The sequence below is a fragment of the Balaenoptera musculus genome, chromosome 17, assembly GCF_009873245.2.
Source record: "Balaenoptera musculus isolate JJ_BM4_2016_0621 chromosome 17, mBalMus1.pri.v3, whole genome shotgun sequence".
NCBI classification, from domain to species: Eukaryota; Metazoa; Chordata; class Mammalia; order Artiodactyla; family Balaenopteridae; genus Balaenoptera; species Balaenoptera musculus.
Genome location: NC_045801.1, coordinates 64,068,541 through 64,140,629, shown reverse-complemented (window position 1 = coordinate 64,140,629; position 72,089 = coordinate 64,068,541). Strand labels below are relative to the sequence as shown.

At 40.2% G+C, this 72,089-nt stretch overlaps 1 protein-coding gene across 1 annotated transcript; it reads right to left on the bottom strand.

The window, feature by feature from the left end:
• Positions 1 to 13,484: 13,484 nt before the first annotated feature.
• Positions 13,485 to 70,552, bottom strand: TRPA1 (transient receptor potential cation channel subfamily A member 1). Its single transcript, XM_036830084.1, has 28 exons — positions 70,475 to 70,552; positions 68,784 to 69,341; positions 62,090 to 62,249; positions 59,407 to 59,582; positions 55,318 to 55,425; positions 52,303 to 52,411; positions 51,969 to 52,114; positions 51,371 to 51,507; positions 41,530 to 41,578; positions 39,475 to 39,574; positions 38,722 to 38,822; positions 37,543 to 37,712; positions 37,291 to 37,455; positions 36,153 to 36,267; positions 35,043 to 35,209; positions 32,321 to 32,414; positions 29,247 to 29,306; positions 28,622 to 28,720; positions 27,065 to 27,135; positions 26,344 to 26,506; positions 25,475 to 25,564; positions 25,040 to 25,209; positions 23,306 to 23,435; positions 22,693 to 22,875; positions 19,649 to 19,717; positions 15,941 to 16,054; positions 14,332 to 14,432; positions 13,485 to 13,689 (listed from the first exon to the last, which is right to left on the bottom strand). The coding sequence occupies exons 1-28, from the start codon at positions 70,550 to 70,552 to the stop codon at positions 13,485 to 13,487; spliced, it is 3,888 nt and encodes a 1,295-aa protein (XP_036685979.1).
• Positions 70,553 to 72,089: the final 1,537 nt, after the last annotated feature.

Below are 72,089 nucleotides of genomic sequence, written 5' to 3'. Positions count from 1 at the left end.
CTATCTGCGTGCCCACCTGAACTTCTATCATCTCTCAGCACAGTTACTGAAGAACAGTTTTGGCCAAATGTCAGTTTATCTGGAATGCCACACCAAGGGAATCCAGTGGCTGTCCCATGAGAGTGCAACTCTATCACCAGGCATGTTAGCCACACTCAAATGGTGGTTTATTTTAGCCCCCACATAGAATACTTTCATTCCAGTGGAGCAGCTATCAGCATCTCAGCCAAAGTATATTCCCCATCACTGACTACTCCTGGTACAATGAATACATGAATGAATGAGGTGGAGTTGACTGACACTAACGGAAGGAGTTACATCAGAACTTTCCACTAAGCACTGGCTATATTGTCTAAAGGTAAGGCATCATATGTCCCTGGATTCAAATCCCAGCTCTTCCGTTTACTAGTTGCATGATCTTGGAAAAGTTATGCAATCTTTCTATGCCTCAGTTTTCCCATCTGTAAAATGGGGGAATAGAATAGTTATTTTCCTACAGAGTGGTTATGATTTATTTTATGTGAACTACTTAGAACGGTCCATGCCATGATGTGCGGCAGCTGGTTTGTACTGGCTCACAAGGCTGATAGTGTACAACTTTTCTGGATCTGCAAATCTTCCCATCCCCATATTCAGTGATGTCATATTAGTAGCTTGCAATTAACTGGCCTTGGTGACAGTATTTACACCATGGAAACTGGCAAATACTATACATCAGGGGCTGGCTTGCCAGCATGCCACTGATTAAAAAGTACATATTAGAAAGTTCTTTATAAATGTTAATATCTTTATTATTACCCAGTAGGTACTCCTACTCCCTTGTGGGTTTGAGAAGGCATTCTGCTAATTAAATAAATAATTTTGAGTTAAACTAACACTTATGGGATTCCTTTAGCAGTTGATTACCTCAGGGGAATCATTGCATACATTTGTGGTCTACAGAGCTTAATCCTCAATTCACTTGAAACTGATTTTTGGCTCCATGAAAGTAGGAACTATGTCTGCTTTTCTCATTGCTGTAGCCTCCACACCTACTAACAGAGAAGGCACTCATAAATATTTGTTAAATGAATCAATTAATTAATTAAATTTCAAAGGGCTGTCACATCTATTTCATCTTTTTCTTGGCCATCAATAAGGCAAGATTTATCTCCATTGCATAGGTGAGAATACTGAAATCCAAAGAAGTGCCTAGTTGGTGATTTGCTTTCTTTCATCACATTATGTCCGTTAGCTCAGCATCTCCCAAAATATGTCCTATAGATTGTGAATTCTTAAGGATGTTTAATAGTTATCATGTGACAGGGGACCCATGGGTAGTAAGTTTCAAACTTATTATGGAGTAAAAACAAAATATATTGGTTTATTCACTACAGGTTTTATCAGAGCCTTTATTAAGTCAATATGCATTGTGAACCTGGGGCGGGGGGGTCGGTTAAAATATGATCATTTCCCATATTTGACTGTAGGTTTTTTAAATCATGTATCCAGTGATATTAGTGTGAAACAATCACTAGAGCAGTGCTTCTCAGTAATCTGAATCATCAGGACCTTGTTAAAACGCAGACTGTGATTCAGTGGGTCTAAGGTGGTACCTGAGATTCTGCATTTCTAACAGGCTCCCAGGGGATGCCCATGCTGCTGGTCCGCAGGCCACACTTTTAACACCAACGTACTAGAACATGCCAGAATCAAGAGTCATTTGGATTTGCAAATGAATCAACTGACAAAGGATTAATCTCCAAAATATACAAGCAGCTCATGTAGCTCAATATCAAAAAAACAACCTAATCCAAAAATGGGTGGAAGACCTAAATAGACATTTCTCCAAAGAAGACATACAGATTGCCAACAAACCCATGAGAAGATGTTCAACATCACTAATCATTAGAGAAATGCAAATCAAAACCACAATGAGTATCACCTCACACCGGTCAGAATGGCCATAATCAAAAAAATCTAGAAACAATAAATGCTGGAGAAGGTGTGGAGAAAAGGGAAACCTCCTGCACTATTGGTGGGAATGTAAATTGATACAGCCCCTATGGAGAACAGTATGGAGGTTCCTTAAAAAACTAAAAATAGAACTACCATGTGACCCAGCAATCCCACTGCTGGGCATATACCCTGAGAAAACCATAATTCAAAAAGAGTCATGTACCACAATGTTCATTGCAGCAGTATTTACAATAGCCAGGACATGGAAGCAACCTAAATGTCCATCGACAGATGAATGGATAAAGAAGATGTGGCACATATATCCAATGGAATATTACTCAGCCATAAAAGGAAACGAAATTGAGTTATTTGTAATGAGGCGGATGGACGTAGAGTCTGTCATACGAGTGAAGTAAGTCAGAAAGAGAAAAACACAGTATGCTAACGCATATACATGGAATCTAAAAAAACGGTACTGATGAACCTAGTGTCAGGGCAGGAATGAAGATGCAGACGTAGAGAACGGACTTGAGGACACAGGACACGGGGTGAAGGGGAAGCTGGGACGAAGTGAGAGAGGAGCATCGACATATATACACTTCCAAATGTAAAGTGGATGGCTAGTGGGAAGCAGCTGCAAAGCACAGGGAGATCAGCTTGATAAATTGTAACGACCTAGAGGGGTGGGATAGGGAGGGTGGGAGGGAGACGCAAGAGGGTGGGGATATGGGGATATATGTATACACATAGCAGATTCACTTTGTTGTACAGCAGAAACTAACACACCATTGTACAGCAATTATACTCCAATAAAGATATATATATATATAAATAAAGAGTCATTTGGCATCTCAGTGAAAGGGTAGATGACAGCCCTGAAGCGTATCCTAGTCACCATGAGAACCACCTGTTGAAACAAGGATCCTACTCAGAGGGGATGAGGGAATATGGGACAAACCCACATGAAGTGCAAGGTTTGGAGGGAGCAGAGGGCAAGACTGAATTTAAGTAGCGTAAGTAGGGCAGGTCTCATTCGGCTAAAGTTCAGGTGGTAAATTAATTGGGGAAGGGACACAGGGAGGGTTTAATACCCTCTCAATTGGCATATGGACTAAAACAGCTTCATTTTTGTCAATAAAAGTCACGTAAGAGGGGAAGAAAGCCAGACCCAATAATGGTTCAGATTTAGCTATTATTTTCTGTCTCTATAATTTTTCTCAACTTCCAAGTTCCATGGGTTATGAATTTGTTTAAACTCTTTATTATTAAAAATGGGATTTTAATGTCAGCAATTGGAGGGGGAAAAAGTAGGCTGGGATCAAAAGAGGTTAACCTTGGGTCAGGTAGGGAGGTGACACTAAAAATATAATCAGATACTTAAAGGCTTCCTAAAGCCTCCTGTCTCCAAAGACCCATCTTTCTGAGCAGGTCCTGTTCTAGTCTGGGAACCTAATTTTGGCACCTGTGGTACCGCAGCAGCTGCTACTCTCTGCTGTGGTCTAGCAGACTCTTTTCTACTTCTTCCTTGGCAACTATGTTGTAATAACCTTTGTGGGTCACACAATTCATAAACGTAGAGCTGGGATTAGCCTAATGGATTTGTGATAAGATTCTCCCACAAAATTTCTACCAATGATTCATTACTACCAGTTACAGCCTGACACATTTTGATAACTTCCTTGAAACAAAAAGGTTTATAACTCATGACTTCCTAATAGATCAAAACCGTTATCAGTGTAAAGCAATAATTTTTTTTCTAATTTTACAATTTTTCCCTTGAGTTCTTTGTGCTAAGTTCATTTTGTCACTCCTGTTGTTTACATTTTTACACCTACCTTTGCTCCTCTTTCTATAATGCTAGTTTAGATAATTCTCTAGTAATTAAATTTCTTAACCCAAATGGAGAGTATTTTTGCCTTTTACTGATGTTTATATTTGTTGTCAGAATTGATAGGTTTTATTTTTTTCTCTCTTGTTTATGATTTTGGATTTTTGTGGGTCTTGATGTTTTCCTTTTTTTATAAAGCTTTTCTTATATTGTTTTGTTTATTTTCCTCCCATAAACATCTGTGTCCTGTGTCATATACATCCGTGCTATGGTGTTCCTGATCTCTTGGAACATTTGTTGATTAGTGAGAGTTCCTAGGTGTCCCTTGTTCCAGAGTTTGGACTCAGGCATGGTCAGTTAAAAATGAGCTTTAAAACATCATAAAATAACTATGCAGTGCCCAGTAGGACCTTAGGAAACATTCTTTCTTGGTGTTTCAGCCCTGTGTTTTATTGTTCCTGTCTTATCTAGTGAAATTGTCGCACATGTCAAATGTGCTCCTCATTACCTTGAAAAATGAAACAAAAGGTGCTTGTTTTCCATTACCTTATATCCTGAAATAGCCAAAATATATACAGACGGCATCAGAAGAACAGAGAGTTTGCCTCTTTCTGACTTGTTTTTAAAGTGCAGTGCAGACAGGCTAAATCCAGCTGGGAATTCTGTGGGTCACAAGTGTCATTAGCTGTGTGGAGTTGAAGCCCCTGTCTGGTGCTGACTCTAGAATATTTACATGGTAAGGTTAAGCTGGAAGTGTATTTTCATTTGTGTTGCCTTAAACCTTCTTCTTTGAAGGTTATGCTAGCTGCTAAATGACTAAATAGCTATTTTGTTATCAGTGATACATTCTTTGTTTAATTCAAAAGCATCTGATACTTCTCCTCTTAATAAAAAGTTTTGTTACACACATAAAATTTTACATATTAACACAAGAGCCCCAATGTAGAGTGGTGATTTGCTGTTTACCCATTTGATCTGTATCATTTGAAATGTACTGTTTAAGTCTGATCTTACATTTCAAAAATTATCTTCAGTAGGAACTCAATATATTCACTTGTGAATGGTTCTTATTAGAATGTCATTTTTCAAAATATGAAGATGTGTGTATATATCCATGTGAGCTTGAATTCTGCAGCCAATTACTTTTTCTGATACTCTGTGTGTATATACATGTAATATTTTTCTATGATAATAGTTTCTTAAAATATTTATTGAAAAGAAAATGTTAACAATAAACAAAAACATTTAAAATTGTACTTATTTTTGCAACTGCCATTCTAAATAGATGGTTTAATCAAAACACCCATACTGACTTTTTCCCCGCTTTTTCCTACTCATCGTTTCCCAGCAGGTAAGGAACTGAATCTTAGGAAACATTTTACCCGAGCAGCAGAGCTGTACCCAACCAGAAAGGCCTTCCCCACGTCTTTTGCTCTAGTTACATACTTTTCAAATTACAAACAACCTTAAAAACTAAAAATAGAACAGAATGTCTCTTTACACAACTCAGTGCTTTTTTGGCCTTATTTTATTCTGTTTCAAAGTGGGTTTTGGTAGTTGTGTACCAATCTTGGGGAAAACCAGAAGCAGCAATTCAGTTTTTCACAGATATTTCTCTTGCTGAATCTCCATATGCAGAGAACATCAATGAAGCCCTGGGTATTATTATTTTTTTTTCTTTTTTTTTTTAATTTATTTATTTATTTTTATTGGGGTATAGTTGTTTTACAATGTTGTGTTAGTTTCTACTGCACAGCAAAGTGGAGTTCCCTGTGCTCTACAGCAGGTTCTCATTAGTTACCTATTTTATACATATTAGTGTATATATGCCAATCCCAATCTCCCGTTTCATCCCACCCCCCCTTTCCCCTCTGGGTGTCCATACGTTTGTTCTCTACATCTGTGTCTCTATTTCTGCCTTGCAAACCGGTTCATCTATAACATTTTTCTAGATTCCACATATATGCGTTAATATACAATATTTGTTTTTCTAAGCCCTGGGTATTATATTCATAACAAGGAAGTTGCCGCGTTTTGATGTTTCTTATTATAAATGCTAGGACTTAAAATGGCAGTATCAAACATACGTCAAAATACTTTCACAGAATTTAGCTTTTTCTCTCACTGGCTTTTCTTCAGATTAAAAAAAAAATACTGCCTTAAAAACTACTTAAATTGAAACTACTTAAAAAACGTAGCGTTTTGAAAAATTAGACCTGTCACGTAGGCAGTACACTTCTACACGTCATGTTATGAAATTAACATATTCCACATTTCCAAGTTCTGTGGATCGTCATTCACCAGTTTATGGAAACTTTCAAAATCCCTGTTCTTCTGCCATTTTTTTGGCAGTGTCATTTACCAGCTTAGGTCAAATCCATTTCAAAGCGTGCTGTGGCAGCACAGCAATTGCAGGAAGGTAAAATGTGCAAACGGAATGTGTACTGAGTGGTAAGACCACAGTGATTTGGATGAAAAGGGCCCCTTCATTCCTCGAGAACTGAGAAGGAAGGGCAGGGTTGACTACGAGATGCCAGGCAGCGCTCTAACTGCTGCAGAACTGGGTTTCTCCTCATGTGAGTAGAGGGACAATTTGGATTAGCACATTTCCCATCTTATTTAAATCTGGAAGAATACACATTTTTTTAGCAAATCTATATTTCGTAAAGTTTTCAAACTGACACTGCATGGTGGGAATTGCACACATTTTTACAGGCAGTTCAGTGCTGTAGTTCTCAGGACTTCCCTGGTTTCTGTGGCACAATCAGCCTTTGAAAGGCTGAGGACCAGCTGTCTCTGCTGGGGTGGAAGAGACTCTGAGTCCCTAGCTGAAGACTGCCGTTGGCTTACTGGTTTCCTTCCTTCACAGGACCTAACCTGTATCTCAGTGGCTGGGGACACCACTCAGCATCACAGTAAATTTAGGACTTGCAGGTCTATCTGGTTGTAAAAGCTTTTGTGTCTGCCTAAGTTGCTCTGAAAGTAAAGATGTCTGAACTCTTCAGCCCCAGCTCCGGGTTTGTTTCCACTACGGTTTCCTCAGACAACTTCAGCTTCTTCAGAATCAACCCTCTGTCTGCACAGAATGTGGTTCTTGACTTGAGCCTCAGGGTTTTTTGCCTTTACTGAGTCTATTTGTAGGCAGGAAAACAACTGCCTTTGAGCCACTTGATTCCCCCCCACCCCCAAATTTTCCAATTTTTGTTCTAAGTCCCTAAGTGGAGATTAAACTGAGGATCCTGCTTTGCCCCTGGACCACGTCTGCGGCAGGAAGATGAGGAATTTGAGTTCCGGGAACAACTGTGTCTGTGGGGCTATAGGAGAGTTGGTTGTTATTCTCACAGATTCCTGAGCTTCAGTATTGCTTCAAAATTAGATTTTTGCCAGCTTGCTTAGAAGGTGCTAGTGAGACCCTCCCTTCGGGTTTTGCTGGTACTGACATACTGTCCTTCCTGCCCAGGAGCCATAATCACCCCCCCTCCTCCTTCCCTTCTCCATCAATTTTTAAAAACAACTGAACAACAACTCAAGTTACCGCTGAACGTTCTCTTCTGAGAGTTTTCTTCTTCAATACTCATTTTTTCCAATTTTGGTTCTACAGAGGGGATTATATGTCCTCTAAGCTGCTAAGTACTTTTGATTCACTTGAAAGCACCATTTTATACACCTGGTTGTTCTGCGTATCTATTTATCAGAAGCCTAACTACTGTAATGTTGCAATTGCAGCTGAGACCTCTTTACATTAATACCACCTTTACCCTTGCAAGTGACCAATAAATTTCAACAAAGAATGAGCAGAACCACCGTAGATTCTCCTGAGCTAAAGCATCCTCCTGCACGAAATGAGGGTCTCCATCAAGGAAGTCTTCTGTTCCGGCTCAGCAGCCATCTCACCTGTAGAGAGCGCTAGTTTCATTGTTGACTTAGTGGAGTTGCAGCTCAGCTTAAGTCTCCTTTTGCACTCTGAGAACTTGTGGAAATGCTCGAATCCCCTTTTTTGGGGAGCGTACAGTTGGAAATTGCAAGGGGTAGACCGCAGCTTCCTGTCTTCCCTCGTCTCCCCTCTGAAACTGCTGTTGTTTGAAGGCATGTTAGTACCAAAGATGTTGGTGGCAGAGACTTCAGACTAAGTTTAGCCATCAGGAAGCCACACAGTAAAAGGAACTGTGACAATCCCTAGAATCAGAGGCAGATCCTCTGTCAGCTGGCTCTGATTGCTTTTTAGGCATTATTTCCATAAGGTCATCAGGAGGTTTCCCAGCTCCCGATTCCTGCAATTTCCCCTTAATGGTACTCCGCATCTTGCAGCCAAGTAGGTGGCTGGCTTGACACCTGGGATCCTGGGTTACCGGTCCCTCTCTTAGACCTGGCCCGCATGTCCTGCATATACTGGCTAAGGGATTTATTTTTAATTGAGATATAGCTAATTTACAATATTATATTAGTTTCAAGTGTACAACATAGTGATTCAACATTTTTATAGATTATACTCCATGTAAATATGACTATATTTTGCTGTGCTGTGAATATATCTTTGTTGCTTATTTATTTTATATATATTAATAGTTTGTATTTCTGAGTCCCCTACCCCTATCGTGCCCCTCCCCCCTTCCCTCTCCCCACTGGTAACCACTAGTTTGTTCTCTATCAGTCTCGGGTGGTGCAGTACTATAGTATTTACTCTTGAAAAAGATCCACATATAAATGGACCCTTGCAGTTCAAACCTGCGTTGTTCAAGGGTCAACTATATTTTGACAGGTTTTAAAAAAGTCTGTTCCTACTATAGTCAATGATATTTGTTTTGGAAGGATGCAACTTATTTCCAGGCTGCCTTTTAAATCTCAGCACCCTTCAAAAATCAGCCTTTAAAATAAATCTGCAGCCTAAACACATTTAGCAGATAGAAAAAGAGCCTGGAAAATTCTAATATGTACTGATATTTATATCTAGTCTTCAAGTGATACATTTCATTTTCACCATCTTCTTATAAGTCACCATCACTTGAAATAGATTCCAGACTAGTGAAAGGACTATTTAGGTATCCATTGTCTATTTTAGTCACATTAAAAGAAGGAATTTGCGCATTTGGGTTTTTACAACTTATAGAATATCACTTGTGATCTGGTAAGATAGTGAAGTCATAGCAAGCACATGAATTAAATTGTATTTGAGAAATTTTGGAAACAAACTGGGAAAAAAATCTGAAATACGATATAATAGCTGAATTTTTAAGACAGTGCATATATAGTTCTTACATTTCTCAGTTTGGATATAAAGGAAAAAATGCTTTAAATAAAAGGTTGTTCTGCCAGCTCTTTGTAAATGACTTACTCTTCCGTAATGGCTAGTATCTTGAGTGCTTATACTGAGAATATTGCCAATTCTCCATTCCAAGCATTTCACTTGCATTCACTCATTTAATCCTCAGCACAATCTCTGAGGTGTGTGCTCTTAATATCCCCCTTTAACAGCGAGTTTAAGTACGTGTCTTATTCAGGATCACACAGCCAGGAAGTATCAGTAGTTTGACTCGGAAATGCCTCGAGCAGCCTGAAGGCTCAGCCTTCGCACTTTTCTTTTCATGCTGTCTCTGGTGTCCTCTGTCTCCCAACCTTTAAATGCACTTGCCTGTGACTGCTAACATTGCAAATATCCACTCAGTAATCTTTCAGGTATAAAGCCCCTGAGGAAAAAATTATCTTTTCTCTGATTTTCATTTGAGACAGTATAGCGTCATGATAAGAATACAGGATCAGAAAGCAGACACTGAGTTCACATCTCAGCAGTGTGTCTTTAAACAAGTTACTCCATCTAGAAGTGTCATGATTTCTTTCATAAAACAAGGATGGTGATGATAACAGTACCTACCACATATGGTTGTTTTGAGAATCAAGTAAGATAATACTTGGAGCAGTGCCTGAAACAGAGAAATACTTTATAAGCCTTTTTTCTTTATTTTATCTATTCCTATCAAAATGTCCACAATGGTTTAAAAATACACAATGACAGTGATGTTTTTTAAAAATTGAAGTCTAGTTGATTTACGATGTTGTGTTAGTTTCAGGTGTACAGCAAAGTGATTCAGTTATATGTGTGTGTATATAAATATACACACACATATATATTCTTTTTCGGATTCTTTTCCATTATAGGTTATTACAAGATATTGAATACCGTTCCCTGTGCCATGCAGTAGGTCCTTGTTGTTTACCTATTTTATACATAGTAGTGTGCATATCTGTTAATTCCAAACTCCTAATTTCTCCCTCCCCCACTCCTTTCCCCTTTGGTAACCGTTTGTTTTCTATGTCTTGTGAGTCTACTTCTGTCTTGTAAATAAGTTCATTTGTATCATTTTTTAAGATTCCACATATAAGTGATATCATATGTAGCTGTCTTTGTCTTTCTGACTTACTTCACTTGGTATGATAATCTCTAGGTCCATCCAACAGTGATTTATTCTAGCAGAGAGTGGGGCTCTCTCGATGTTTAGTGATTTGAATCTGAGGCAAAAATAAAGATAAGAAAAAGTGCTATAATAGTTAATCAGTTTTCACTAAATGTGAGGTTTCTATTGTAGTTCATACATTTCAGGATTTGTTTGGCTAATGAGATTCAGAAGTTCCTGGGAGCTTCAGCTTGTATCAGGTTGCCAATTAGTAACTTCTGAGTAAATGCCATGATATGAAATTGGTACAGTATGAAGACTGCAGTGTTTTATGACCCCTTTACCTCAGGTAAATCAGTTCTCTTACACTCACTGCAATAGCATTTATTGAAGTAGGCACTCTGCATGCACGATATCGCCCACCCCTTGAACACCACAGGGATATATGTTCTTATCACCATTTTAAGAGATGTGGAAACATCCAGTCATTCAGCCAAGAAGAGTTAGGATCAGTATTAACATTCAAGTTGTCTTATTGCTAAGCACACGTTCTATTGCCCATGCTAACCATAGTTAAAAACCGTAAAACAAGCAAACATATTGAAGCAGTGAAAAAAGGCAGGAAAGTGGTGTTTCAGTGTCTCTTCCACCAGTTAGAGGAAAATCATTCAACTTCTCTGAGACAAGGGTCAACAGAATAGGGACACTCAACTGCTTTTCTGAGGCAGGCTGGACCAGTTTTCTGGCAATATCTTTCAGGCTTATAGTATGCATTATTTTCCCTGATTTTTTAATTATTTGATTTATGTATTTGCATTGAACATCTATTATTATCTATTATGCAAGGCCCTGTGCCAGGAGCTACACACGTTGAAAAAAAAAAAAAAAAAGAAACAGGGTGGAGTTCTTTGGATTGTTTGAGACTATTGATGATGGTGAATCATGGACCTCAAAAGTCTACCCCCTAGTGGGAGAGGAAGTCTTGGTCAGCATAGCAGGCAGAAGTGGCGAAGGAGAAATGCAGAGGCTGCAGTTCGGAGAGGGCAGGGAGTGTCACCTTTGTAAATTAGGAAAGACTCCAGGGTGGAGGTGCCATTTAAACTGAGCATGAAAAGAGTTGGAGAGAGGATGTTGTGGGTGGGAGAGAGAAAGTAAGAGGTATGGAGATGGGAAACCATGAAGTGTTTTGATGGAATAGTGATCTTTTGATTTGGATCAAGTGTGGAATACTGGAAGACAAAACTAAATTAGATTGAGGCGATAGGTTAATAGATTAGGTTGCTTATGAAGGAAAAGGAAAGTCTCTAAAGCTTTTTAGCATGGATATAAAGGCTTAGAGCTGTACTTTAGGAAGATTAACCAACATAGTATATTAGTTTCAAGTCTAGGAGCGTGAGAGAATGGTGGTACCATTGACAGAAAATTGGAAACCAGGAGGAACTGGTTTACTGTCCCCCATTCATATTTATATGTATTTAATTTAAAGAACTATGGAAATACAGAACTGGACTTTGGGAGAAGGGGCAGAAGATACATCAATTTGTCAGATACAGACCTAAGTGAAGTTGTGCTATGGTGATTGCAAGGGAGTGTGTGCGGGAAGAGAATCAAGGACAGACCTCAGGGGTGTAAACATCTAGTTAGCAGGCAGGAGAGAGAAGCCAGTAAGAGGAGAAGCAGAGGACAAGTGGTCAGAAAAATAATGGACGAGGCAGGAGAATGCAGTGTTTGGGGGTCAAAAGAGGAGAGAATTTTGGAAAGTAAAGGATACTCATTAAATTGTAAACCTTTTAAGAGCAAGTGCGATAACATATTTATTTCAATACCTCCCACAACGGGTGTGGTACAGTGTGTCACACATTGGTGTTCAATAAACGTTGAATGAAGATGTGTATTGCTCAAGCTACACAAAGTTTGAGAAGTGTGAAGACTGTGAAAGGACCATTTGTTTTCATGATCGGGACATCCCTGGTTATTGCTCCTGTATTGTGAACTTCCAGTCTCTCTTTTTTAGGAAAACAAAGGCCAAAAGCTCTTCGTTTTCCTATCAAAGATGAATGCACATACAACATAGCTTCTAGGCCATCGGTTCTGTTGGACCACGGATGTAAAAATGTCTGGTTTTTTCATATTACATATTGTCACTCAGCACTCTGCCTGAGTGAGTGTGTTTGAGGATGTGTGACAGCGGGAGGGAAGGCCACCGACGGGTCCATCTTTGGAGCAGACAAGAGTCCAATGCGCAGGTGCACACGGTGACAAGGAGAAGCCGTCAGAGGTTCTTACTAACTGGACAGGGGACACCTCAGTTGTACCCTGCAGACATGACGTTCGGTGGAAAGAAGTAAGAAAGAGAACAAGAGCCATAGCATAGCAGCACACACACCTATGTAAATAAAAACATACCCAAACAACACGGTTCAACAAAACACAAAAATACATCCATGGCCAAAGACATTCCTTAGACAGGGTGCTTCCTGGGGGTGATAACATGAGACTTGGGGTGAAGAGGAAAATAAAACAGGAGAGGGACCTTGGAAAGATCCGTGATGAGGCATTTAATTGATTCACACGTTGTACTGGACATCAAAAGAAAAAGGGCATATATGATGGAAGCATTGTTGCAAATCTCAAAAATAAATGTAATAAAACGCTCACATGATAATCACTGGGGTGACTGTATCGATTTTACATTTATTACCATCATCGGCAAACAAAAAATACAGAAAAAGCAGACGCTACATATAGTGAAATTCATGCATAAGGTCTATTCATTTGGGCCTCATCTCAAAGTGACATCAGGTGTGTCAGGAGCAGCAGGAAGGTGGGGGGATTTATTCTGGTGGGAACAGAGCACACAGGGTTCCACCCACAGAGTCGTCCAACACACAAAATATACCAAGTGGTAGGACCTAATACGATACTTCATTGTCTAATGCATTTCCCTACTGTATAATTATTAAGCAGGAATCCAGTATTGACGTTTGTATTCTAGCTTAATAGTTACATGTATTACTCCTTATCATTACAAATGTGTGTTCTAGCAAATTAGTTTTCTACCCATTCAAATAATGTGAGGTAAAGTCCAACCTGAACTTATTAGCAAGGATATTCCCTGTACGTAGTGACTGGTAAAAAATATGAAGAGAGATAGAAAAAGAGAGTCTACCTTTCCTATAGAATACAGGAACCATGATTTCACATATGGTGGAATCAGAATCATATTTCTGCTTTTTCCTCACTCTTGCCAAATTGGAATTTAGACTCAGTAAGTCACGTAACCCCCCGCCCCCCGTCGGAAACCCCGTTGCAGGCTGGGATAACTAATGCTAAGGGCTGTGTGGTTTTGCCTTTACTGCTCTCCGTACAGAATTCCATTTGCTATTCCTTTGTTCTAACTGCTGTTTCTTAAACCTGTCTTGAAAAGAACTGTGGTAATCTTCATCCTCTGTCTCAGAGATGATTTCCATCTTCTGAGTGATGAGTTTAATAAGCTCATGCTGTTTTTCCAGAAGAGAACTGAGATCCTTCAGCCTAAAAGGACATACATTTCATGAGTTTCTTTTCAATCATCCTTTCAGCCCTCGAGTGCGGGAAGGCCTGTGTACTCAGGTGTTCTAGAGCGGACTAACTGTGCCCAGGTTGGAGCCTCCTGGTAATCATAATCCTAAGAAATACATACTTTTAAAGTTTAAGTGATTTTCCCAAGCTTACACTGTTCATTCATGGCTAGTTAATCTTTGTTCCCATTTTAAAGAGTAAAACACTGTTGCACAGAAAAGTTCAGCAGCTTGCCCAGGGTCATACAGTTAGTAAACAGTTGAGTAGGTCTTTGAATGCAGGTAAATGAACCCTAAAGCCCTCAGGCTTGACCACTGTACACTACATAGCTTCTCCAGGGATCCTCAAAGCTTCCAGAGTTTTGATGTAAGAATTCAGACGGCTGATGAAGAATGCAGTTTAGGATACTGATCGGCAAACTGATTTGTCAATAGCAGCAAATCAGTTATTGGGTCTAAAAAAAAGTCTCAAGATTCTCAATATACTAGCCACATCAGTCAATTAAAGCCTGACAATATAGATAAATAAACACAAATATACAATATAAACTTATACTATGCATCATTGTTAAGAGTTTTAAATTTTTCAAATACAGATGAAAGGAAGCATACATACCGGTACTTTTGCTTCATTATTTCTGTTTCTAAAGATGTATCAACATTTGGTATTTCTTGTCTCACTTCTTGGGTGCAAAAGAAATAATGAAATACACCACGCTATGGGATAAAAGATTAATAGTTACGCAGGTAGAACTCAGTTCAGGAACTACTTCTTGAACGTGTGCCATGATTCAGCTACTGAGGCCGGCATGCTAGCACAAATATTCAGACACAGCCATGACCCTCAAGGAGCTCACAGTCTCTTAATAGACAAATGCAAAGAGCTATAAAATGAAGTCATATATGTTATACTAGAGGAAAGTACAAGACGTATAAATAATATAGGGGAGTAAACTGGAATGGGGGGTTGTTTAGGAAAAGGTGTAACAGAACCATTTTATATTTTCTCATGAAAAACGTCCATCATGAGTGGTGGTATTCCACACAGGATTAGTTGTTAGTTCTCTAAAACTGCTCTGCACCATTATCCAACACAACTGAATTTCACATGGGGACATTTCTGAAATGCAATTTCAATATATTTTTTTAAATTTAGTGTCTTTTAAACCATCAGCGGACTGGCGAGGGTCAAGGGCAGGTGTGAAATGACTGGGAATGAGGAAGTTCCAGCCATCCAGGCAAGAGAAGATAGCCACTTGCACAGGCCACCTGGTAAGTCAAATGGACCAAATGTGGGACTGCCTGGGTGTGAGGGGTGAGAAAAGGGAAAGGAGACGACAAGGACGACGTCTTGCCCAGGCAGATGAATGGAGGTGACTGTCAATGAAATAAGACAGTCTGGAGAAGGACGGCGCTGTTTCACTCTCCCCCTGTAGGGGATGTCGGGAGGAAGTGAAACAGGAGGGGCGGAGCTCATGAGTGTGTTTTGCATGAGTATGTTTTGAACACGTGGAATCTGAGGTACATTGAAGACGTACCAGGGAAGATGTCAAGTAGACAGTTGGATACAGGGGCCTGAAACTCAAGGAGCTCTAGGCAGGAGAATCAACTGCTGAGCTTTCTGTGTTTCAGTAGTGACTGCAATGGTGGGTACGAGTGAAATCAAATAGGGAAATCGTTTAGAGTAGAAGAAAGCCTAGGTTCATACTGAGATCGACTTTATCATTTTATGACTACACAATGGAAAATTAACCTATGAAGAACTCAGAAAGAATTAGCATCCAGTACTTTCAACTCTTAGTATACTCCCTTTTCCATTATAACGCAATGACCTTGCTTAGTCTTTGACAGTTTGTATGTTCTCTATAATGTACACTCTCCTTGTATGTGTATATACGTACCTGTGTATACGTACATGTGTGTTCTAGATACGTACACATACACATCTGCACACATATGTCAGGGACATGTGACTAGGAAACACAAGTGAAGTATACCTACACTGTAAGAAAAGATCCCTAAGAGCATGGCTGGCCCACCCCCCCATCTGCTCTCACAGTGGTGTGGTACATATTTAACACAGAGGCTGTGGACGAGCCACGTGGAAGACAGGACTACATGTCTCCTCCCCATTGATCATTACCAGGCACCCTTGGGGATAACACGATGAATGAATGTTAAGCTCCATCACATTATTTATGTCGATCTTTGTCACATGTACTTACTAACAGCCCTTCACCATATCTGGGTCTGTTGGGATACACGACGGTGGATTTCTGATCGACTTTGTGTAGGAACCAGAGCGGCAGCTTCTTTTCCAGGCTGGTATGAAGTTCCACCTAAAGTGCATTGGGGATTTATTGAAAGGAATCATTGATAAGCACCTGGAACCCGTACACGGCAGGGAAGCAGTCGTTGGCACAGTGCACTGGAGACTGGCTCCCGTGTCCTGGCCTGTGCACAGGCAGCCAGGCTGGCCCAGTTTCCTTCACCCTGAGTTCGAGCTCGCTGTCACCTGCCCCCACCTCTCACTTCATCCACCGACAAGACAGGGGCAGCCGTCTACCATCGGGGGTCAGCTGTTTAAAGAAGGGATTCCATTTAAGTCGCAGACGTTTACTGTTCAGGGACCGTGACCAACACTGGGCATGTCAAGAAGAAGAAGACTGAAGCCACACTCTCGGGGCGCCACACTCCACAACGTGCACAACCGCGAGGTGTGGGTGGTACAATGTGCACCTACGACAGGGCAGAGGGGGGAGTGCTGAAGTGGAGGGATACAGAGGTCAGCAGGGAAAGAAGGAGAATCTAAGCACATCCAAGAGGACCTGATAAACCTTTCACGCTGTGCTATCAGGTGCCAAACGGTTTATCCATGACGCACCTTGAGGATAATTTCTGGTTTCAGAGATACAAACTTTTGTTTAATGTTTTCACCTTGACTTATTATTGAATTTAATTCTCATATTTTCCACTTTTTTGTTTGCATTTGCCAAATTTATCTTTGATTCTCTTCTTAGAGCCCTTTGTGTCTGTTGTTTAGCTACGTTCAATATAATGACCGTATAAGTGAGATTTTTCTAAGACCATAGGCTTTTTTAATATATGGGCATCTAAGTGGTTGATATTCCTAAATGGTGTGATGGTAAGAACTGTCCTGACCACACTGTATAAAACTGCAGCCCCCCTCCCACATAGCACACTCCCTAACTTGCTTCCCTGGTATTTTTATAGCACTATCGCCACTTAACATACTTTATGTTAGTTCCAGTTTCAAGAAAAGCTATATTTTCTTATATCTTATTAACAATTCCAATTAGATGTTTTGAGTAATGTAATTTTCAGGGATTCCTCTTCCCCTGGGTCTTCAGGGCAATATTCCTTCCCCTTGCCATACACATTTTCAGAGGTCACATGCACTTACTCCAGCTCGACTGAGAAGGATTTATTCAACCCTCGTGTTTGCCGACAGATAAAGCACATGGTGTGTCTTAACCTTGTTCGTTCTCTACACAGGAGCTGCCAGACTACCTCTCTCAAATACGGTCCTAGCGAGGATGGCAGGCAGAGCCCAAAGTCTAACCTTGGTGGGTCCAGTGGGACGTGCCCAGCATAGCTCCTCTGGAAGGGAGCATCTTCACCTCTACTACCTGGTGGGTCTTCCATGTTGAGGGGTAAGAAGCACTCCGTGGGTTTCCTTTCGTAATATGCAGCATGTATGTAAATGTTTGTGGATGTCTACGGCTGCCAGCCTGCTCTGGGAAATGGGGAAACTAGTGTTAAAAACTAACCAAACAGCTCCAAGCCCCTCAAGATACTCACAACTCCTGTACTTGAGGAACTGACACTTCACTTCGTGAATGCATCTCCCAGCAGCACTGTCTCAGGGACCTTTCTGGCCTCACTTGTGTTTGAGATGATTTTGTGGGAAGACTAAATCTCCCTGTAGGAAATGCATTGCTGCCCATCCTCTTTTGCCACCGGTTCTGATGTGGGCTCAAACTTCGGTTGTTAAGTCTGATGTAGAGAGTTGTACATGGATAGAGAGTTGCTTAAAAAACAACTCAGGGAAGAAAGGAGAATGGCTTCCTGGTTTTCTAGTCAATACTATTATTGACCCAAAACAAGAAACAGATAACATGGGGGTACTTGCTTTGCCTGCTTCCCTTGGCGGTCTCTGCGCTGTTTGGTTTCGGGGAGCATTATCAAATCTCATACGGGACGGTGCTTTCCAAATCAACGGCACTGACGCTGCACCTCAGCATGCTTCCTCCAGGCAGTTTGTCTAGTGCCCTTGCTCATACTGTTCTTTTTATTTATTTCCCCTGGTATTTTCAGGAGTCATCAGTTATGAAATGCTGCTGACATGCCAGCCGAGAGCTTAAACATCCCTTCTCCTCTCCTGTCCGCCTACCTGGAGTCCTGCACTCCATCTTTGTTATGGCGATAACCAGTCCGTAGCTCTTCCTTCCTGCAGTCTTTCCCCACGAAACCAAGAGAGTAACAGGTCCTCTTAAATGCCACTTTCATTCTGTTCCCATTCTTTGGAAGGGCTGATAATAACTTTCTAGTCACTGACAAAAGAACTTGAAGCACTTCATCATTTACTGCCCTTTCTTTCCAAGCTAAGGTTCTTCTTTGTTTGCTGTTTTTGAGTAAAGCCCTCTATCATCTGGAGCAGCCTTATCCCCCTCTAAGGAGCCATCCCTCCAAGCCAGGAGGCCCCATCACACCTCCTTAGCCATTTCCCCTGTTTTGCCTTCGGCCCTTTGCTCCTGCTGGGTGCCCCCTTTCTGGACCGGCCTCACAGCCCTTCTAAATCCCACCATCTTTCAACGCCCAGCTCACATCCCAATTCTTCCACGCAGCATTTCCTTAGTTATTTTCACACTGATTTTCTGTACCTGACATTCTAACCATTTAATTCATGTTCTTTAATGTTCCAAGCTCTCTGCATGATAAACAGCTTAGTCACAGAGTTTAGAGTTTAAGGATGGTTCTAAGTTGACTTTGATATTTTATACTCTGAATGTTTAGTTGGTGTGCTGATTAGATTGTTTTGCTTATTAAAGTCAAAGATCACATCCCTTTAATTCCTCTGGGTTCTCATGCTAAGTTGCACTGTGCTTTGTACATCCCATGTACTGGAGCAATTTTTTAAGATAAATATTTGCTAACATATAGCTGAATAAGTAACAGAAGAGAGCAGTGTGACCAAGAAAAGTGAAGAGTGAGGAGAAAGTTATATCTTAGCATGAATTTTTTTTCCTTTTGAACTGGCCTAAGTTCCTAAATGTATATATTCAACTGGTTGTCAGATATTTCTGAAACATCAAATATTCCCATTCAGATTTGAAATTGAAAGGCAATGCAATAAGAGCACAGAAATAGCTTTCTGTCCTGTAACAGGAAACTACCTCAGAAGATTCAGTAGCCAAGGATCTATCCAGGAACCTTGACTCTAGAGAATTTTACATCAAATTGTCTAGAAAGACGATTTCTAGGGAACACAATCTCATGTATGCAGTTAACACTTCAATATAGCACACGCTGGGAGGACCCTGTAATTCTGTGCCCAGAATATCAAGCGCTCCTTTGAACAGTTTGGCTGTCAGGAGACAGAGTGCTTCACCTGTGATGTTCTTGGTCCGGCCTCTAACTACCTGGTTGGCCACATGCTGACATAAAAAGAGGCTCAGGCAATTTCCCAATTTCTCTGCCGAGATTGCTGTGGGAAATCTTCTTCATGATGGTTGATTCTCTGACCCCAGCAGGGACATCACAGAACATGCATGACCTGCACAGTGCGGTGCTTCTCAGGACTAAGACAGCACCCGTATTCAATAACTGTGTTCTCAGAAACCAGCAGTGATACATTTGAATAATTAGGGTGGTGCTAATTTCAGCAAGTGATAATTAAATATAACACCTACCTGCATGGCAATCCTCTTCAACAATGCATGCTTCTGGACCTCAGCAATGTCACCAACTGCCAAACCAATCTGAAGGACAACACGGCAGTGAATCACTCTTGGTTTAATGGCTCAACCTCAAAATACACTTGTGGTCTCTCTGGCTACAGTCGGGGAGTGGGCATGACGTTCACCGGCAGTGGCCTCAAAACACTGTGCTTACACACCTTACAGAAAACTGCGGTCCCATCAGCGGGTCCAGTAATCCTAAGTATTATCATGAAAAGGGAAGGCACACAAATTAATCTGCACTTCATCTTATCTTAAAATAAAATGAAGTTATTTGTGGAGAGGACAGGGGTGATGTGGTATCAACTAGGATTGGTGTAGCCATGAAACATGGTTGCAAACTCCAGGAGTTTAGCGCCCAAGGTAAACAAGAGTGACTTGACAACATGGAAAAGCTAAAACATTAACCTGAGGGAATGGAAGGAATGTATATCTTCCATGTGTTTGGGAGGAACAGGTACCCTTTCAGGGTGGGTGACGCTCGGTGAAGTCCCCCTCTAGAAATCCATGGCTAGGTAGAATTAGGTGGAGGCAAGCTGGAGGCAAGGCAGCTAAGTTCTACTGAATCCGAATTAAATCAGCTACGTTCACTCATTCTCTCATCACTTGTTAGCAACTTAGTACCTGTCTATGCTGAACCAGCCTCCTGCATGCTGCAGTCGGAGAGCAAAAGCCAGTCTCTGCTCAAGGAGCTCAAAGTCACGTCAACTCCACGAGAGAAGGGCTCTGTCTGCCCAGGTCACCACCGTCTGCCCTGTGTTTAGAACAGTGCAGGGCACATGGTAGGTACACAAAGTCACCGCTGAATCAATGACCAGTGAAAGACTATATTCTAGGGCATGCACACTAGCACTGAGAACCATTTAGATAGTCAGCAAGTAGGTTTTATTTGGCAGGATAACGGTTGTTTTAAATTTTTAATTCGCAAGCCTTTAGATGGGCATTCTCTCTAGTTTATATCGGCCCCCATCAGAACCAGCTGTCTCATAACTGCTGCTTCACACATTTAAGATACTTGCCTGGGCTCAGAGGATATCTGAGCTCATGAGTCAGTTATTAATGTTGAATCGTAGTTAACATTTACTAGATGCTTTTCATGTGCCAAGCGCTGTTCTAGGTGCTTTGTTTCAGCTCATTTCATCCTCACAACAACCTCGGAAGTAGGTTTTATTGCTATCTTTCTCTGACTTGTGTCCTCAAAACTATGAAAACACAAGGAAGGGGCACTCGATTCAGATAAGGGTGCTGGAGGGCGGAGGGAGTTGGTTAAGAAAGTCTGCCCAGGGGAGATGATGTTTGAGCTGAGTGGTGAGAGCTTAGAGTTAACCCAAGGTGGGCGGGCTCTCCAGGGAAATCACAGCCCATCCAGACCCCAGGAGGCAGGAAGGAAAGCCTTGCACCCTCAGTGAATGTGCAACGTCTGGGTAAATCCTGCTCAAAGCGGGGAGAGTTGGGTAAGATCTGGGTAAGATCCAGATTACGAGAACCTGTGCATGCTATGATAATGGGTTTAGACTGGATTGAAGTTTTTGGAGAATCATAGAAAAAATTCTTGTAAGAGACACTGATGAACCCAGCTTTTCATTATGAGAACATCACTCTGGCGACAATTTGCAGGAAGGAACAGACAGAGAAGTGAGAGGAGATAGAAAGAATCTTCCGTCCTGCAGCAACTCGGATGAGGAGCCAGGAGGGTGCAGGCCCATAAAAGTAGGTGTGAGAGGCAACTTTTATTGAAAGAACTGAGGAAAGGGGGCGGGGGTGGGATGATTTAGAACATCTTCCAATGATTTGAGTCAGAAGACTGGGAGTTGCTACTGAGAGGCAGTAGCAGAGTTTGAAGGAAGAACAGTCAGTCTCAGCTCTGCTGGGTTGGATTTTCCTCTGGGAGATACAGGTAGAGCTGCTCCACGGATGCTGGGTTTAGTGGCTTGAGTTTGGCACCAACCTGTACTTCCGCCGGGCCTAATTCTCTTCTAGATAATTATCTCCCCAAACATAAGAGAGGAAGTGGGCTTTATATCATTCTTTATTACTCTTAGGGCCATCCTTTATTTTTCTAGGTCACCAAAAGAAAACCCTGAAGTTGTATCAAGTATGTGAATCAAAACATTAAGTAGTCTGTATATTTTTTTCTTTCCGTCAGCACTGCCTAGCACAGTCTCTGCCGCAGTCAGATTCAGAAAAAACGTACTGAACGTGTGCCTGTCCAGTTAAATATTTATTTATTTATCTATCTAGAACTAGGTATTTATACGGACAGGCACACGTTCGGCACATTTTTGCCGGGAAAGTCTCCCCATGGACCTGGTGTTAGGATGTACTTCTGCCTGCATCAGCCAAGGTGCCCGTGGCCGGAGCAGGCTCTCTGTGGAGGGGAATGTTTGTGTCTCCTGAAGGCATCCAGCCTCTGACTGGTTCAGAGGTGGCAGCTAAATGCTGCAGATGCCCTCTGCGTGAGCGACTCTTCCCCACTTGAATCTCCGAATTTCAATGAGAAATTCGAGGGCAGAGATGAGGTCTTAATCCTTCACTCCATGAAGGTCTCGGCCTAAACTGTGACCCCCAGCCCAACCCCAAAGCGGCACACACCATTCATCATTATGTCCTTATTCTACTTCGTACTTCTTCATGGCACTTAACACCCCCATGACATCATGCTCCATATTTATTGGTTTACTACTCAACTTCATGACTAGTTTATAATCATGTCAGGGCTGGGTGTTGGTCTGTTTTGTTCATCACTGTTGCACCTGGATCAGTGTCTGGCACTTAGTAGGTTCTCGGTAAATACTTGCCAAGTGAATGCATCTTTGCAGCCGCTGACCTCACACTACCTGGCACGCCCCAGGCACTAAATGAATGTTGAATGAATGAATTTTATAGTAGTCCCCTCTTCCCCTTCATGAAGGGAGACTAAAGAGGCTATAAATCATTATCATTATTAAATGTCCCAAATGATCAGCCAACAGAAAATACAAGGATAAATTACTCACAAGTAAATTCATGAGGACAATTGGAACGAACATGGTGAACACAATAAGGTGTGCAAAGGACAGAAGTGGATACGCCAATTCATTTCTCAAATACGGTTCTAAGAAGGCATCGTGATAATTGATGTCTCCTAGCATCATGCTGAAGGTCTGCATTATAGAAAGCAACGGAGAGCTGAAAGCATCCTGAGAAAAGACAGCAAGGTGAAAATGAAATGCAAAATGCATATAATGAAAAAAATGTTTCCTGGAGAGTGAAATGATAAAAATCACATTTAAAATACTTTTTTTTAAAGTCATAAGAATATATCTACTGAAATACAGTGATAAGAACTACTAATAAACTGGACGTAAAGTCATCAAAAACATCTTTTCTGCACATATAACAAATCATCATGCACTAGACATAAACTTTTTTGACAATGGAAAAAGAGTCATTGAGTAAGACTATACTTTTTCCTGTAATGAAAATCATGTGAATGCTATTATATCAGATAAAAAAATATTCGAATATTGTTAGGGTATTATGAATTTTCTACACCATTAAGATTTAAGTATAAATATGTATCCCCAATATTCACAGCAACAAAATCAATGACTCATGCAAATACCTCACCTGTATACTCAGGAGGACGTAAAAGCTGAGTCCAAAAGCCACAAGAAGGAAGACAAACACAACTGTAGACTTCAACAGCGTTTTCATGATCACCTCCAACATCACGATAAAAATTCCACAATTTTCAAATCTAGGGACATTTTAACAATTACAGTATTTATTCACTTTTCTGCTCAAACTGTATTTCACTCAGTGTCATTAGTTATCAGGCACCAGGTACTAGGTTTCACAGATGAAATAATCAAGGCCAGTTACTTTCAAAAAGAGACATGAGAATTCATGAATAGTCAAGTCTTTATTTTCAAACTGTCAAACTGCTTTGTTTCTTTTTTTTTTTGTCTTTCTAATGTTTATCTTGAATTGTTTGTCCACTTGACCACTGGGCATTACTTAAGCCAAAGTAGGAGAGAAAAATCACAGCGTCCCAATATCAAGTAATGCTACTAAACGCTTGATGGAATAGAGAGAGGCGTTGTCTGATGCATCCAGGGGAGATGGATTCAATGAGCTCACACCCCCGAGGGCACCTATTCCTGGGCACAGGCCTACGTTCACCATCCCCACCGCTTCCTGAGGTTTCCCTTCTCTCTCCCAGCTACCAACACTGTGAGACTTTTGGGTAGATAACAGGTGTGTCACCTGCCACTAACATGTACTTTTCCTTCAGCAAAGACAACTTGTTAAAAGGGAGACTCACAAGATTTTAAAGCTGAAAAGGACTTTAGAGTTCTCAGAAACTCGGAGACGTCCCAGAGATGTCTAGCAACTCGCTAAAGTCACTGATGGTGACAAAGCCCAGGGGGTGACAGTACCTGAACCCATCTTGAAGCCTCTTGCCCTCCAGGCCACTGCTTCTCCCCCCATCCCGTGTCCTCTCCTACATCCCCAGAGCAGCGTGCTCATGACGCAGCAGTGCAGACCACACGGTGGGAAAAGCATGTTCCTGGAGATGGAAGGACTGAGGGGAAATGCCTGCATCCTGACTTAACTAGCTGAGCTCTCCAGCCAGTCACTTATCTCAGTGCTTCAGCTTCTCTGAAACACTGCGAGTAATAACATTTACCCCTTGTATCGTAAAGGTTATGTGAAATAACATATTGAACTCAATTTAGCAATTGCAGGAGGTAGTGGAGCTTAGCCCTTATTTCCCCTCTAGGATTCGATTTGTTGGGCTTACTTTTTCTCTTATGTCATTATTATTCCCCATACCTGTCACTTCATTTTGATTGTTTTATCTGAGATAAATGCTCACCAAACTACCAGGTAAAATAAGAATAACCAATACTTTTACTCCCATTTCCTTCCCACATTTCATCTACATTTGTCTAGACCAGTGGTTCTTGACCCAGGGTGATTCTGTGGCCCAGAGGATGTTTGGTAGTATCCATGGAGACATTTTTTGCTGTCACACTGGGGAGAGGGGGTTGCTACTGGTGTCTAGGGGGTAAAGGCCAGGGACACTGCTAAACATTCTGCAATGCATGGGACAGCCTCCCACAACAAAGAATTATCTGGCCCCAAATTTCAATAGTGCAAAGGTTGAGAAACCCTGATCTACCCTCTGAACTCCAAACCTTCCTCCCCTTTTCCTTAATAGTATACAAAAGATATCTTCACAGTCTAAAACAATTGGAAAAGAAATAAGCCAGTGATAAACTCATGATACTTATAATAGTTCTTGTTTTGATATTAAACCTGCCTAAAGGATGTACAAGTCGTTCAAGCTGGTTTTACCTCTGAAGATACAATAAGAAGTTCATCCAATAGAGGTATATAGCAATTGCTCCACATTGCCACTGCACATAAGCTGGTATACTGACGAACAAGGGTGACACAAAAATGATGCTTGTTGTGTAGATAATCCATTCAACTGCATTGTTATTATCCAAAAAGTAATTCCTTTTCTGGGGTTGAAAAGAATGAAGAATTACCACATGTAGAGACTAAGACCTGGCATCTTATGGATGGTTATATATATGTAACCAGTAACAAAATTTTTCTGGCATTGCAGCTGGAGAGAAGTTTATACTTGGTATTTCCAGTCTTTACATTCATCAAGCTATGTGGTTTTATTCTGACATATATTGTTTCAATAATATTTTAGCAATTAATTTATGTTCTGCATATTAAAATATTTGCAACTTTAGAGATATAAAACGTACTGTGTACCTGCTGGAAAATTTGGGCCACTTCCTTGCAATATCCAAATATACTTGATAACAAGACTAAAATCATACAGATATTTATAGTATAGGAATTCTGAAACAAAAAAGGGTCAAAGACAAACAGTTATGAAGGATCTAAAATAAAACACTTTTCTTCATAATTTTCACTATTAAATATTTATTTTGTTTTTCTTTGGTTTCATTGCTACAAACTGTCCATTTTTGCTTTAAACAGAAAATCATCGTGATGCCAACATAAAGACAACACACTCATTTCATAATGTCTTTATTAAGAGAGGTTGCCAATTGAATTCTAAAGGAATACAAATCTGTAGATCTATATAATATTAACTGTGATAAAATACACATAACAAAAAATTTGCCATTTAAAAAATTTTACACATTTACATTTTAAAATGTACAATTCTGTGGCATTAAGTACATTCACAATGTTATGCAACTCTCACTATTACGTAGTTCCATAACTGTTTCATCACCTCCAAATGGAAACCCTATCCCCAACTAAGCATCACTCCCCTCTTCCCACGATCCCTGGCAGCCAGAAATCTGCTTTCTTGTATACCTATTTTAAAGTTTTATACTTCAGCATCCAAGCTAGCCTCTCGTACATGTCAATTCCCTTTAAGTTAGTTTACGAGCTCATTTACTGACCTTTTTATTTATATTCCCTCTCATTCTACACAGGATTTTAGGAGGAATTGGTACATATATGAATTCTATAAGCTATTTGTATTAAGCGAAGTCTTGCTATTTCAGATTTATTATGAGGTTAGTATTTCTAAAGAAAAAAGGCCACACTTTGGAAAATCCTTTATTTTAAAAAGTTGAAATATAAAAACCAATTGAAAATACCTTGGTGTCTAATATTTCTGAATGGTCACTAGTTTCATTGATGATTCCAGTTGAGTTGAAAGCCATACCTGGTCTGATACTGACAACAAGAAAGGTCATAGGCAGGAGACCAAGACAGTAAGATCCTAGGTTCATAACATGGGCTCTAAACCCATAAGCCAACCTACAAAACATAAGCAAACCATAACTGAGTAATTTCAACGCCAAATATTTACTTAAGATCCCTGCAGAAAGAGTAGTTATAGTCTCTCCTGGAAATCTATCTGATAAATTCACTGAACTTTAAAACCAAGAAGATCTTGGAATTCACCTTTTTCATTTTCAGAAAAGGAATCACAGCTTCCTAGGAAATCATGACTTACTTAAAATCTGTCACCAACTAATGGAAGGAACTTCAGCTCATACCTTCTGACTCCAATTTGAATGCTCTTCCCAGGAACACACTTGTTACTTCATTGTCTGCTAAACTGCAGGGCCCAGGCATGCTTCTTCATGTTTTATATAATGATCCACCCCCCAAATATTTCATTTAATGCCAAAGATAAATAATATCAACATTTTTAATACCAAAATTTGCCTTTGACGTATTTCTTTTTCAAGATGTAAAACATTAAAGTAATAAAATATAAAATATTAAGATACCATTAAAGATAATTACTTAGAAGACCTTTAATAAATTTAATGAAGGCTTCATTAAAAAGAAACACTACTTAATACCCACCATTTCATAAGTAAATATTCTTTACACACAGGGTGATTGAGAAGCTCTATGCGGTTATGTTGTACCATTGCCTGAGAAATGAGGAAAGATCAATAAAAACACAAATCACGTTAAACTCTTGAGTATATACTCAGCTTTTTTGTTTGCTGGTTTTATAATTTTATTTTGGTACATCAAAACAACACTTGCTTATTTTAGAAAATGTGAAAGATCAAAAAGTATATCAAGAATATATTTCTTCAAAAAAAAAAAAAAACGAGCTAGAGAGGACCATTTTATATAGATGCTAAAATGCTTTGCATAGATCAAATGTGAGCGTCAGTTACCATCACCAGCCTTATGGGCATAAAATCCACGTGCCTCTGCTTCCTTCACACTCCAAGTCCCCAGTAAGCCTTCTCGATTTCACTTTAGGTGACGGCTGGTACCATGGTCTATACCAAAGGCTTCCACGTAGCGAGATGAACAAATTTAAACTTAACGAAAGTTCCTAATTGGTCTAGACCAATGCTGTCCGATAGAACTTCCTGCAGTGATGGAAATGTCTATATCTGTGCTGTTCAGCATGAGAGCTACAAACCACATAGGCTCCCGAGTGCTTGAAGTGTGGCTACTGCAAATGAAGAAATGAATTTTTAACTTCAATTTTAATTAATTTTACTTTAAGTAGTCGCATGTGGCTCCATTGCTATATTAGGGGGAACAGATCTATATCCTTGATCCCTTTATCACAATTTGCCAATCCAACCTTCAAATATGTCTTCTTTTGCGTGCACATGCGTTTACATGTTGCTGATATTTACACAAGCCTGGGCTGCCATTCCACATGGCAAAACTTTGTTGAAAGTAGTAGCTGCTGTGCTTTTAGGCCAGGAGCCCACTCATCTGGTACCCGTTTCCTCTGCAGTTATCTGAGTTTGAGGCCCCTGGTGTACACTGACGTAGGTCACCTGCACGGCTTTCATTGCTTCATCTGCCAGGAATGTAAAAGCACTCGTTAGAATAAGAGCTGGTTTGGAGCCAGTCTCTTGGGAAATTTGGGTCCAAACTGTGTGTTTAGGGCCCACTTTCAGGTTGGGTTCACTCTTCCAGAAGGATCTAAGAGCTTCTGAGAGGTCAGAGTTTACCCTGGAGCCCAGTGGTTGGCTGAATTTGGAATCTATGACTGTAAATGTCACCCCCTGCATTTTCCTGTGGTTTAGACTGTTGGAAACTCTTAAATATGTATGTCTATATTGAGATGGAAGGAGCTGGGAGCCAATGCTGATGGTCAGCCTGTGCTGTCCATGGTTTACTGGATTCTGGGTTGGGCAGGTTTAACATGACCATTAGGACTAAAGTGATCAAGAGTGTGGAACTTTAAGGGCACCAAATTATAGCAACTGTAGAAAATGACTGCTTTCTCTAGTAAAAAATAAAGAGTTAGGTCACATGGCAGACATAGGCATCAAACTATAAATCTGGAATTCTCTCCAGGCTCCTTCCTGGAACTATCATACCAAAGCATTACAGAACCCGTGTATAAACTACGTGGATAAGGAAAACACCGGACTTAACATTGAGGGTTGAAAGAGGCTCGTATGTAACATCCTGTACTGGTGCTACTTTTTCGGTGAATTCTAATGGACATTGAAGATATCTGAAATTATACTCGATCTGTAGAAGATACAATTTTTAAAAATTACAGTCTAGCATAGGCCCCCAAAGTAGTTCTTAACACATCAACTATGCAAGCCTATAATTCTGCTGAAAATTAAGTGATTCAAATAAAGTTGAGTCATTTCACCTGAAGAAACGTAAATTAAGTCATTCTGTATTAGTTTCAAAAAATAAATGTCCTGGCAGGCTATTTGATTGCTTTCTAACTCACAGTCATGGAAAAAGATGACTTCTCGAAAAACCACTTAGATCTTTTAGAATTTCATTCCTCAGGCAATATTACCCAAGAAAATATAAAGACTAGAAACAGTCCTAAATAATGCTATTAGAAACAATTAAAATACTGGGAGAAAACTGGAGATCTAAGGAAAAAATTCTCTCATAAGTAGATGATATAATAATATAAGAAATGAAGACAATTACCATCTTTTGAGATTCTGGAACTCTAGTAACATTATTTTTAATATTCCTTAAACAAGTATAATAGAATAGACTTTAAGTTATTGTAATAAAATAAACTTACGTGGTAGTCTTGGGAGGACTTGTCTTCTGTGGAGGGCATCATGCAGAAATCTAAAAGTACCTTTGAGAGAGAAAAACCGGCTACGATATTGGGCAGGAGGCTAGATACGAGATGGAATTTGATCCCATTTCTAAAAGAATACCCAAGATATTCCCTTCCCTGTCTTTTGCTTCTTGCACCTCAAAGATAAACTATAATCTAAGTCACTCAGGAACAAGGTCTAAAACATAAAGTGTTACATGTACCACTGCTGCCTCAGAAATACCGAGTGATTCAGAAAAATATCATGCACTTGAGAATGAAATTGCATTTACTAAAATTTATGTAAGGAATGTGCCATTGGTTTTGCCTAAGACGAGATGTTTTTCTGGGTTTCTAGAAAATATATAGATGACTGAGGACACCTTTGCTCAGCATCTTCTAGTGATAACTTACTGTCCCAGTCGAGACCTTTAGCCAAGCCCTGGGGTCTTCCCACGGTCTAGGTCCCCTCCTCTGTATCGCTCGAGCCTGGAGTACTGTGTCTGCTTCTGCACCTGGCTTACTGAGCAACCCTGACAAAGCACACATCCAGAGTGGCGTGGACAGGGCAGTGGGCCATCGGTATTATAACGAGAAACAGTTGAAGGCCCTCTAGATGCTCAATTAAGGGAGAAAACACTTAGGAGTTCAGCATTAGATCCGCCCCTAGGAAGTGTAGGGACAAATATTTTGCGGGGTCCCTGTCTACTACATAAACAAATTGAGTCACCCCAAATCGGTGTGCTGGGACCTTTCTGGTGGCGCCCAAATCACGCTCCTGAGAAAGAAATTCTGCCCAGTCAGACTACCCTCCTGGAACCGGATGTGGACTCAAGGCCCCAGGTGACCCCATCAGCGTGTCCCTTGCTCCTGGGGCATCTGGTTGACCCCACCTACAGGACACAAGGGTTAGGGTTAGCACCTTGAAGGGGAGACACAGGGACCCAGGCCCCACTGGAAGGGTACCTCTATCCTGGCTGGTCTCAAGCACCAGGTCAACTTAAAAATCTCCAGGAAGTCTCTCTCTGTTGGTGACCAGGCAGCAGTACTGGGGGGTCATAATAGAAGTCATGGCAAAGAAAGGCAAGACCAATCAGTAGTGCTGTGCAAGGCAGAACCGGAGGCAGGCCTGGCTGTTACAGCTGGTGAGCTTTGTGATAACCAGCACAGGCAAAGTGAAGGCTGGGCTGCTGGGGGAGGGGAGGGGAGTGGGGGAGGGATTGTGCACATTATTCAAATGTGTGATGTGATGCTGATCTAGAAGACTCTTCATTTCCCCTAGTTAAAAGAATATATTCCTCATCCTAAAATAATACCAAGTCATTATAAAACACTAACTAGAGAATATACAGCAACATGAAGAAGAAAAGAAAAACCAAATCATAATCACAGCTGTGATAACTCTTATTAACATTTTGGCATTTTGGTATAATTTCTATGTTTTCCATATGTGAATATTTCTAACATACTTTTTTACTATTCTTCATGATGTTGCAGGAAACATCGTTGCACATAAATCTGTTTATACGTCTGATTATTCATGAGGACAGACTCCAACAACTGGAATTACTGAGTGAGAAAGTCTGAGATCATTTTCAGTCCTGAATATTTATGTGCCCTTGATGAGATTTATGCACCTAAAATGCTAATCTATGAACTGAACTGGCTCCAATTTCCATTAGACATCCTAAAGAAGAAATGCACATGAAGCACTTAGCACATACTAAGTGCTTACTGAATAAATAAAAATAGTGTTAGTAGTAGTAGTAGTACTAATAACCACATAAGCAGTAGAAAAATAGTAAGATATATCATATGTGCCAGTTGCTATCCTGAACAGTTTTTACATTTTATCTCTAATTTTTGTAATCACTTTGCAAGATCATTATCAGCATCACTGTTTTAGAGATAAAGAAAATAAAAAGTGAAGCTCAGAAAGCTCAGAGAAGTGAAACGACCCACCTAAAGCAACAGAGCAACAGGCAGAGCCAGGACTAAATCCCAGGGCCACCAGGCTCCGAATCTGGCCCTCTGTCCCCTGTGTCCCTTTGTTTCACTGCCTCTTCCAGTATTTGAATATATTTTTCCCTCTAAGTGAAGGGAAAGTCATTGAAGTCATTCCTTTTTTCTTGATTATTCTATATCTGTCCCAATCCTCAAATCCCAACTTTCCCAGGAGGTGTCTTTTATCTGCATCCTTCACGTGCCCGAGAGCTCATGCGTATTTGACTTGTAGTTGGTTTCAAGTCATGTGCTGGGTATGTGTTTAATCTAGCATAGAGTCACACATTCAGAGGCCCACAGAGGCCAGGCCAATAGTGTAAATGAATGAACTGTACCAGCCTAAGAGCTCTCTCCCTTTGTTCTTGAAATGTTGGCTCTCCTTGTACCGGCTTTTATCTTCACAGTTTGGGTAGGGGCATTCATAGAGAAATCTCCCTCTACTATGAAGAAAGCAATTGCACAAGAATGGGAGTATACGGTAACCAACACTAGGCATGAGAGCCGAGTATCCAAAAGGAAGAGGTGCGGTCTGTCGAATGGGAGAGCTCGTGCCCAGCTAAAGGAAGCCGCTGATACTCAGCCCCGTGATTCCTGCCTCGTGAGGAGGTAGGCTCAATCATCAGATCTTCTGATTTTTATAGAAAGCTAGATACCTGGATCTTTAAGTGAAGCATCCTGGTTTTACATGTTCGCAACTAATGAATGCAAATTTGAAACAATAACACGCGTGCCAAAAGCCCGCACATCTAGAGGCATTATTCAGCCAGTAGCCAGCACTAGCGGTCTCTGCTCTAGACTTGGATTGTTTGAATAAAAAATCTGTTTAACATATTTTCCTATATTGCACATAACCACTAATAGGATTTTTTAATGCAAGTAGGTCCTTCTCAAATACTCGTTGGCTAGATTCCTTATAGCATGTATAAAACTAGAAACCTTACTTTACAGATGGAAATTACTATGTTTAGGTTGTGATTACAACAATAAATCCTCACATTTTATTATTTGCCAAGCATATACCCAGAAGGAGTTTTGTTTTGAGAGCTTACTTTCATGCATTCAGGGAGGTATTCTACCATTTCCAGGATTGGACATCTATTGCTTGGAGAATAATGACTAAAAACCTTAAGACATTCTTCCCATCTGTAAAAAAATAATAATAAAACACACACAATTCTGAATCCTCCTGTTGCGTGCAACAACAAAGCTACCAGTTGAAATTCAAGATTATTATCTTTAGGAGAAACTGAATTGGTTCCAATGGAATCAATATGTGAACCAAGATCAATCCAATAGAGTCCTTGTCAGTTAACGGAAATGAAATGTGGGCAAATTCTGGGATGGCTGTTATAATCACTGTTCTGTCTCTTTACCCAAATGCCTTCTCAAGAAGGCAAGTTTTTACCTTGTTTTCCTCCTGAAGTCATGAAATGGTATGTACTTTCAGAGCTGGTCATGCCAGATAGAGGTACCCACATGTACATACATACAACAGCAACATGGCACGTGATACTTTACATTTAATCCAGGTATACATCATGTATTGAATTAAACTAAACTACAAAATAACATGTATCAAGTACATTAATAAACAGGGGTTCTGTCAGAACATTGCAGATTTGCCCATTTCTTTATTGCCATCCAGTTGGACAGGATAAGATGTTTATGATACCAAAAATGAAATAAATCTACAACAGGAAGTAAAAAGAGCCCATTTATCTTTAAGATCCTATCTTTGTAATAGGAGCCTAGTTCTAAAAATGACCCAGAAAAATTTTCTGTTAACCCTATCGGTAAAATCCATCTAGGATATCTGTATAATCAACAGAAACTTCGGGTTGCCCACTTGCATTGACTAGTGTTTCAAAGGAAGGATCGACCAGGGGATCTGGAGACTGCCCGCGCTCCAAAACACAGGCTCGGTCTGCCTTGAATATGAGATTATTCACCTCTGCCTCCACTACTGGGTGACACTGGGCCCTGGTGCGTATCCATCTGTGATTATATAGAATGGTTTATGTTCAAGACATGGGACAAACTACTCTCCACCTTCATCGTTAAAACTCCTTAGAGTATGGTTTAAAAACCCACAACCACAAATGATCATGGGTTAAAGGAAATTCCCTTTGATGGCACTGGGAACAACACAGATTTACCGTGGAGAATATTTTCACCAATGTCCACTTTTGGGGTTTCCGTTGGCAGGAGAGCATCAGGCAAGTTCAGGTGGGGCAGGGCAGAGTTTGCCTGGCAACAACCATGGTGCCACACACTACACACACCTGAACCCTGTGAGCCTCACAAGAGTGCTGTGAAGGTGGTCTATGCTCCCATGATTTAGAAATGGAAACTGAAGATCAGAGAGGTTAAGCAACATATCTGTTGTTACCCAGAGTTCACTAAAATTTGTATGTAAACAACTGACATTTTAAGATGTTGATTGACTTTTTGGGTCTGTCTCCTAAAGCAAAGGAAATAAAAGCAAAAATAAACAAATGGGACCTAATTAAAGTTAAAAGCATTTGCACAGCAAAAGAAACCACTGACAAAACAAAAAGACAACCTACTGAATGGGAGAAAATATTTGCAAATGATATGACTGATATGGGGTTAATACCCAAAATACATTAACAGTTCATATAACTCAACATAAGAAAATAAACAACCTAGTTAAAAATGGGCAGAAGACCTGAATATACATTTTTCCAAAGAAGACATACAGATGGCCAACAGGCACATGAAAAGATGCTTAACATCGCTAATCATCAGAGAACTGCAAGTCAAAACCACACTGAGATATCACCTCACACCTATCAGAGTGACTACCATCAAAAAGAACACAAATAACAAATACTGGCGAGGATGTGGAGAAAAGGGAATCTTGTACACTGTTGGTGGGAATGTAAATTGGTGCAGCTACTATGGAAGACAGTGTGGAGGTTCCTTAAAAAACTAAAAATAGAACTACAATATGATCCAGCAATTCCACTCCTGGGTATATATCCCAAGAAAACAAAAACGTTAACTCAAAAAGATACATGCACCCCAATGTTCACAGCAGTATTATTTACAGTTGCTAAGATACGGAAGCAACCTAAGCGTCCATCACCAGATGAATGGATAAAAAGATGTGGTATGCGCACACACACACACACACACACACACACACGCGCGCGCGCGCGCAATGGAATACTACTCAGCCATAAAAAAGAATGAAATTTCGCCATATGCAACAACATGGATGGACTTGGAAGGTATTATGCTAAGTGAAATAAGTCAGACAGAGCAAGACAAATACTGTATGATACCACTTATATGTGAAATCTAAAAAATAAAGCAATGAATATAACAAAAAAGAAAGAGACTGACAGATATAGAGAATAAACTAGTGGTTGCCAGTGGGGAGAGGGAAGGGGGGAGGGGCAAGATAAGGGTAGGGGATTAGGAGATACAAACTACTGTGTATCAAATAAATAAGCTACAAGGATATATCGTACAACACTGAGAACAGAGCCAATATTTTATAATAACTATAAATGGAATATAACATTTAAAAATTGTGAATCACTATGTTGTACACCTGAAACTTACGTAATATTGTATATCAACTATACCTCGATTAAAAAAAAGAAAAAAGGAAAAATAAATAAATAAAAACGTTGATTGACAGCTGAAACTTTTATTCTTTTTCTCCTTCTGCTTCCTTGCGTATTGAGAATAATCCACGATGCCAGAGGACACTAAACAATGGTGGACAGAACAGCCGCATACCTTTTGTTCCTGATGGTCGTGAGAACCACCTCCTTTCTCTTATTGTGAATAGCAGTGTGCAGGAAGGAGGCCTGCTGCTTGTTCAGGACGATGTCAGCATCGTACCTCAAGAGCAGCGCGACGGCTTTGGCGTGGCCCTCCCTTGCCGCAAAGTGAAGCGCGGTATTCTTTCAGAGAAAACAGAACACGGAATATCTGGTGACAGTGGCTACTCAGCCTTTGGCTGTTTTATTGCTTTGTTTCATTGTTGAATTGCTCGAAAGAAATTATTAACAAAACTAACTATTTAATACCAAATACACAAAATTTAAAACTGGCCTTCAGAATCAAGCTTCAAAATAATGAGTTCATAGTACAAATTGTGTGTGTGTGTGTGTGTGTGTGTGTAGGGTGAGGGTGGGAGTGTGTGTGTGCATATGTGAATTCCAAGCGGTTTGTTTTGCTTCTTTTTTTGCAGTGGGATGATTCCACAAGGACAGAGGACAAGCTTTCAGAATACGGATATTGAACACAGAAGAAAATACTTCGGGGAGATTTATCATCTAGTAGAGCAGTGGTTTCCAGATTTTAGGTTTTCACGGCTTGTAAAAGGTTTTTTTTAATCAGAGATTGATACAAGGTTGCCAGTCTTTAGTTTTGCCACATCAAGACATTTTAAAAAGCAATGACATTCCTCCTGCTCTGTCATTTTGTGAAAGAATGTACATTTCAATACACACTCTCCAAAAAAGGAGGAAGAACATCATAGTGGAATAAAGGACAGTCTTTCAAATCAAATACACTTAGTTTGAGGGAAAACCTACCCCTGGCCTCTTCATTTCCCTCGGTTCACCAGGGAATGGTGAAATTTTATCAATGATCCACACGGGCCACGGGCGGGCCTCTGCATGACTTACCAGGTGTCCTCAACTAGCACCCATCCCTTGGTATTGTCTCCTTATTCTGTTCCCCTTTGACTCTTTCCTCACTAAGGGTCTGCATAGTAAGAACTCAATACAAGGCTACAAATAGGGTAAGGAAGGGAAGAGGGTAGCTAAGAAGGTCTCTTGCAGTGTTGGAAGTTTCTTCTATGCCAAGATTTGGGGTAGGTATGAGAAACACAGTACGTACCCCCTCTTCATCTAGCCGATCTGTGCACTTCATGTTAGTGTCAAGAATGACCTTCATGGTCTGCGTGTACCCTCCCAAGGAAGCGTGATGCAAAGCAGTCCAGCCATTGTGGTCACTGTTAAAGAGGTAAGAAAAAAACGTGTGCATTTACTTTACAGATGAAAGGTGGGAAGGGATACTGCCCATTTGAAGGTGGGTCTGATGATCAACAAAGCATATCTGAGGTACCTGAGTTCTAGCAACTAAATGTGTGTTACATATCTATTAAAAAATGAGCTAATTGCAAGCCTAATTGGATGAAGGTAGTTAAAAGGTACAAACTCTTAGTTATAAGACAAATAAATACTAGGGATGTAATGTACAACATGATAAATATAATTAACACTGCCATATGTTATAAACTAAAGTTGTTAACAGATTAAATCTTAACAGTTCTGATCACAAGGAAAAAAATGTTTTTCCTTTTTTTTGGTATCTGTCTGAGATTAAGGGTGTTCACTAAACTTACTGTGGTAGTCATTTCAGATGCATGTAAGTCCAGTAAATATGCTGTACACATTAAAATTATATGGTGTCAATTATATCTCAATAAAATTGGAAGGAAAATAAATAAATAAAAGTATATAAACACATTACCAAATATTTGGGGTGGCTGAAACTAGAGTCAGCATGTCTGTGTCATACATATTTCTTTTTCAAGGCTGTAATGTACTTATACAGATTATTTTAAATCTTGCTTTATTCTTTCATTGAATAGCGTATCAAAAAATTTCCATGATGGTGGTATTAGTCTTTGTGGCCACTAGTTATGACTAATAATAATAATAATATCATCTTACAGAACCTGGCTAGAAGATGCTTAACTTACGCCACTTAGTTTTCTAAGAGTTTGGATCTGAAGAGATCTTTCCTCTTGTGCTCTCAAAGATGCTTACTTGATCCCTTTGGGAAATGTCTGTCCTTTCTCGCAGAAATTCAAGATGCGAACACAATGAAGGCTTGCCTTTTTTTCCAAATTAGACACAGAAAAAAAGGGTGAGATCCTGACACAATTTAATTTCAGGGTCAGTGAGCGACTGTTTTATGTGCAAGAGCCAATTAAAAAGAACATTTAAATATTCCAATCATATAACCTCACCTGAGAAATAATGCACCTTTTTTCAGAAGGAGCTGAACTACTTTATCATGCCCATTTTTTGCAGCCAGGTGGAGAGGAGTCATTCCATGAAGGTCACCTTCATTCAAAAGCCTTGTGTCACTCATGTCTTGGAGGAGCCTCTGACAGGTATTGATACGCCCATAACTTGAAAAAAAAAAAAGTTTGACATTTTCAAAGCAAATATTAAACAGAAAGAAGACATGCTCATATGTCACTTAAAGTGACCCTTACCTGGCTGCAAAATGCAGGGGTGATTTTTTATCTTTGCTTTTGGAATGAATGGACACATTAAAGTCAAGTAGGTTATTTACAGAGACAGGGACCCCCTGTCTACATGCATAGTGTAGAGGAGTACACCCATCGTTGTCTTCGTCCGTCACCAGCTCTTTAATATGGTGCATCTATGGGAAAAAGAACTGATATTCTAAATATAACTCTGCTATGATGCTAACATAGTGTTTTTCTGTTATGTTAACCTATTCTGTAGGATAGTATTTTCCAGCAAGGGCCAATATGTACACCTTGAGGGCAAAAATATAAATACCCTTAAGGGTACTAGAGTAAAATAAATGTAGATGATGATGCATGCTGTGTCTTCCTATAACGTACATTACCATATTAAAGGCGCTGAAAAATCCTGAGGGTAGGAAATGTATTTAACATTTTCAACCCGCATCTTCCAAATGTATTTGACCATGAACCACCCCTCTCAACTCTCCCTTCACTCCCCCACAAAATGCCCCCCCAACAGCACTTAACAGCTTAATGCTAATGTGTTCTGTTAGGCAAAAGGGATGCGATGTTAAAATTAGCGTCACTATCTTTTATATGTATATTAAATAAAAAGCAAACGAGCAGCTTAAATAGATCCATAAACATTTTATTTTTTTAAATGTTCAAATATATATTTTTGATTATTTAAGACACTGACTATATATTAAAATCTCTTTATTACAAAAATATGATGTACTTCAAATGCACCTAATAGTCACTCAGTAAGTATCAGTTGGTGAATATAAATATGGAGATAAGGTTTTCAACCTGTCAACAATCACGTTGAGCAGTTTTTCTTCATTGATGATGAAGTGTTGCTAATTTACTCATGTCCTTGACTTTTCCATTGATATGCAATTCATAATGGTCAAAGAGCGAAAGAAAGTCAATGTATTATAGATGAGGCTATATGGAAACCCTCCATAGCTTGGAAAACAATCCCAGTGTAATTTATTATCATTATCATAATAATCACTACTGTGTTGTAAATAAATATTCAAATATGACATCTTTATTTAGAAATAAAATTTAAATTCCAGAACCAGCCTTCAAAGTAATAAAAATCATAATAAATAAAATCACTTTACTCTTTGTTGAACCCAAGTCAGTTTATGGAAATCCATATATATGTATTACCTGCAAAAACTCAGGTGGCAAATTTTTTAATCCATAAGGTTGCTGCACAGTCAAATGCAAAAAATTACGTCCAAGATTATCTTTTATGTCTACACGGGCACCTAAAAAGCACAATATAAATATAACTCCTACTCATTTATTTAAAGCATGGCCTATGGTGGATTTTCAGTGTAAGAAAATAAAAGATTTTTGACTTAAAACTTTGCCAACATTTAAGTTACAGAAAACTTTATTTAGGTAAGAAAACTAAACATGGTTTAAAATGTGTTTACCTTATAGTGTGCGTGTGTTTGTACAAGGGGGTAGAGAATATGTGATTCATTACATTAATTAATATATGAGGTCTCACCTTTTAAAACATAAAATAGAAATATAGACAGATTAGAGATCAAGAGAGAAGAGGGGAAGGTATCTCTTTTCTTTGTTATCTTACTCGGTTAGTATCTAAAATGGAAACAGTTATAGTACCTACATCACATAGGACTGATTCACTGAGAGAATGCAGACAAAGTGTTCAGCAAAACGCCTGGGATGTAATAATTCCCCTATAAAGGTTATCAATTATTGTTCTTAAATTATCTTTTCAAGTATTGCTCCCTACTGGACTGAAAATTATTCTAGACATGGGAAGTATCTCATTTATCTTTGTATACATGGCACCTGGCCCAAAGCCTGGCACACAATAAATGGATACTAAATGTTTAACCAAACTGAGTAGTAATTCTAAAGGCTTGCCTCAGTCCCTCTTAGTACCTTTAGAGAGGAGCAAATTTACAGTATTCCAGGATGCGGAAGCAGTTGCTAATATAAGTGGAGAACGTCCTTCAGAATCGGTGATATCGATATCTGCTCCCTAAAATAAAACAAGTCATTCAACAAAGAGCTTATGAACAGACAAATCAGCTTACGTTGCATTCTGTAAATAATGTTCATTCATCGGGATAGAGTGTCCAAAATATTCCTAGCACTCATGCATATGACAGCTTGACATTTCCCTATAATTCCAATGTTGTATGAATTATAGGGAAAATCAGGGCATTCTTCTATAACTTCAACAACGAAAATTCTTCTCACATGTTAATCTTTTGACTGACATCTGGCAATAGATCCTTCCTCCTGCCGAAATCATAAAATTTTGACCTATAGCGCTAGTTTAGTTCCCACTGTAAGAAAAGACCGTTAAATGTCCATAATAAAAAAATTATAAGTTTATTGCATTTGTGATTTTAAAAGCATTCACAAGAAATTATTCACTTTTATTGCCAAGAGAGTGGATCCTGGGAGCTGTCATCACAGGAAAAAATTTTTGAAACTTTGTATGGTGACAGATGGTAGCTGGACTTGCTGTGGTGGTCACTTTTCAATGTATACAAATATTGAATCATTACGCTGTACACCTGAAACTAACATAATGTTATATGTCAATTATAACTCAAGAAAAAAACAGTTGTTCACTTTTTAAAAACTCTACTTCATCTGAAATAGATGAACTGAAATAACTGAATTGAAATCATTCAAATCCTCAAGTAAAATTTTAGTCACGTATTTGAGAAAATGTGCATTTCAAAATCGCATTTCGTATATATATTTTTTAAATGAATAAGTCAATATTTACCATTACATGTTATGGTTATAATATCTGATGTGACAAGAAACAAAAGCTTTTTAAAAGTTCATGGAAAGAATTCTATCTTTCGCCCAGGGTAATAAAAAGAGCTTAAACTCCAATTGAGGATATGACTCTTTTCTTTTGGGACCCACTGAATACAGATGACCGTGGCAGCAGTATCCCCTTGAAAGCATGATAGTGATCAGTGAGGTCCTGCAACAGTCTTGGCAGGTGAAGAGATGGCTGCATTTGCAGGAAACCGTGCATGACAAAACGATGGTATATAATGAGTCTTCCCGGGATTCTTCTATGTAAATATCACAATTTCAGTAGTTGCTACTGACAACAAACACCTGTTAAATATTACAAGCGGGACTACACTCATTACTGATATGGTGGGGCTTAAATAAATACATCACAGACTCATCTGCATAAAGGGCTTACTAAAATTTAACTCAAAAGCTGACTGATTCCACTTCGTAGAGTGAAAAAGATCTTGTGCTTTCACTTGTAACAAACCTTGGACAATATTTTTAATTCTTCACTTTCTCATTGTTTGAAAGCTGGCACTGAGGCAGCTGGGGTAGAAGATTACAATGGAAGGTGAAGGTCACATGCGCTTCCTGTCCTGCCTCCACCTCAAAGTCACTTGTGCTCAAGAAGGGTCAACAGAGTCACCAAGCCTGACGCTCTCCCAGGTTCACAGAAGAGCTTTCCCTGCCATAGACCTACCAACTCCCCACACTAAAAGCACTGATACGGGTGTCAAAAGTACACTCTGGTACTTCTAGCTTCCTGGCAATGAGGTTTGGCCATTATGCATTCATACACAATGTACTCTATTTGTGAATGTATCAAGCATCCTTTTCTTTTCTTCCAGTTTTATTGAGATATAATTGACATACAGCACTGTGTAAGTTTAAGGTGTACGGCATAAAAATTTGACTTATACAGATATCACGTAATGATTATCACAATAAGTTTAATGAACATCCATCATCTTAGAGATACAAAATTAAAGAAATAGAAAAATAATTTCAAAATTTTTTGCAAATGTATCAATCATCTTTTTGTAAAGTTTTTTGCCGATAGGCAAGAAATCAAAATTTGGTTTATTTTTGAAGATTCATAGTATGTAATTATATGACCTTTCAACTGTAAATAGTAATAAAAAATAAACCTGCTAATGGAATAGTTACCACTGAAATTAAGTAGTCTGCTAGTTCATGGTGATCAAATAATGAGGCTCTGCAAAAAGAATTATAAGCATATTAAGGAACTATTGATATAAATATATAAAATAAAGCTACTATATTCAGAAAGTGAATTTAAAGGATCATTTAATAACATGATAAAATGCTAGAGAGTTAATAACCCTTCCAAATCTATAATTGGATTCTGATTAGGGTAACTTTTCAAAGTAAGTGTAATAGATCAAATACATCACAAGATTTTCTTCCTCATCTTTCTGTAAACCTATTTTCTCCTTGTAAAACCATCATGAAGATGTTCTGAAGTGAATAGTAAAGTCCGTCCAAGAGTTTAAAATAAAAGACAAAGGAACTGGCTATAACCACTGTGACCATGAGGAATAACAACAGTTGCATGCAAGGTACACCTAAACTTTATCTGCAGGGTTCAAAATGCCCCCTCTTTGGCAAAAGTTAACAAGGCAGTGTTAGCTTTCCTAAAGTTTTATGAAGCCAAAAAAATGATGGATAGAATTGAAGTCATTTGGTATCATCTCACAACCAGCCATAAGGATAATGTTAATTAATAAAGCAAATACAAAATTTTAATCTATATTAAAGCATCATCATAACAAATGTTAATACTAATGATTTAAAAGTCTACGTTTCTGGAGGAGCTTCAAGATGGCGGAAGAGTAAGACATGGAGATCACCTTCCTCCCCACAAATACATCAGAAATACATCTACTTGTGGAACAACTCCTACAGAACACCTACTGAACGCTGGCAGAAGACCTCAGACCTCCCAAAAGGCAAGAAGCTCCCCACGTACCTGGGTAGGGCAAAAGAAAAAAGAAAAAACAGAGACAAAAGAATAGGGACAGGACCTGCACCAGTGGGAGGGAGCTGTGAAGGAGGAAAGGTGTCCACACACTAGGAAGCCCCTTCGCGGGCAGAGACTGCGGGTGGCAGAGGGGGGAGCTTCGGAGCCACGGAGGAGAGCGCAGCCACAGGGGTGCGGAGGGCAAAGCGGAGAGATTCCCGCACGGAGAATCGGCGCCGAGCAGCACTCACCAGCCCGAGAGGCTTGTCTGCTCAGCCGCCGGGGCGGGCGGGGCTGGGAGCGGAGGCTCGGCTTTGGTCGGATCGCAGGGAGAGGACTGGGGTTGGCGGCGTGAACACAGCCTGAAGGGGTTAGTGCACCACAGCTAGCCGGGAGGGAGTCCGGGAAAAAGTCTGCAGCTGCCGAAGAGGCAAGAGACTTTTTCTTCCCTGTTTCCTGGTGCGCGAGGAGAGGGGATTCAGGGCGCCGCCTAAACGAGCTCCAGAGACGGGCGCGAGCCGCGGCTATCAGCGCGGACCCCAGAGACGGGCATGAGACGCTAAGGCTGCTGCTGCCGCCACCAAGAAGCCTGTGTGCGAGCACCGGTCACTCTCCACACCTCCCCTCCCGGGAGCCTGTGCAGCCCGGCACGGCCAGGGTCCCGTGATCCTGGAACAACTTCCCCGGGAGAACGCGCGGTGCGCCTCCGGCTGCTGCAACGTCACGCCGGCCTCTGACGCCGCAGGCTCGCCCCGCCTCCTCTGTACCCCCCCTCCCCCCGGCCTGAGTGAGCCAGAGCCCCCGAAGCAGCTGCTCCTTTAACCCCGTCCTGTCTGGGCGGGGAACAGATGCCCTCAGGCGACCTACACGCAGAGGCGGGTCCAAATCCAAAGCTGAACCCCGGGAGCTGTGCGAACAAAGAAGAGAAAGGGAAATCTCTGCCAGCAGCCTCAGGAGCAGCGGATTAAATCTCCACAATCAACTTGATGTACCTGCATCTGTGGAATACCTGAATAGACAACAAATCATCCCAAATTGAGGAGGTGGACTTTGGGAGCAATGATACATATATTTTTTTCCCCTTTTTCTCTTTTGGTGAGTGTGTATGTGTGTGCTTCTGTGTGTGATTTTGTCTGTATAGCTTTGCTGTTACCATTTGTCCTAGGGTTCTGTCTATCCGTTTTTGTTTTTTTTTTTTTTGGACTTAAAAAAAATATTTTTTCCTTATAATTATTTTTTATTTTAAAACTTTATTTTATTTTATATTACTTTATCTTATTTTATCTTCTTCTTTCTTTCTTTTCTCCCTTTTATTCTGAGCTGTGTGGAGGACAGGCTCTTGGTGCTCCAGCCAGGCATCAGGGCAGTGCCTCTGAGGTGGGAGAGCCAACTTCAGGACACTGGTCCACAAGAGACCTCCCAGCTACATGTAATACCAAATGGCGAAAATCTCCCAGAGATCTCCATCTCAAAGCCAAGACCCAGCTCCACTCAACGACCAGCAAGCTACAGTGCTGGACATCCTATGCCAAACAACTAGCAAGACAGGAATACAACCCCATCCATTAGCAGAGAGGCTGCCTAAAATCATAATAAGGCCACAGACACCCCAAAACACACCACCAGACGTGGACGTGCCCACCAAAAAGACAAGATCCAGCCTCATCCACCAGAACACAGGCACCAGTCCCCTCCACCAGGAAGCCTACACAATCCACTGAACCAACCTTAGCCACTGGGGACAGACACCAAAAACAACGGAAACTACGAACCTGCAGCCTGCGAAAAGGAGACCCCAAACACAGTAAGTTAAGCAAAATAAGAAGACAGAGAAACACACAGCAGATGAAAGAGCAAGTCAAAAACCCACCAGACCTAACAAATGAGGAGGAAATAGGCAATCTACCTGAAAAAGAATTCAGAATAATGATAGTAAAGATGATCTAAAATCTTGGAAATAGAATGGAGAAAATACAAGATATGTTTAACAAGGACCTAGAAGAACTAAAGAGCAAACAAACAGTGATGAACAACACAATAAATGAAATTAAAAATTCTCTAGAAGGGATCAATAGCAGAATAACTGAGGCAGAAGAACGGATAAGTGACCTGGAAGATAAAATAGTGGAAATAACTACTGCAGAGCAGAATAAAGAAAAAAGAATGAAAAGAATTGAGGACAGTCTCAGAGACCTCTGGGACAACATTAAACACACCAACATTTGAATTATAGGGGTCCCAGAAGAAGAAGAGAAAAAGGGACTGAGAAAATATTTGAAGAAATTATAGTTGAAAACTTCCCTAATATGGGAAAGGAAATAGTTAATCAAGTCCAGTAAGCACAGAGAGTCCCATACAGGATAAATCCAAGGAGAAACACGCCAAGACACACATTAATCAAACTATCAAAAATTAAATACAAAGAGCAAATATTAAAAGCAGCAAGGGAAAAACAACAAATAACACATAAAAGAATCCCCATAAGGTTAACAGCTGATCTTTCAGCAGAAACTCTGCAAGCCAGAAGGGAGTGGCAGGACATATTTAAAGTGATGAAGGAGAAAAACCTACAGCCAAGATTACTCTACCCAGCAAGGATCTCATTCAGATTTGACAGAGAAATTAAAAGCTTTACAGACAAGCAAAAGCTAAGAGAATTCAGCACCACCAAACCAGCTTTACAACAAATGCTAAAGGAACTTCTCTAGGAAGGAAACACAAGAGAAGGAAAAGACCTACAATAACAAACCCAAAACAATTAAGAAAATGGTAATAGAAACATACATATTGATAATTACCTTAAATGTAAATGGATTAAATGCTCCAACCGAAAGACATAGACTGGCTGAATGGATACAAAAACAAGACCCGTATATATGCTGTCTACAAGAGACCCACTTCAGACCTAGGGACACATACAGACTGAAAGCGAGGGGATGGAAAAAGATATTCCATGCAAATGGAAATCAAAAGAAAGCTGGAGTAGCAATTCTCATATCAGACAAAATAGACTTTAAAACAAAGACTATTACAAGAGACAAAGAAGGACACTACATAATGATCAAGGGATCCATCCAAGAAGAAGATACAACAATTGTAAATATTTATGCACCCAACATAGGAGCACCTCAATACATAAGTAAAATACTAACAGCCATAAAAGGGGAAATCGACAGTAGCACAATCATAGTAGGGGACTTTAACACCCCAGTTTCACCAATGGACAGATCATCCAAAATGAAAATAAATAAGGACACACAAGCTTTAAATGATACATTAAACAAGATGGACTTAATTGATATTTTTAGGACATTCCATCCAAAAACAACAGAATACACATTCTTCTCAGGTGCTCATGGAACATTCTCCAGGATAGATCATATCGTGGGTCACAAATCAAGCCATGGTAAATTTAAGAAAAATGAAATCATATCAAGTATCTTTTCCGACCACAATGCTATGAGACTAGATATCAATTACAGGAAAAAATCTGTAAGAAATACAGACACATGGAGGCTAAACAACACACTACTTAATAACCAAGAGATCACTGAAGAAATCAAAGAGGAAATCAAAAAATACCTAGAAACAAATGAGAATGAAAACACAATGACCCAAAAACCTATGGGATGCAGCAAAAGCAGTTCTAAGATGGAAGTTTATAGCTTTACAAGCCTACCTTAAGAAACAAGAAACATCTCAAATAAACAACCTAACCTTACACCTAAAGCAATTAGAGAAAGAAGAACAAAAAAACCCCAAAGTTAGCAGAAGGAAAGAAATCATAAAGATCAGATCAGAAATAAATGAAAAAGAAATGAAGGAAACAATAGCAAAGATCAATAAAACTAAAAGCTGGTTCTTTGAGAAGATAAACAAAACTGATAAACCATTAGCCAGACTTATCAAGAAAAAAACGGAGAAGACTCAAATCAATAGAATCAGAAACGAAAAAGGAGAAGTAACAACTGACACTGCAGAAATACAAAGGATCAGGAGAGATTACTACAAGCAACTGTATGCCAATAAAATGGACAACCTGGAAGAAATGGACAAATTTTTAGAAATGCACAACCTTCCGAGACTGAACCAGGAAGAAATAGAAAATATGAACAGACCAATCACAAGCAATGAAATTGAGACTGTGATTAAAAATCTTCCAACAAAAGCCCAGGACCAGATGGCTGCACAGGTGAATTCTATCAAACATTTTGAGAAGAGCTAACACCTACCCTTCTCAAACTCTTCCAAAATATAGCAGAGGAAGGAACACTCCCAAACTCATTCTATGAGGCCATCATCACTCTGATACCAAAACCAGACAAAGATGTCACAAAGAAAGAAAACTACAGGCCAATATCACTGATGAACATAGATGCAAAAATCCTCAACAAAATACTAGCAAACAGAATCCAACAGCACATTAAAAGGATCATACACTATGATCAAGTGGGGTTTATCCCAGGAATGCAAGGATTCTTCAATATAAGCAAATCAATCAATGTGATACACCATATTAACAAACTGAAGGAGAAAAACCATATGATCATCTCAATAGATGCAGAGAAAGCTTCTGACAAAATTCAACACCCATTTATGATAAAAACCCTCCAGAAAGTAGGCATAAAGGGAACTTTCCTCAACATAATAAAGGCCATATATGACAAACCCACAGCCAACATCGTCCTCAATGGTGGAAAACTGAAACCATTTCCACTAAGATCAGGAACAAGACAAGGTTACCCACTCTCACCACTATTATTCAACATAGTTTTGGAAGTTTTAGCCACAGTAATTAGAGAAGAAAAAGAAATTAAAGGAATCCAAATTGGAAAAGAAGAAGTAAAGCTGTCACTGTTTGCAGATGACATGATACTATACATAGAGAATCCTAAAGATGCTACCAGAAAACTACTAGAGCTAATCAATGAATTGGTAAAGTAGTAGGATACAAAATTAATGAACAGAAATCTCTTGCATTCCTATACACTAATGATGAAAAACCTGAAAGTGAAATTAAGAAAACACTCCCATTTACCATTGCAACAAAAAGAATAAAATGTCTAGGAATAAACCTACCTAAGGAGACAAAAGACCTGTATGCAGAAAATTATAAGACACTGATGAAAGCAATTAAAGATGATACAAATAGATGGAGACATATACCATGTTCTTGTATTGGAAGAATGAACATTGTGAAAATGACTCTACTACCCAAAGCAATCTACAGATTCAATGCAATCCCTATCAAACTACCACTGGCATTTTTCACAGAACTAGAACAAAAAATTTCACAATTTGTATGGAAACACAAAAGACCCGAAATAGCGAAGGCAATCTTGACAAAGAAAAATGGAGCAGGAGGAATCAGGCTCCCTGACTTCAGACTACACTACAAAGCTACAGTAATCAAGACAGTATGGTACTGGCACAAAAACAGAAATATAGATCAATGGAACAAGATAGAAAGCCCAGAGATAAACCCACGCACATATGGTCACCTTATCTTTGATAAAGGAGGCAAGAATATGCAGTGGAGAAAAGACAGCCTCTTCAATAAGTGATGCTGGGAAAAGTGGACAGCTACATGTAAATGAATGAAATTAGAACACTCCCTAACACCATACACAAAAGTAAACTCAAAATAGATTAAAGACCTAAATGTAAGGCCAGACACCATCAAACTCTTAGAGGAAAACATAGGCAGAACACTATATGACATAAATCACAGCAAGATCCTTTTTGACCCACCTCCTAGAGAAATGGAAAGAAAAACAAAAATAAACAAATGGGACCTAACGAAACTTAAAAGCTTTTGCACAGCAAAGGAAACCATAAACAAGACGAAAAGACAACCCTCAGAATGGGAGAAAATATTTGCAAATGAAGCAACTGACAAAGGATTAATCTCCAAAACATACAAGCAACTCATGCAGCTCAATATCAAAAAAACAAACAACCCAATCCAAAAATGGGCAGAAGACCTAAATAGACATTTCTCCAAAGAAGATATACAGATTGCCAACAAACGCATGAAAGAATGCTCAACATCATTAATCATTAGAGAAATGCAAATCAAAACTACAATGAAATATCATCTCACACCGGTCAGAATGGCCATCATCAAAAAATCTATAAACAATAAATGCTGGAGAGGGTGTGGAGAAAAGGGAACCCTCTTGCATTGTTGGTGGGAATGTAAATTGATACAGCCACTATGGAGAACAGTATGGAGGTTCCTTAAAAAACTAAAAATAGAACTACCATACGACCCAGCAATCCCACTACTGGGCATATACCCTGAGAAAACCATAATTCAAAAAGAGTCATGTACCACAATGTTCATTGCAGCACTATTTACAATAGCCAGGACATGGAAGCAACCTAAATGTCCATCAACAGATGAATGGATAAAGAAGATGTGGCACATATATACAATGGAATATTACTCAGCCATAAAAAGGAACGAAACTGAGTTATTTGTAGTGAGGTGGATGGACCTAGAGACTGTCATACAGAGAGAAGTAAGTCAGAGAAAAACAAATACCGTATGCTAACACATATATATATAGAATCTAAAAAAAAAGAAAAAAAATGGTCAGAAGAAACTAGGGGCAAGACGGGAATAAAGATGCAGACCTACTAGAGAATGGACTTGAGGATACGGGGAGGAGGAAGGGTAAGCTGGGACAAAGTGAGAGAGTGGCATGGACATATATACACTACCAAACGTAAAAAAGATAGCTAGTGGGAAGCAGCCACATGGCAGAGGGAGATCAGCTCAGTGCTTTGTGACCACCTAGAGGGGTTGGATAGGGAGGGTGAGAGGGAGGGAGATGCAAGAGGGAAGAGATATGGGGACATATGTATATGTATAACTGATTCACTTTGTTATAAAGCAGAAACTAGAAACTAACACACCATTGTAAAGCAATTATACTCTAATAAAGATGTTAAAAAAATAAAATAAAAGTCTCTGTTTCCTAATGCAAATCTTATCTCTTTGTTCCTTCACAAGATTTTCTCAGCTATTCTTAACCCTCTGTGTATAAATCTTAGAATCAGCTTGCCAATTTTCACCCCAAATTCACAACAGGTTGCATTATAAATGATATTAGAGGTATTTAGTAATTTTAGGAAATAAATAATAACATTAAGGTCCCATTCAATTTGTTCTAAATCTTTCCAGTCCAGAGATTTGTTACTCAAAGTGTGGCCTGCAGACCACTGACATCTTTGCACTACACTAGCAAAAGGAACTGTAGCCCAAAGAGCAAGCTTTCCTTTGAACCTCAAGATAAACTCCAAAGGTCACTGTCTATCAGAAAGACATTCCAGGATCATACATCAGTATTAGGTTCCTCAGAATTGGACTGAACTGGTCCAAGAAATCTTCAGCCAATCCAAGTTGAATGTGTCTAGCTAGTCACCAGGCTAAGTACATTTTTTGGTCAGGTAGATGGGTATGTTATCCTAAAATAATTCATTCTTATGCATATTTGTATATTAAAGCTCTATTCTAAATGTACACATTTTTAACTATACCCAGATCACTAGGTTTCCAAATTGGTTAAACATTGGAATCACAAAGAGTTTTTAAAAATTCCTGAGACCCCTCCTCAGGAATGATGATGTAATCTGGCACATGAACTGACATTAGGATTTTATAAACTCCTCACATGATTCCAGTGTGCAGTAGTTTGAGAAATCTCTGGTCTAGAGATTAACCTATCTACTGAGTCTTTGTTTTATTTCAATATTTGTTTTTTGCATTTCTTGGGTTTCCAACTGGATCTTTTTCTCATCACCAATCTTTGATTCATAAATGCCAATTTGTTTTCCATAATCCATTATCTTAATATACCTACTTTTACATAACTGACCATTCCTTCCTTTAAATTTCTGAAAGTTGTAAATATCCTTATTTTAAAATTATTTGTAAATTGCCCAATTATTCCATTTCTTTGGAAGTAAATTATCCTTTTGTTGATTTCATTGTCATAATTTTATGTTTTCCTTTATGCTACGTAATTTTAATTTGCAAACTCATCCTCCGTGGAAGTTCCTTGGAGTTCCCTCCTATTCATGCATAGCCCATTGTGGCTGGTGCTTTTGCTAATATGTACATTCACCACCACCCCCCCCCCATTTCCCAGGTTAGAACCAGATCTTATGTTGGTAGCTCGAGTTTCTTTTTCCCTGTGGGATATTGTAGATTTCTTGGTTCAGTTACCTATTGAGAATATTGCAGTTTTTTTCTGCCATTCCAGGCTTCCAGCTCTGTGTGTGTGTGTGTGTGACAGAGAGAGACACAGAGAGACAGTGATAAAGACAGAGACAGAGAGACAGCAAAGGCTCATCTCAGTCACCTCTTTCTCTCACACAGGGCACATTCAGTCCTTGTCTTCCCAAGGAATTGAAATCTCCGTCTACACTGCCTGTTTCCTGTCCTAGCAGCTAGTAAGCCTATAGCTTCAGATGCTTTTCTCTGATTTGTACTTCTGTTAAACTCAACAGAAATATTTATCTTCTTTTGAGCTTGGCAATCGTTCCCTAAAACTACATGTATGTTTTGAGAACATTTATGTGTAACTGTGGGGCTAAGTGGAAAGGGAAATAGGGTGGGAAAAGTGGACCATCCATATGTATCTGCTCCATTATCTCCACTGAGAAAGAGGATAAGACACACGTGAGGAACTGAAACAGATTAGAAAGGGCTTGAAAAGCCATGTATGTTGACCTCCTGAGCATATAGGAAATGAATCTTGAGCCTATAGCCACTGGACTAAGAATTGATCCAGAATATTCCACTGGAGATTTTATGCTATGAAAATCTATTTAACTTTCTACTTTGATTCCAGAGGAACATAGAGATTCCAGTTGAACCACAGGACCTTTGTTATCTCTGCTCTTTTCTTTCGAACTATAGAATCTCTGCTACCATAAGTGCTAACTTTGTCTTGCAGGGTATAGTTAAACATATGAAGAATAGAAATCTGTATGCAGAATCATAGGTAGGAAACTTGCCTGTGAAGCAGTGTCTTGTGATTTCCATCCACCTGATTAACAATATCGCTGCTGCCAGAGTAGGAAGATATCATCAGTTTAACAATCTCAGTGGCTCCCTGGGTGGCAGCAAAATGAAGGGCTGTGCACTTCCCTTTCTGTAAAGAGTTTTGATATTAGAATCAATCAATATTTCATCCCAATTTAAGGATAAAACCTAAATTCACTTGTTTTTTTTTCTCCCCAGGCCAACAAAATCAAGGAATATGGAATTTCAGATGGTGAATAGTAACTGGTTTCATCTATTGAAAAGCATCAATAGAAAAATCCTAGCTAGCAATTTTATTTCCTTGCAATCCGACAGTTCTTGACAGCTCTGACAGTACTCCTATCATCAGTGTATCTCTACTGTATCTGTATTTGTGTTTGCAACTGCTTTTGGTAGCTCTCAAAATTCTTTAGATAGATTAAAATTTGGGAGAGTTTCTTGTTTGGCTTCTACATGAATAGCAGGAAATAATATCTATCTAATTTAATCGTAAAAGAGCTGTAAAGCACTTTGGCAAATAATTCACGACAATTCTACAATAAAAGTATCAGGTGGAATTTGAACAACTACCTCCATCAGGTCCAACTCTGCACCGCTGTCCAGGCACATTTTAATCATTTCCAAGTCACCACTTTGAACTGCCATGTGCAGAGGGCTAGCTTTCCCATTGTTCAAAAAGTTAATGTGAGACAGTCTGCTATGCCCATGTTCCTCACCTTTAGGAGAAAATAAAATTCAAGATAACAAATATTATAAAGAAATAAAAGGATTTTTTTAAAAAAGAAAGGACTTTCAGACTTACAGAAAAGCCCAGGTATAAATTATATTAAATATTTCTCAAATTAATAGCATCCACCAGAATAGGTTTCTTTACACTACATAATGGAGGAAAGCCTTTACTCACCAAACTTTAATATTATTTCCATGCATTTTTTGGCACCTGAAAATGCAGCCTGGTGAATAGGGAAGCATCCCCATTTATTTGATTTACATGGTTTAGCTCCTTTATTTAACTGGAAGAAAAGAAAGAATAGAAGTCAAATGACACAAGTTAAAGCCCAGATCACAAGAATGGGCAAGAATATGCGTCTCCCAGACCTTTTCACTACTCCATGCCTATGTAAAACTACACAGAAAAGCTTCATATAATATGAAATCTAGGCAAGAAGGTAATTTTGGAACTAGGCTAAGATTCTGAACTACAGACACTTTATATTTTCTAACGATGAAGTAACAACATAGACACAAAAATATCAATGTGATCCCCCACCAAACTAAAGTGAACACATTTTTCAATGAAATTAAAGAGATTTTTAAAGACATTATCATGATTCCTCCTACAACCATTCTCAATTCCTTATACAAATAAAGTGATATTTCCCAGATTATTTTCCTTTCATTTGTGCAATTAACAAATGATTAGACCAGCACTCATGTTAAATTATGAAAATTAGACATTTTACTAATCAAAGTTCTCTACTAAAACGTTGTTAAAAGAACTGAATGGTATATTACCTTGACCTCTGAATCAACCATTTTCAACAATCATTTTCTACAGATCACTGGATTTCAGTTTTGTTTTAAGTACCTTTCATTATCACAAAACAAGAGGTTTTGAAAAAGCAAAAAAGTGTGAAGAAGCAAATACCACCTATAATCTCACTTTTAGGGAGAGAATTGTTTTACACTTTAGAAGACAATATTCTTTTGTCTTCTTTGCGAAAGTAATGTTTATGTGTATACTATATGATCGCACTGTTTAAAAACGTATTTTACTTAATATTCTTAAATTATATGATTTTATCAAGTATGTATTCCATTTGGGGGTACACAAAACTTTATATAATGAATCCCTATTATTAAATTTCAATTTTTTCTCAGTTTTCTCTGCTATATATAACACTGGTGTTAATATCAGTGATACCTTTAATTATCTCCTAGAGATGTATCCCAAGAATTGGAATTGGTGAGTCAAAAAGTATTCGCAGCAACAGTGAATGAAATTCCCCGACTCATTAAAATTTCTCTAACACTGTAAGTCAGTAAGGATTTTTCATCCTTCTAATTTAAGAGATTAAAAAAAATGATAGCTCACTGTTTTAACATGTTTCTCTTTGATTACTAGAGAAATTAAATAAACTCTATGTGTCCCTTGCCAATTTTCTGTGGAGCATTGTCTTTTCCTTATAGATCTGTAAGAATACAGGTAATTTTATAACCATTTAAAGATAAATAGCTCGATACAATCATATGCTTTGTTGACTCGGGTCAATCGATGGGTTATAATCTAACCTAATACTGAACTCTCCATACATTCCCTGGTAAGGCCAACATGGTATTACGTGTTACTTTTAATTATTTCAATGAATTAATTGCTAGTATTTTTAAGATTGCATCTATATTTGTATGTGAAATTGATCTACATTTTTTTGGTCGGGGGAGCTCTCAAGTTTGGAATTACTATTATGTCTGCTTCATATAATTAATCTGCATGGTTTCACTCTTGTGCTATAGGAAGGTTATCTGAAATGGAAACTTCTTCCTTGAAAGTTTGAAAGAACTTGTAAAATCTATAAAAGCATGTAATATTAGCTGGTTCCAGAGCTTTAATAATGCTTTTTTAAAATACTTTTAATGGTTCCCTACAGATCTTTAAATTTTAGTCACTTTACTTTGTTATTTATCCCTTAAAAAAAGCATTTTCAGATTTTCAGGATAGGATTGCATACTGATCTTTAGCCATTTTAAAATTCCCCATCATATTCAGTTAAATCCCTTTGCTATTTCTAATTTTGTTGATTTGTGCTTTAGCTTTCTCCATTGTGGTTAGACTTGCCAATACTATGTCTGTTTTATTATCTTTTTTGGAGAAAATAACTCGATTTATTGAATAATTCCAAAATTATTACTTTCTGTTTTCAACTTTATTATTCCTTTATTCCATTTTTCTTTTGGTTTATTTGGGGCCCGTTTTCTAAATTCTTTGAGTATTAGTTACTTTATTTTTTATTCTCTTTTTGGTCCAATCATGACAGCTTATAAGAATGTGTATTTTTGTCCAAGTATACCTAGTAAATAGGTTAGAACACATTTGTGAATTGAAATATCCCACAGATACTCTGAAATTCTTTTATTTCATTTTATTTACTCTCTGGGATGGTGGAGAGGGAAAATCAAGCGCTAAAAATATAGAACCTGGCCTGAATAATGTACGAGTGGTTGAGGAATATTTAAAAGAAGGCTATTTGATGGAACTCTGTCCCACACTCAGAAGGGTTACTCCGTGGAGCAGGACGCAGCCATGGTGACGGGTATCTCCAGAGTTTGACTGGACCGGCCCCAAGAAATCTCACGGGAGAGAAGCCTGGCTCTGCTTTTAGGGCTGTGGCTAAAGACCTTAGTCGTTATACCATTCAAGGTTCCCTTTCTGAGAACCCATGGCAGCAATTTCTTCTCATCTTGGGAACAGGTATGGCTGTGTTTCCCTTAGCCTTTATCTCGGGGCCCAACAATAAGTTTGCAAATGACTATATTCATCTTTCCTTTTACTATTCAGAAGCTCAGAGTCAAAAGTATGATCTACCTTTATGAACATACAGGCCATTATGCTTTGTATTTTGTATTCTAGCCTGACCACCAGCTTCACCTTAAATTTTCCTGTTGATATTTTCTTTTCACTTCGATCTTCTCACATTTTCTGTAATGCTTTCCTATTCGTCTTCGATAAGCGATCTCAGACTCATTTAAGATTGAAGGGGTGTGTACATATACCCAAACACATAGAACTATTTTTTTCTGACCTAGTGTCTACACTTTATATTTTGCTAAGAAGAGAAACTGAAAGCTGTTGTAAATAACAAAAATTCATGTTGTACTAAAGGATAAAGAAAACAGAAAAAAATGTGATTAAAGTACAAACCAAAAGCTGCACTGCTTCACTATTATCTGTGAAACATGCGATTATCAGAGCTGTGTTTCCATTTTCTCCTTCCAGATTAACATCAGTAGTGCGATGCTCAATCAAGACCTACATAAAAGAGGGGAATAATTGTTAAAAAGTTAACATGGATGTTTCCCAATAGGGTATTTGTCTTCCACTGGATTTTAAGCTCTAGGATTCCAGGGACCATGTCCTTAGTCATCTTTTTCATCACTCTCCCATGGAATCTGGCATGAAACCTTGTACATAGTGGGTACTATGTAAATTTCTCAAATAGATGAAATAATGGCAATTTCTACAGCATGTCAATTAAGGCAACATGGAGCTGTAGAACAGGAAATAGACTAAGAATTGTAGATACTAGTTAACATTGCTCACTGAATACCTCTCACTTGTATTAAGTGAGCTATATTAACTAATATCTACCAAAACTAAATTGGTGGAGCCATTTGTAATGTGCAGGTGGTAGAGGAGTGATGGACGTAAAGAAAGAGGAGAGAGAGAGAAAGAAGAGAGGGAGGGAGGGAGAGGTGAAGAGGGGAGGGAATGGTTTCCTTTTCCCATCTAGTCATTTTTCTTTTACCCAGATTGCAAGTATTTTGGGAAATGTCCATTAAAACTCCATTCTCTCCAGTAGAGAAAAGAAGAGTCTCATGTAACACAGGTATAGCTTAACTCAATCAATTCACACAGTCTGGAACAGAAACTTTGTCTCTAATGTAAAAACGAGCATTCCTGATAAAATGGTTAAGCAATTTTTCTGATGGAATTTAATTGAAGACCTGTTACCCCCTCACCTGGTTGACTTCAGGCTGATTATTGACCAAGAATCTATAGATATTGAATCAGTCTTCATTTTATATTAAATCTAACAAAAATTATCTTACATAAATGTCTCTCTCAAAAGAGAAATCTTTGAATTGGCCTACTAGAGGCCTTTTCTTTTGCAGCAAGTCTCTGATAAAACTATAACATGTACTTGCACTTAAGCTGTTTAAGAAAGAATTTGTTAAACATGCTGTTTCCTAAAAACCTTGACTTACCAAAAAAAAGGCACACAGAGCCCCTTGTTAATAGAATGTGTCCTGATGTGAGTGTCAGCAAATGAATTAGGCTGACTAATTAGCTCTGCTCATTAAGGAAAATTACACTGAAATTTTAGGCCACAGGAATACACAGGGAGATTGCTGATGAAGGAAAAGGAAAACACACAGTTCAGTCTATGGACTTGAAGCATCGCATTCTGTTCTTAACGAACTCTGGATTCACCTGTGAAATAATCCACCCAAGTCTATAAGGAGAGGTTTTTCTATCTTTGCCCTCTTAGAATCTTGGATCATAGATTTGGGGCATCTATTAGGGGGTTTCTGCTCACTGCCGTTAGCATGATCTTTCCTAAAGCTGTGTTAAATTGTATGTGGCAGGGAGCCCAGAGAGAGCAACTAAACTGTGTGCCCACTTCAAGTTCAGTCATGACCAGGCAAGTCTGGAGGCTGGCAGGTGTGGCCTCTGGAAGTCTCCTGATGAGAATCCAGGAAGTCCCATGGAGGCTCGAACTGGATACTTTGAGCTTAAGCCTCAAGAACTGAGGCCTGCAGGCTACTGAGAAGCAAGGCCAGCCCCTAACCCGCGGTCCAGTGTACCCCAGGGAACACTATATACACCACTGGTATCTGTGTAAGAACTTGAGGTCACACATGGGTAGCAATTTTTTACTTTATAACCACAAGGCGGCAGTGGAAGGTTTGGAGGAAGGCTGGACAATGGAGATTGAAATTGGCAAGAGCTGGTGGAGGTACAGGCCTGACCCCTGGGTGTAACTGGGAGAGTCAGGCCCCCAGGACTGCTGTTTGCAAGCACACAGAGAGACACTCCTAAATTCCTCCTCCTTCTTCTCTGGTGAAGCAGAAGGGCTTGAAAATACTTTTCAATGAAGTGATGGTTGGTAAGACCAAGAAAAGGAGAGACAACTAATTTCAATTCCCTTATAACCCTATTTTTTTTCCTGTTCTGGTGTCACCCAGGAAAACCTGTTATATCCACCATCTAGATTATAAATCAGTTATGGGCTTATTTCTAGACTTTCTTCTCTATTTCGATGTGATACCTATCTTTCTGTATTTGTTAGCCTGAAGATTTCTGATTTCTAATTAACAACAGCCTTTCAACTGTTACCTGCCTTTGAATTCCCAAATCACACTTTTGGAGCCAAGATTAATTAAGTCAGTGGGCATTTGTTTCTGAAAAGAGCCTCAGAGGAAGCACAAGAGTTCACTGGGGAAACAAGCAGCATCTCTGGGGGGCCCTGCAGTCACTAGTGGCCCAACACAGACGACACTTAAGTAGCATCTGGCTCATGAATAATGTAGCCATTGGCAAAAACAGAGAGCCTGTTGACAAAGGCCTTTCCAGTAACCTCTGCAAGGGGCTGCCCTGACTCATCTTCTTAGGCACTGATACCTAAGCTCTCCCCTTCTCCTTCAGCCAAAACGCCTAGTTACTCATTTATTCTTTCAAGAGCCAGCATTTATCAGCAGTGCTGAGGACTGGAGATGTTAGATTAGTCACACACAGTCCTTCCTTCCAGGATACCCAGCCAGAAGGGGGGAAAAGCATGTGAACATTTGATTACCATACCCTGTACTAAGAATTACGGCAATGCTAAATACAAGGCACAAGGGGAGAGAGGAAAGGGGGCTGCCCTCACACCCTCTGTGTCGGCTTAAAGGAGCCAAGGACTCAGGGGGCTGAGAGGGAGGTGTCTGGGCTAAGGGAGCATGGAGCTCATGGTCACCCCTGAGATCTTATCGGTGTGGTGTGATCAACCGAATATTTTTGTCCTTCAAAATTCATATATTGAAATCCTAATCCCCCATGTGGTACTAAGAGATGGGGCATTTGGGAGGTGATTAGGTCATGAGAGCAGAGCCCTCACAAATGGGATTAGTGTCCTTGTAAAAGAAACCCCAGAAAGTTCTCTTGCCCCTTCCACGACGTGAGGACACAGAGAGACAAAGGCCATCTACAAACCAGGAATCAAGCCCTCACCAGACACCAGATCTGCCAGTGCCTTGATCTTGGACAATGCAGCTTCCACAACTGTGAGAAATGACTGTTGTTTAAGCCACCCAGTCTCCGGTTCTCTGTGATAGCAGCCTGAACTGACTAAGACAGGTCACAAGCACAACAGCCAAGTCATCATTCACAACACTGCTTCTATAGGAAAACTTACTGTAAGGTCCAAATTGCCTACCTAAGAAATGAATTTCTGGAACAAGATCTGCTTGTAAAATGCACTCCTCTTTAAGTCAGCATGTGTGTTTTCTAGTGTGTCTGTGAGACCCTGAGATGTAGTTTAAAAGCCATGACCTAAACCATACCCTTTAGGCATTTACCAAGGTTTCCTCTATTTGACCAAACCCACTCTCTTGAAAAAAATAAGAAGAAATTTCCCAATAGTATTATTGTCTTCTGCAAAGACATGCCATCCACTAAGGCATGCCATTCACTTTCACAAAAACAGTAAATCATAATGATGCTTTCTGTCTTCACTGAGGCACCCATCACCTTCTTCTTTTTAATCATTCAATTGGCCAGGTAAAAGCAGTAAAGCCTTGACTTGCAAAACATAAAGATGAGAAAAAAATTCCTAATTCTTGCTTTCACCACCTAACTCTTATGCGCTAATTAGGCAAGTTATTTAATTCTCTCTCTACCTCAGTTTCCTCAGCTATGAAATGGGGGTAATAATAGTCTTACTTTATAGATTTTTTTTAAATGAGGAGGATTTAAAAAACTAAAACACGGAAAGCTCTTAAACACGGAAAAACGCTGGTAGCTGATACATAAGAACTGGTCAATGAAGACTGTTGTTATTATTATTCTCATCGTCATCATCATCATCACCACTATCGTCAGTTGGTCAGAAGAAAAGCCAACGTTAAAATGATTACATTCCGTTGGCCCTGGCAGCTGAGGTTGGCCTTCTGGAGCAGGCAGACACAGCTGGACGTGGGTCCCGGCCCACGGTACGATGGTCGGTACCTGGGGAGCCGCCTGCAGCCTTACCTTCATCACGTCGTTGTATAAACCCTGCGCAGCCACGTGCAGTGGGGCCATCATGTCGCAGTTTCGGAGGTTTGGATTGGCTCCTTTGCGAAGAAGAAACTTAACACTTTCCACCTGGTTTTTTCCTGCAGCCCAGTGCAGAGGGGTATTTCCATAATCATCCATCACATTCAGTACTAGAAAAAACACGAAAACGTGGGTTAGATTTTGCTTGGACCGTACTCACTGCCTACTGCACGCCTATTCACTGCAAAGCTCAGTGCCAAATGCCATTGTAGCAGGCTGCTCCTTCTTTAGGAAAAATAAAAAGATAGCTTCAGTTCTCAAAAACATCTAATGGACACCTTTGGGAATGCACATACATATGGCACTGACTTTGTCCAATGAGTTAGCTGTCGATCTATAGACTCCATAAGAAATAGGTCTTCCTATCACATGTTTTTATCTGTGGTATGAATTTGGGAATGGTTATAAAGCAATGAGCTTATATAAAAGCAATACCTCTACGCCAGGCACTGTACTAAGTTCCACGCAACCATTATTTTATTCAACCCTCCAACAGCCCACAAGGAACTGTGACTGTTTTTCAGAAAGATGAAGCCTAGAGAGGTTCACAATCCTGCCAACGTTACACAGCTAGTAAGGAGCTCTGTAAGCTGACTGACCTCTTAGAAACTCAGTTTTCTCATATTCCAATTTGGTGAAAGAAAGGAAGGATGGAAGGATGGAAGGAAGGAAGGAAGGAAGGAAGGAAGGAAGGAGGAGGGAGGGAGGGAGGAAGGGAAAAAGATATGTATACCTTGCAATGTTCTTGGAAGAAGAATATCAAATCATGTCCTTAAAGATCTTAGTGGAGTGTTCTGCCCATAGGCAATAGTTCAAAAAATGTTAATGAGAAAAAAGACACACCACAAATAAACACAAGACTGGAATTAGAGTTTGAGCCCCTTGATGCCACACATGGTTTCCACATATTTCTACAATACAATACATTGTACTATTTACCCTGTGAGCTCAGCATGCCCTTTGATACTTCAGGGTTTTTTTTGTATCTGTTCTAAAACAGACTGCTTTATCAACCATTGTAATTGGTGGTAGGATATTTTTATGTCTGAAGAAGGGGGATAAGTGCTCACTCATAAATATGACTTGGGGACCATCTATTGTACGATACCTGGAACCATGCTGCAGCCACGTTTCCCATTTCTCTCCTTTTTAAAATTTATCTCCCCACTATCTTCTTTCATTCATCCTAGTGCCTCATTCTCAACCACACACACACACACACACACACACACACACTGACATACACACATCTCTTGACCATTTGGTCTGATCAAGACAAAGCACTCCACTCAGCATTTCATTCAGCACCAAACTTAATTAACCTGGGGCCTAAACTTACAAAGTCCCATTCACCAATTAAATAACTTGAATTTGTCTTTTACCTCCATCACTTTTCAGAAATCATTTTTACAAGGGTTGGGTAGGCCTTCTAAACAGCAAGGTTGTTGTGATCTTCTTCCTATGTGACCTCTTTGTGGCACCTGGTCCTTCTAACTCAGCTCTCCCTTGGCTCATGTGTCATCAATCTCTTCTCCATCACTGTCTTCACCGTAATTTTTCTGGCTTTTCCTCTGCCCTCTGACCCTGAACGTTGGTGTTCTACCTTTATCCACCTTTGTTGGCAATGTTATGGTCTCCTAAAGGATTGTCATGCATTTCCACCACTTGAGCTACTTCCTATGCAACGAGGGCCCTGTGGGGGTTATTCCTTTCCTCCTGTATTTCTAGTCTACTAGACACAAGATACTAGGCTCCAAGTTACTGAATGTTTCCAAGGGGATGTCCCCTGGGACTTTTAAACTCAGTATGACCCAAACCATTAACACCTCACACTCTTACACTCACTTTTCTTCTGTTTTCTTATATGCCTTCTCTTCTGGATGACTAGACTATTAACCTAATTCCTAAATTAAGAATCTCAAAGTCAGTCCAACTCCTGGCCACTTACTCCTCATATTCCGTCTTTACCAAGCACTGTCTACTCTACACGCAAAATAGCTCCTGAATCTCTCCCTTTCTCCTTATTCTAATCTCAAAACCCTGGTGGATGCTCATCTTCTCTTTACTACTAAAATAGCTTTTTAACTGAGCTTGCACTTCTAATCTATCTTCCATAATATTGACAGAATTACCTATAACAATAAAGGTCTTATCACACCACCTCACTGCTTAAATCTCTGTGGCATCCCCCTTCCTTATCAAGCACAGTTGAGTTTCTCAAACAAGGCTGGGGGTACGAGGCTGGGGAGGATGTTACATCTTCTTGGAGTCTCAATTTTACTCCACGATAAGCAATTTAAGTATACGATGACCTCAGTGAAAATGGTATACAAGAATACATGAAACGTACATGAATTTTTATGATCTATCATCAAAATGCAAAGAAAATCTGCACCTGCAGGGGGCTGTCCCCGATCTCTGCACTATCCTCTGCAGTATTTCAGTGGAAAAGATTGAGGGGCACTGGCCTGGAGGGAACAGCGCACTCCTGAGTGACATATTCAGGCCCTTTATAATCTGGAACTAACCTATCCTCCAGAATCACTTTATTCCGCTCTTGCTAATGAGCCTAACGGGATGATGGATTTACGGAGTACTCGTTGTAACGTTCTGCTACCTTCACAAGAGGATTCATTGACGATCATCTCCATCAGACCCACTTGACCTTCTTCTGCAGCATGGTGCAAAGGGGAGGCATTCACATCATCACAGTTTTTTAATCTCTTTTGTTTCTTTACAGAGTTTTGTAAACCGCATGCACTTCCCTCGAAAACCACCTAGAAGTATATACAAAATTGTTACCTTAAATAAGCATATGTAAAACTTAATATAAGTTAATCGTTAAAAGATTATCATCCAAACTACTGTACAGTACAGGAAACTCTGCTCCATATTCTGTAATAACCTAAATGGGAAAAGAATTTGAAAAAGAATAGATACATGTATATGTATAACTGAATCACTTTGCTGTACACCTGAAACTAACATAACATTGTTAATCAACTATACTCCAATATAAAATAAAAATTAAAAAAAAAACAAAAACCAAACAAACGAAAAAGACTATCATCCAAAACTATTTCTCATGCTTATGATAAAGTCAATATTTTTTTCTGGAGAACACAAAATGCTTAGGCATATAGAAAGTGACAGCAAATGCTCATTGATAAGTACATTAAATAAATAATTCAATTTTTCTGATCCTATACCTGTATATGTTGTAGAAATAAAGGCCTCAAGAAGAGTTTGGAAGTAAGTGTAAGGGATGCGAGCTGAGAAAAAAATAAGTAGAGTGAAAACATAGAGGCATTTTCTCTGCCAGATGAGAAATGTACTAAAACTGCAGCATGAGGGATTCTGGTTAGACAAAAAGATTTTCTTGAACTCAAGGATTAAGTGCAGGAAGTTAAATTACTGTTCTCTCTTTGGCCTTCGTGCTGAGAGTCGATTCCCATCCCACGTGTCCTTAGATAACAGAGCTAGAATCATATTAAAGAATCGTCACGTTAGGTCACTTGGTCAGTGATCTAGAATAGCTGCCCACTCTCCTCCAGGAATGAACGATCCCTCCTCTTTTGACCACTGGGATCCTGCACCAGGCCTACTCAGGTCAGGTTCATTCCTCATTGTTCTCTGCACGCAGGAAGGGCTAGCATTACTGTGTACTTACTCAGAGCCAGAGATCAGGACACTGAGAGGTAACACTGTTTGCCCAAAAGCACACAGTAAGGGGAAAGGTCAGAATTTGAACGGGAGGTGCTCGGAATACATATCTTGGCTGACTGATGAACGCCAAAAACCCCACATACAGTAGAAACTGAAGCTGAAGGCAAAACCCCATCCTAGCATGAACCGTGTGATAGAATAAGGTTCCAGAGCATAAAAAGGGACTTTGTAGAGCAAGCTTCATAACTTTCAGGCGTCGTTGGCTGTTGTCACTGGCCTGTAGCAGTGTAATTCCCAACAGATGCTCACTTCCACTGATGTCAGGGGAGGAGCAAGAAGTTTCTAGAACATCTTATTTTTCTCTAAGATTTTTTTCTTCATGCTCTTTATATTCTTTAGTATAACTGCACTGAACATGATTAATCATGGGTGACATTACATTTCTTCCTTGTGAAATTCCGAGGTGCTGACATTCTGTTTTTGATTCATCCTCACAAGACGTGACACCTTCCCAAACAGGACTTTTTCTTGAAAAGCTCATTGCCTAAACAGAATAAACTTACCAAAACTCAAATAACTCTCTAAACACCATTTTATTTAATGTTATTAATGTTACTATAGCAAAAAAAATTTCATAAAAGCCTTAATGTCAAAAACTTGCTTCTGTTATCTTGCCTTGCATTATTATTACACTTTTATAAATGCTTTGGATCAAAAATTGTGTTCTGTTCTTCCTAAAATTAACAATGCATCCTCTCTTAATAACTATATTAATTGACAATCTAGTTCCCTATTCAACTACTTGAAAATTCTAAATGTCTGTTTTACATAGAAAATTAAGAATTTTCAAAATCATTAATTATAGTCACATTTAATTATACTTCAATTGACTGACACGATTCTTATTCAAAGTTGCTTATAGAAGTCCTGCCTATATTTGAAAGTGAATATTTAGCTATTAGCAATAAATATAAATGACAAACTTTATTTTATTGCCAATATAATTACATTGTTTAGATATAATGGTATCATTGATCACATGCCAGTTCAGGGATGCCAGAAATGGCATCAAATTCGGTATTTTGATATTTGGTTGCCAAAGGCAAAGCCTAAGCCGAATTGCAGATTTTGGCCCCAAACTGAGGCTGAAGCCAAACTCGGGCCTGTCCCTGAATTGCACACCAGTGTCCAGCTCGCCCGGCACCAGGCTGTGCTGCTGGGTTCCTACTGGGCTTAGCCTGAGCTTCTCCAGGCTTCCACCTGAATGAAGCGCATCCATCTCCCTTTCCTTGCTTCCCAACGACCTATACAGCCCCCCTCAACCCTCCCTCCTCCTCCAGGCCTTCAGAGAGCAACTCATGCCATCCTGTACCCCAGCCCTTCACTCTCTCACTGGTGCAGAGTTTTCCAGAGGCCACAAGATGTGTGGTGACATCACACCTCTGACAGTCACTGGGATATGTGCCATGTAGTCCCATGTTTAAAACACTTTCCCCACTTTGATTTCTAATATGGCAAATATTGGCAGCTCTAACCCAAAGACAAGGAGTGTTTGGGATCCTCAAGATTGTTTGTTTAAAGGGGTTCTGAGACCAAAAAAGGTTTGAGAAACTATCTCTAGTATTTTCCTCACACCATCTATGCTAAATGTGTACTAGACATTTATATGCTTATTTTACATGATACTTTCATATATGTAAATAAATTTTCCAGAAAGAGAGAAGGAAGGAAGGAAGGAAGGGGGACCCAGAGCTCTTACAGGGCAGCAGTTGAGGCGATATGGGCTACACACTAGAACTTCCCTGAACTACTTATTTAAAAATCAATGGGAAAAATTAAGGGAACTTCATTAATATATACACTAAAATTATTTCTCAATATTCCTTTCAGCTTTACAAATATGTGAACAAATAATACATTTGTCTGAATTTTTTCCAAAGCTATTTCTTAAGCAAATAGCTCATCACATGGGCCAAAAGCAAAATGTTCTACAAGACAGTAGCTTTTTATAGAACCCACTGTAAAATGACTACTTTCTGAAAATGTGAAAACCTCCCCCAAACAAATGATCCAAGTTCTTGCTTTAATTCTGCCTTTGACTGGGACTGGTCACATTTGATACATGATAATATATGTGTCCAAAACCCTAATTTGTTATTTTAAAGATAACAGGAATGTTTCTCACTATTAAAATTAAAAGCTATCATGAAATAAACTGAAGTCTTAAAGTACTTAATGTATTTTCAAATAGCTAATAAAATATTAAGCATATTAGAGTTCATTCAGTAAATATCAGGTTGAAATAAAACAAACTCTCTTACAATTCTGAACATTGGATTTTGCTCTGTTATCACAGAATAGTACCTAAGAAATCACTCTTCAGTGATAGTCCCTTAAATAGAGATGTGTCACTTTTCAACCACAAAATTCTGTATAAGCTACATACAGCTTTAGCGAATACAGGTTATAACAGCGTGTTTCCAACCATTTCCAAATTTACGCATATCAGTAATAAATTTAAAATGAGGCTCTCACAGAAAGAGGCTCTTTCTCAATGTCTCACCCTATCAAAGGAAGTGTTTACCTAAATCCATTTGGAAGTATTGTAGCACCCGAATTTGATGCGTTCTTCCAGTGACAATAAAGGGATTCTATCGTCTACCCGACAGTGCCAGAAAGAGCAATTTACCGGTCTGCTCAGTGATGTGCCGTCAACACAAACCCAGTTACACACTCTCGACAGCAAGGACTGGGTTCAGAGGCTCACAAGGCACTGCTGAGTTCACAATGACAGCAGAGCATCTAAATATTCTATACAAGCTCATCAGGTGTGCTAAGCAGTCTGAATTCAGTTCATGACTTTTTTTAAAATTTATTTTATTTTTGGCTGCACTGGGTCTTCGTTGCTGTGCGCAGGCTTTCTCTAGTTGCGGTGAGCGGGGGCTACTCTTCGTTGTGGTGCACGGGCTTCTCATTGCGGTGGCTTCTCTTGTTGCAGAACACGGGCTCCAGGCGCACGGGCTTCAGTCGTTGCAGCACGCAGGCTCAGTAGTTGTGGCTCGCAGGCTCCAGAGCGCAGGCTCAGTAGTTGTGGCTCACGGGCTTAGTTGCTCCACGGCATGTGGGATCTTCCCAGACCAGGGCTCGAACCCGTGTCCCCTGCATTGGCAGGCGGATTCTTAACCACCGCGCCACCAGGGAAGCCCTCATGACATGTTAAGCTAGGCTTTGAAGAGATTTCTTTATAGAAAGTTCTGAAAGTAAGTCAAGGATGTCATGTAGACAGGTTATCTATTCAGTCAATATAGTTTTCTACTGTCGTGAGGTCACTTCAGATTCTTTCGGATTCTGAACTATATGACTAGATATAGAACATAACAGACTAGATAGCGTTTACAGAAGCTAATTCTGAGTCCTTTAAATTGGAGATATCAAATACATCTGTTTTAGGTTGCTTTAATGAAATACGTATAATGGGTAACGGCAAAAAGGAGGGAAACTATATATACAATGAGAGATTTTAACAAATGAGAGATTATAACTATGAGAAATTATAACAAATGAAAGACCAAATGCTAAAGTGTTAACTCCCTTGAAAGAAAGTCATTGGAAAAGCTTATAGGCATCAGTCAGATGGTTCATTTTCCACATTTCTAATCCTGTCAGGTTTCTGCCATCCTTTGATTTTGTCAGTATTCCTGAGATAGTGTGTGTGCTGGGGAAAATATGATAATTTCTTCTTAATGAGGAAATCCTTAGAGTTCAGAACTCTCCAGAGTGTTATATGCATTGATTTGTAACTAGTCTCACAGCTGAGATTTCTACAGGATGATCTGGAGTTAGGTAATAAAATAATATATATAAATCCCTCAATCTACAAGCTCGACTGTGGTTTCTAAAAGCCTTAAATAACGTAAATGCCTCGACTGGACTTAGGCAAGAAAACTAAATAAAGACAAACAAAAACATGATGAAAAATAAGTTTGAGACTTTGTGCTGCAGAATTCCTTCACTAATATCTCCAGAAAACAAAACCCACAACGGTAAGCAAAGTATTTCCAGCGTGACTTTCAAAATTTAAAAATTTCTTCCTGTCCCTTAATATTAATTCCAAAGACACTCTCCTAGTGTTTGATATTCACTTGTAACCTCAGTTCTTTTTATTAAGCCAAAAGACCATAGTTAATAGACTAATACTAAGGAGGAGGAAAAAAAGTCAGTGTTTAATCTGGACGTGCAAATAGACTCACCTTGGGAGGCCTGGTTTGTTGCTTTATGTGATTTACTACACATGCCTGCTCACACATGATTAAAAACACTGTCAATTCATGTAACCTATTTAGAGGGCAATGTGGCGATTTCTACCAAAATTAAAGCTGTACATAACTCTTGATCTTACTAGGATTTTAACATATTCACTAAGGTACTGTCGACAGACAGAGGAAGCCACATCTACACTCACTGACACTCAACCATATGTGTAATAGCGAAACAAAACAAACACCACCTAAGTATACACGTGCAGGACTGGTAAAATAAAGCATGACACATTCATACAAGGGAATATTATGAAGCTGCTAAAAAGCGTGAGGTACATCTCCAGGTGCTGATTTTAAAAGTATTCTGAAATATATTCCATGAGTAAATCAAAGTGCAAATTTCTGTGGCTTCATACTTCGTAAATAAAAAAGAGATATCAACGTGTGTGTATCTGTATGAGCCTTTTATCCCTCCTGGAAAGTACATAAGGACATGTTAACAGGGTTCCACCGTGCAGAGAGATTTGTGCTGGGGGTTAGAGAGAACTTTTAATTCTATTTTAACGTTTAAACAGAGATTCTTCCTCCTGCTGACAACGTGAGGAAATCCAGGGGCGAGTGTTCTCAGTGTCCACAGCCTCCGCCCTCGGATCGCGCCATCAGGCGGTAGGGGGCGCTGGTGCCGCCTTTTGGGCAGAGCGGCCGGAAATCGCAAAAGAAACAGAAGCCCCATCCTAGCCCTTGGGACCTCCGGAAGACCACCTACCCAGTTTCGAAGGGTCTCCTCCCCCAAAGCCCCTTCCGACTGCCCCACCCCTGGAGGAGCCCGCGGGTCCTGCCATTCCCTGCAGCACTTCACTGGTAAGTGCTCGTTTCTCTGTTTCGCTCCACGAGAAAAGCATATGCTTCTGAACCCCCAAACACCCCGTGAATAGCTGGCTCTCCGACTGCCAGATACAGCCATCTAGCTGTTTGGTTCTAAATAAAATGTATAAAAAGGTCAAGCGGAACAGCACACGCTCCAAAATTGTCCTGATTTTAGGCAATTGCCTGATTCTGCCGAATGCTAAGGACACTTTGGGGGTAGGTCTCCCCAGACTGCAGCTGCCCATCACGAGCAAGAGCAGGGTGAACAAGCAAACAAAAAGGACAAAGCAGGCACCGGGCGGGCGCCTTTTAATAACTCGGTCCATCGCCCCCCCCACCCCCTTCCTGAGAAGGTCCTGTCTTGGAAGGCACGCACACCCCGAAGCAGGCAGCCCTTACCTCGCCCGGTCCTCCCATCCCGGGGCTGCGGGCTAGGAAACTTCTAGTCGGGGAGGGCAAAGTTAGGAAGAGCCGACCCCCGCCCGGACTTCGCGTCCCGACCGCCGACGGCCCGGGTACCTTAAAGTCCTTGGAGTCGTCCATGTGGTCCTCCACGCCCAGGTAGACGACGCCCCGGGGCTCCTTCTTCTCCCCCGGGCGCAGCATCTTCCTCAGGCTGCGCCTCACTGACCACACCCCGGACGCCCCCTGCGGCAGCTGCTCCCCACGGGCGCCGGCACCTGGGGCGAGAAAGCGAGCGCGGGAGCGGTGAGCGGGCGCCGGGCGCGGAGGCGGCCGTGGGGTCGCGCGCGCGCGCGCCGCCGGGGTCGAGTACGGGTCCCGACCCGGGTAAGCGCCCGAGCTCCGAGCTCTTTTGCGCCCGGCGGTCCCCGGGAGCAAAGAGGTTTGCTGTGCGTGAGGCCGAGAGAACTTCTGGCAGGCGTTGTCCGGCTCAGGCTGCTTGTAGGGCGGGAAGCAGGAGCGGGGCAGGGAGGGGTGAGGACGCGGCCATCGTGTCCACGCGCGGCCACCGGGCGGCCGCGCCACGTGTGTCCTGGGACCCGCAGCTTTGGGGCGGACAGCGCGACTTGCCCGTCCAGGCTGCAGCTGCGGAGCGCACCCTTGAGTCCCCTGAGTCTAGGGGTCAGGTCAGGGTGGGTCGCGCGAATCTGGAATCTTTTATGATAAAAACCCTTAGAGCCCCCGTCCTGTCGCGCAGTCAGAGAGAAAGAAAGGCGCCGGATACGGGAACGAGGGAGAGAATGACGGGGTACGCTGGGAAGAGTTTTATTAAAAAAAATTTTTTTTCCACCTAAAAGCCACTGGGCATCAGTTTCCCGTGTCCGCATCATTGTAGAAGGCTCTTGGATTTAGAGCTAAGGTTTTTAGAAAAACTTACCTTTCCAAAAGAAAAGGGGAGTGATTAAATCTTAGCACCGGGTTGAGAGATTAGATGAACTCCCTTTGAACCTCTGGTCCCATTTCCTGTGCATAACAATACTAATCCCTCAGGGATTGGTGTTTCAGCATGGCTAATAAAATGACTCTTAGATGAAACAAAAAGTCATGACTGGTGTCTGCTTGTTTACCCTCGGGTCTGTTTGAAAGGCTTGTCTTCATGGGCCAGTGCCGAGTTTATTAATCCACAGCATTAGTGCAATTGTGGAGTGGAAGGCGTCTGCTCTCTGAGAGTGGCTAGTTCCACATCTACCTACAGATAATAGAGCCTCCGTGACTGTTGCCACTGTGTTTTTGCCACAAGGTTAGAAAGCTTAAAAAACTTCATTCTGTTGTGTATAAAATGGATGACTAATAAGAACCTGCTGTATAAAAAAATAAATTAAATTTAAAAATTAAAAAAAAAAACCTTCATTCTGAAGCTGATTACTCTTCATAGGCTGGAATTTAGCTGTGACAGTCTTTTGACAGTCTGTGTGCTCTTTTAAGGCTCTGGATTGTCATAATAACCTGTAATCTCCAGCATCTGACACAAGAACCTGTGGATCCACGACCTGGCAGAGATCAGGCACTAAATAAAGGTTTGTGGACTGCCTGCTCTATGGGTTACACTGGGCTGAACTTAAGGGCAGGTGAAGGAGCATGATGATATTGTGGAACTATGGAAAGGTTCCCCCCCAGATCTTCCAGTAGTGATGGCAGGTTGCTACCAATTCCACCCTTTGAATGGAATTCTTGGAAGGGTGATATTGAAGACATTATCACTGGTCATTGACCCGTGAATGTGGACTTCTGAGACTGGTGAAGGATACAGCATTCAGTTTCACCACCTGCACAGTTTTCCCATCAGCATCTGTGTTCAGGGAGTACAGAACTGAGATCAGCTGCATACCTTACTGTCATTTAGTGAAGGTGGTAATGTATTTGGGAAAACCAATAAAGAAAAGAATCAGAGGAACGGGGAAAGAGAATAACCTTGAGTCACTGCTGTCTGCCTGACATTTTACATACATGAAGCCCTCATTTTTAAAAGGAAATGCCTCATAGGAATATTAAGACTTTTTATTTGTGATAGTCAATTATGTTGATCAATTGCTTTTCTCCTTACTCTTAGCTGAAAGGGATCACTAAGACAAAAAGAGAATTAAGAGTAGGGTGTTTCGGGGTCATTTTGGAAGCTGGGCAGAGGGCATGTCGTGGTGGTAAGCGTCAGCTGGCCGAGCTGGCCTTAGAGAGGGATGTGGGCCCAGGGAACTCCAGCATCAGTGGAGGTGCTGGCAGGAGGGTCACAGGAGGCTAACACTGCCCCTTTCCCGCCCCGCCGCCTACCCCCACGGCGTGCTCTCCTCGCCCTCCTGCACCGCGCTGCCCATTGTAGGCAAGTCTTCCAGCTTCTGGGACAGACCCCTCTGATGCCAGGGGAAAATCTATAGTTGTCTGGCCCTTGCTCCACCTGCCGGCTCTCCATCCTTAACCCTGTGCCCAGCTCTTAGCTCTTGCTGTCTGTTTGGAAGCCCGGCGCCCGCAGATTCCCTACTCCAAGCACCCAGAAGACCTTCCTGGATTATGGCCTTAATCTTGGTCCTGAACCATGGCTCTTGAGAGAGACCCGGGAGACGATGAGTCCCTCTTCTACTGAGAAACACATCGAAATGTTGGACACTGGGGACTTGAGTGGCAATGCAGTGTGAGAGGAATCTGGAGACATCCCAGGGTAGATTCTGGCTCCCACGGAGCTGGGAACAGGAGCTGGATCCTCTCAGGAACACAGCTGCCTGGAGTACTGAGACCTGGAGGGGAAGCCACGCCAGCATTCAGAGCAAAAAGCAGGGGTTCAAACCCTGGGGGTGTGGGAGCAGAGGTGGGGTCCCGGAGCTGCATGGGAGACGGGAGTCAGCTCAGTGTGCATCGTCAGAAGACTTCATCCACGTCCCAGCCACCGAGCTGAGCCAATGGCCACCAGTAGCTTTAGACTGAAAGCAGGAAGCTAGAGCAAGCGGGGAGCTTAGAGCCGGTACAGAGTAACTCAGAAAGGTGACAGCACTTGTCCAGGGCCACACAGCTGGAGGTGGCAGAGCCAGGGCGAGATCCAGTCCTCTGAACTCCAGGGAACGCCTTTTCTGTTAAAACCTCCACCTCACCCGCGACATCCGGGTCCATTCTGACCTTGGGTTGAAAGGGACACTGAAATCGCCCCAGCCAACCATACAGGAAGATAAAATGGGATTCCAGAGGTATTTGAGCTCCATATTAAAAAAAAAAGAAAAAGTCACTGGCTTTAGCTGTCAGCTCAGCATCTCTACATTCTTGCTTCTGTGCCCCATTTTTATCTCCCAAATCATGTATTCTTTTAATTAGTCCTCTAGTGTTTTAACACTGAAAAATAAAGATGGCTGGTGTTAAGAGATCTGATTTTTTCTCCCTGCT

Excerpts from the sequence above, each read along its gene's own strand:
- TRPA1 (XM_036830084.1), bottom strand. The coding sequence starts at position 70,552 with ATGCAGCTGATCTCAGTTCTGTACTCCCTGAACACAGATGCTGATGGG. Across the intron at positions 16,055-19,648 it reads TGAAGAGGATTGCCATGCAG|GTGGAACTTCATACCAGCCT; the intron begins GTAGGTGTTATA and ends AATGCACTTTAG. Across the intron at positions 14,433-15,940 it reads GATATGGTGAAGGGCTGTTA|CGTGGTGTATTTCATTATTT; the intron begins GTAAGTACATGT and ends TTTATCCCATAG.